General features: G+C 36.3%; 1 protein-coding gene across 1 annotated transcript; it reads left to right on the top strand.

Moving 5' to 3' along the window:
• Window positions 1-31,699: 31,699 nt before the first annotated feature.
• On the top strand, window positions 31,700-56,286 carry LOC149796541 (endoplasmic reticulum membrane protein complex subunit 7-like). Its single transcript, XM_089961245.1, has 4 exons — window positions 31,700-31,947; window positions 45,628-45,883; window positions 46,581-46,679; window positions 51,447-56,286. Exons 1-4 carry the CDS (start codon window positions 31,766-31,768, stop codon window positions 51,696-51,698), a joined length of 789 nt encoding a protein of 262 aa, XP_089817371.1. The 5' UTR covers window positions 31,700-31,765; the 3' UTR covers window positions 51,699-56,286.
• Window positions 56,287-72,089: the final 15,803 nt, after the last annotated feature.

Below are 72,089 nucleotides of genomic sequence, written 5' to 3'. Positions count from 1 at the left end.
CATGATGCCACGCTGAAATAGTCTCTGACAGATATCTGCGGCTTCATTTATAATTTCCGGAGAATTGTTTCCGGCACGTCTTCCTCCGATGAGAACTTCCAACCGTGATACATCATCGATGATATTATTAGGGCAGGCAATAAAACCGGATCCTAAACCCTCCCCTGTTGATGGTACAATTCTTGGGGATAAAATGTCTTGAGGCAAACTTTCAGAAGATGTTGTTAAGCTAATTATCGGCGACCTAGTTTGTTTGAATTTTTGGCCCCGCGGACTTCCTTCAGATGCAGCCTCGTATTCACTTAACGGAGTTAGGTCAGGATCTATTGCTCTTCGCCGTGAAGGATATTGTTGTCGTTCTGTGTGTTGCAACGGTGATTTTTCTTCTTGAGGTTGCGATGGTGGAATTTCAAGTTTACGTATAGCATCTACAAGTCTATCGTATTTTGTATCGTCCCTGCTGATTTGTTTTTTATTTTCACGTATACGATACGAATATTTGATAAAATTATCATCTGTCATAGAACCGTGTTCTGGGTTTAAAGACACATCTCTTCTAATCAATCCTAACAGTATTGTCTCAGGTAATTTCTCTTCTGGTACATTTTTAAGAAGTTCAATATAATCCGGCGTAAATCTTTTGGCGGGGTCAGTAATTCTCCCTGTTACTCGCTTACCAGCAGGTACTGACACAACAACTTCATCGGGTGGAGGCGGGGGTTTAAGTCCAGCTGAAATATCCTGTAAAATTTTCCTTTGCTCTATTAAAGCCTCTTTGGTAACAGCTGCGGATTTTTCAGTAGCTTTGGTCACGGGTTTAAATAATTCCTCCGTAGTCTCTGCAAAGCCTTCCCGTGCTTGCTGTCTTAGTTGTAATTTTTGTCTGACACTATCACGGACAGGAAGAAATTTCTGAATTGCTTCGAGACGTTCTCGAGCTAATCTAGTCGTATGTGCTTCTCCAATATTTGCCATTATTTATTTGTCAATGATTTAATTCCGCTAACATAAAAATGTTTTTCCTTGGAAACTCATTTCGTAGAGCAGCAGAGGGGGGGGGGGGCTGGACCGACCGACCGTGTCAATGATGACCCGCGGGGGAATAGTTTCAGATTTATTGAAGTAAACCAAGAACGTCAGCGCGCGGATGTTATTGCATTTCCCCGGTCGTCGAAGAGTCTCTCCGAGAGAAATTATTCGACGTTCAGGGATATTTTTTTTTTATTCTGTGGTCGTCATGGAAAGGTTTATCGTCGAAATAAGTAAACCGAAACTGTTTTTGTCTATTCAGTACTATTTTAGTTTCGGTCTGTTCACCCCCTCTGCTGCTAAAAGACTTTTAAAATGGTACTAACAGCTGCCTCGCTTGGCGTTCAGCATTAAGAGGTTAGTGTTAGGACTGGTCGGCCTGGTGTCAGGATAATGTGACTGGGTGGGACATCATGCTACATGTCTGCGGCATGATGCCCCAGTGCTAGACATCACTATAAACTGCCACATTGCAGACATCGTAGCGATATGACTGAAAAATTGTTAAAGCTACGTTAAAAATCAAAATCACATCACATCACAATAAAGCCGATGTGACTGATGAACATATTCCATCCTTGCATTGATCTTGTGAAAAGGACTGCCCTTCGGACATACTTCAAAGAAACCCTGTTCGACAGTGTGTGTGTGTGTGTGTGTGTGTGTGTGTAAGCTCCAGCAATTGATTGCCAAAATAAACGATGCCTATTTTGTTGTTACTTACGATGCCATGGACTTCAGGTTTAAGTCTTAATGCATGTAACACTGTTTGCTGAACAAAATATTTATTCAGAATTAGTTCTTTAGGGCCACATATACTGCATGGTATATTTTGTTTTATTCCTTTTAATTTAATTATGGTAATTAAACTTTACATATACGGTCGAGGAATGTCAGGTGTTAACTGGACGAGTTTCTTTGGCGGAAATGGAGATGCGATTTTTGTTTGCAGAGAAAATTTCACAGTGATCATTCATTTAAGCTAATTGGTGACAATTGTATTCTTTTTATTTTGTTATACTATAGTACTGTTGTAGTTGTTTAAAAACATCTGAAATTTACTTGAATAATGTTTAATTTTCACGTTCTATTTACTGAAGAAGAAAAAAAAAGAAAAAAAATGTTGTGTGATATTAATTATTTCGTCCAGTGCCGGATTTAGACGTGTGTGCGTGTGATTTGAATTTTTAACGTAGTTTTAACAATTTTTCAGTCATATCACTACGATGTCTGCAGTGTGGCAGCTTAGACTGTGGATTGCATACGTTATATCTATTTATAAACGGTTTGGGGTTGGTTTTTTCTTCTTCTGACAAATGAAAATTGACAGACATAATGTAATTATCGGGACTTCGCTGCGAAAAATTTAGAGATATTACGAGATCGAGATGTAGATCAGGAAATACCCCCAAAATCAGGAGGTTTTTCTCCCGGCTTGAGAGTTGACAGGTATGAACTGTCCGGGCTTGTGGAATTTCAGTCAGGGCTTGAGTTTATTTAAGTCACCTGCCCGGGGCCTGTGCCTAAAAAAATTCTTTTAACACTGACCAGTACAGTACATAAACTATTATATCAGACTGCAGATTCAAGTTTTGAATGTGCAACCCAAATGTGGTCTCCTTCCGTCTGCCTCGCTCGCCAATGTTTATGTTTGTATTCGAGGACTGGCTAGTATTGCGTCACGGTACCACGTGATCTGTCGTCTCATTAAAACTCGGAAAAACTCGGCAATTTACGGAATCGTGGTATCTTCCATGCAATAAAATCACTACCCGCTTACGATATTTATTTTATAAACATGTCAGTCGAATTAAAATCTGTAGAGAATTACATACGTAGAAGGAAAATTTTGATTTCTAGTCTCCTTTAAGCCATGCTCAGAAGTGAAGTATGAAGTGCAAGGGTAGGACCGTAATTTTTTAAAAATATTCTTGTTGCACTCACCAGACCGAGTCGGAATTTATTTCATCGTTCTTCACACGCATGCCATTCTCTATTTTGTAATGAACATCGATGGCAACGCTTTGATCGGCGTCGTGGGCGGAATAAATATTAGTCACACTTCTGCACCGGATACCGAGAGCTCGACAAACTGAAAATGGATCGTATCTTCATCAAAATAAACCCGTGCACTTTTTAAAAAATATATCATCAAGTCATCTGAACATCAACATAACTAAGCGTGAAGAATTTCGATTGGTTATATTTATTTATTATGCCGACACGATTGCAGAACCGATGGAAAATTGGGACTAATGGTCAGAAAGATAATGTTGTTTGTAGTCTTGATCTTGGTCTGACATCATTATCTTATTAAGTGATAGTCAAACTGAGAGGTAAAATGATTACCCCACCGTATGCATTAATGTGTACAGATTGCTGGTCTTTTGGGTTTGATGCATAAAACATTTAAACAACTTCGAAACTAATGACGTGGTTAGGTTTTTTAACTTCCGCGTTAATACATTATTGGCATGCGGTACTTCACATTCAGTATCCAAAACCAGAAAAATTCTGCACACATAATTTAATCTTCAAAATGGACGCCTACCTGTAAATTTTAACTTCGCAATCATTTTGTAATTATAAAGTACATGGATCTTCTAGTTGTAAACGAAAGTACTAGCTGTATTTTCACACAGTTATGCATCCTGGCACAGTTCGTTCAAACAACCATTAGAAAATTAGAAGTAGGTTACGTGCAGTTAGTATATGAATGCTCCATTTCCATAACATCAAAACAAGCCTGTTGTTGTAACGCCCGAAAACACCCAACACTGTCCATATTTCACGGGTTCTCCAGTCTGCTTGTATTTTCTCAATATCTTGGTGATTCCAGCCCATCTCGATGGACTCACTCCATCACTGTATGTAGATGCTATGTAGAAAGACTGTCAGTAGAAGGTAGGTTTATTAGTGATTTCTTTAATTGGTTGTATTTCTTGTGGGTTCTCTTTATAGAGTTTGCAAGAAGACTAATAATCCTCGACCACCCCCAGGCAGTTAATAGTAAGAGGCGTTGGTAGAGCGTTCGACTCCAGCCCAGGTCGGCTGCTTCATTGTGCCCTCGGGATAGGCAATTAGGTTCCCTGTCCTTTGCATCATATGGCCGATTTCAAGTGCCGTTAAAAATTAAAAATAAAAACGAAGAGAAATTGATAAGTCGAGAGGTTACATATCGGAGTCGCAAAAATAGACACAAACATACCATACTTGCCATAATGATGATGATGATGATAATAATAATAATAATAATAATAATAATAGTAATACTAATAATGAGAATAATAATAATAATAGTAACGACAACGACAAACACATCAAAGGTGAATATGACTACAATGACGATGTGATTATGATGATAATGGGATGATAATGAAAAATGTGATGATCTTGATGACGACTGTGACGTACTTATGATTAAAATGTTCATGATCATGAATGTTATGTAAATGAAGAAAAGCAATGATGCGAACTATGAAAATTGTATTGCTGCTAGCAATGATATTATTGACGAAATTTTATGACAAGCGACGGCGACTATGACGATGGCGACGATGATGAATTTGTTTTGCAGACGACACTGTGTACATGTCTACCGACAAGTTACTGGATGAATATATCCTGAACGACACAGGGGTACTATTCAGAGGAACATCCCACCAGATAGGATCCAGGTCATGGATTTACGGCCAGGTAATGCCAGTTTCATTTATATCACGTCTATTGTACAGTACTATTTAAAAACGTATATCGCAAGCCCAATCTCTCTCTCTCTCTCTCTCTCTCTCTCTCTCTCTCTCTCTCTCTCTCTCAAAAGATTACGATCTGGGCTACTCCTCTGCTTGATTAGATTGGATCAGCCATTATCCGCGAAATCTCATCCCTGAAAACTTTCCTCAGTAGATGCAACGACACGTCCAATATGTCATCTGAAATCTGTATAAGAAATGTTTCTTAAAAAACACGTTACAAACATAAAAAATTAAATGAAGTGTGTATCGATACGTTTAGTCATGAATTTTCAAAGCGATCCGAGCACATTTAGTGCAGTTACGTATATGATTTTTCCAACATGTACATCGTAGTGTCTGCTGAAATGTATATCTCAAGTGTCTTATAGTCTCCATTATTCATTCCTAATTCACGGTATGAAATCTATGAAATGATCAGAGTATGAAATCTATAAAATGATAATCGTATGAAATCTATAAAATGGATAGAGTATTAAATATATAAAATGATAAAAGTATGAAATATGTAAAATGATCAGAGTATGAAATCTATAAAATGGACAGAGTATTAAATATATAAAATGATAAGAGTATGAAATCTATAAAATGATAATAGTATGAAATCTATAAAATGATAAGAGTATGAAATCTATAAAATGATCAGAGTATGAAATCTATAAAATCATAAGAGTATGAAATCTATAAAATGGACAGAGTATTAAATATATAAAATGATAAGAATATGAAATCTATAAAATGATCAGAGTATGAAATCTATAAAATGATAAGAGTATGAAATCTATAAAATGTTCAGAGTATGAAATATATAAAATCATAAGAGTATGAAATCTATAAAATGGACAGAGTATTAAACATATAAAATGATAAGAGTATGAAATCTATAAAATGATAAGAGATGAAACATATAAAATGATTTATAAATGACCTAACAATCTACATGTTGAAAACAAGAGACTTGTGAGATTCTGATTCTGCTCAAATGGTACAAGTTTTCATTCTGACACAGACAACATATTTAAAATAGGTCAGAAAAGCATGAATACTAGCGACAGACGGACGAACCCAATGTCATTTGTTTTTATATCGTTGTCAAATCTATCCAAAGCATTTAATATTACAAAACTATTTCGCTTTAGAACCATTAATTTGGAAGAAAATGATACATTATATTAAAGATGGTTTCTAATAATGATAATAAAAATCACCGTACTCTATAATAGAGATTAACAGAAAGCACGAAAGTTGACTAATGAGAGACAAAGTAATATAAAATATATACATGTAGTTTAGAGGGGCATATGACTTTTTTGCTTGCGTAGGTGTCAGTTCTACAACTATACTTTCATGTATATATCTTGCATTTATAAAATCCATTGTGCATATCATTGCGTCAAATTCCAGGCGCCTATCAAGTGAGTTCTCGTGCACCTAAAGTTCCTTCTTTCCAGTCTGTTCCATCCCTTTTTTAAAATGATAGATATCCTGAAAAATTTACCGTTCCGTTGGCCTAGTGGTTTGAGCGTACGCCTTGGAGGCAGGAGATCGCGGGTTCGAACCCCGGCCAAGTCATATCAAAGACATAAAAATGGTACTAACAGCTGCCTTGCTAGGCTTTCAGCATTAAGAGGTTAGTGTTAGGACTGGAAGGTCTGGTGTCAGGACAATGTGACTGGGTGGCACACCATGCTACATGACAGCGGCATGATGCCCCAGTGCTAGACATTACTATAAACTGCCACACTGAAGACAATCGTAGCGATATGACTGAAATATTATTAAAGCTTCGTTAAAATAATAATAATAATAATAATAATAATAATAATAATAATACTGACTTTGTATAGCGCCTAATCTTTAGACGCTATAAGCGCTTTACAACATTGGACAACACATATAACATAAAAAACATATATAATGATATTATTACAGAAAATAAACACCATGACATTAGAAAACATAAAAACATGCTGTAAATATTTAAGGTAGGGAACATTATCAGATCTTTAAGTTTGTTCTTGCAGTCGAAATAAGTGAGTTTTAAGAGCACTCTTGAATGGGATTACTGTGTCTTCGTGTCTAAGTTCAGTGGGCAATTCATTCCACGTTGCTGGGCCCTGGTGTGCAAAAGAACGTGTCCATATGACTTCATTTTCATAGAGGGAATAATGAGTATACGATTGTCAGAAGAGGAGCGTACTTATCTTGCTGGTGTGTACACATGGGTGAGGTCAGATAGGTATGTTGGACTGGAGTCCGTCATTGAAAAGTAGCACAGAAAACAAATTTTGTGTTTGATTCTGAATCGAATGGATAGCCAGTGTTGGGGTACAGAGCAGCGGGGAGGTGTGCTCTGCTCGTTGTGCTCTAAGTATGATCCTAACAGCTGTGTTTTGAACGTTTTTAACTTTCTGAAGTAGATATTGAGATGAACCAGACAGAATTGAGTTACAATAATCCAGTCTTGAAAGTACTAATGAACACACAAGTGTTTTTAGTGGCATCAATTGAAAGATATTTGCGAATGGAGCTGATGCGTCTTACCTCAAGATATGCAGCCTTGCATACATTCATGACATGATGGTGCAACGTGAGAGTACTGTCCAGAGTGACACCTAGGTTTTGTACTGGCTGTGTGAATTTAATGTTGGTGTTACTGATATGTATTGTTTAAGGTAAAGGATGTGACTGAGAAAGTCTTTGTGTTGTGATCAAAATGGCCTCGGTTTTATCATCATTCATCTGTAGCGTGTTACGTCTCATCCATGAGTTCACATCAGAAATGCACCTCTCTAAACCTTGGATGGTAGCATCATTATCAGTTGGGTGGCTAGATTTGTATATTTGGATATCGTCAGCGTACAATTAGTGAGACACTGGATGATGATCTATGACACGTGAAAGCAGAAGCGTGTATAGAATGAAGAGAACAGGTCTAGTAACAGACCCCTGTGGAACACCACAACATATATTAACTGAGCTGGAGTGTATTCCATTTGCAGGTACAATTTGTGTCCTGTTGACCAAGTAGGAGTTGAACCACAGTAAGGCTGTATCATGAATGCCAAATACATGCTGGAGACGGTGAAGTAATATACCATGGTCTATTGTGTCAAATGCTGCAGACAGATCAAGGAGGGTGAGGACTGTTATCTTTCCACTATCCAAAGCAGAGAGAATGTCATTAACTACTTGTACAAGAGTAGTTTCAGTACTGTTGCAAGGGCAATGTACAGATTGTACATTGCTAAAAACACTGCTTGAATTCAGATGAGATACAAGTTGGGACAGAACAACCTTTTTTTATATGAATGGGAGATTAGACACTGGGCGGTAGTTATTTAAATCGTTATGGTCTAATGTTGGTTTCTTCAGCAGAGGCTTTACAATGGCGGTTTTGAAAAATGATGGCAATTCCCCGGATTAGAGAGGGGTATTAATAACATCAGTTAGTGAAGGCAATACTGGGTCTAAGCACTCAAGCAGCAGTGATGTTGGAATTGGATCAAGTTCACATGACTTCGGTGCACTCTTCATCACGATTGTACGTACTAAATTTATAGAAACAGGTTCAAATGCTGTTGATGGTTGCCGCTGAAATTCTGTATCCCAACTGCATGCTGACGACGAGTCAATTGAAATTGTGTTGTCAGGCTTATCTCTAATGGTTTGTACTTTGTCACGGAAGAAATTTGCAAACAGGTCGGGAAGGTCGACTAGAGCGAAGGCAGTTGGAAGTGGTGTACATTTGTTCCTTGACATTAGCTTGTTAGTAATCTCGAAGATCTCTTTTGCAGCTGGAACTTTCCATGATCTTAGTACTGTAGTGGGCTGATTTTGATGCATGGACTATGTCTGCGACGTTCTTCTTTGCGGCTTCATATATTTTCTTATGAATAGTGAGTCTGATGGAAAGCCAAAGCCTCTCAGCTTTACGGCGGTCTCTTTTAGCAGTGCGAAGCTGGTCCATAACATTGCTATACCATGGAGAACATGTTTGAATTGATACTCTGTACTTGGTGGCTGGGGCATGTTTGTTGAGCAATGAACCCAGGTAGTTATTGAGCTGTTCTGCTGTACGAGGTAGGCAATTTGTTAGGTTTGCTTGAATGTCATACATTAGTTTGGTTCTATTTATCATACGGATGTTTTTCTTAGTAGTAAATAAAGGTGGAGGGTTAGGGACTGATACGTCAGGATGGCATATAATGCAGAGGTAATCTGATGCAAGTTCGTGTGATACCAAGGAGGAATGTAGAATATTATCATCAGGTCTATGAAGAATCCAGTCTAAAATGTGACCATGTTTGTGGGTGGGTTGTTTAACTGACTGTTTGAGGTTGAAAATATTAATGGAATCTAGGAGTTTTGATGTGTTTGGGTTTCCGGGACAGTCAAAGTGAAAGTTGAAATCTCCAAGAATAATCAGGTTGCCACCTTTCGAATTTCCCTACACGAAGAGATTTGGAAACTGCTCCAAAAAGAGAGAATCAGTCAGCTTATTTTTTCTACTGGGACGAGGGCGATATAGACAGATAAAATGGACTGACCTTTCTTCCAGTGTAAGTGTGGTTTGGACTAGTTCAAACGATGTGTGGTAAAAATTGAAAGTTGTGGTGTGGTTAAGACGTTTGATCATGGAGTTCTTTGTGATGTCAACAATCCGCGAGGGTGGCGGGGGAACGACTTGATGGAGTAACCGGTGGGTGTTATATCCAACTCACACACACACACACACACACACCTTCAAAAATTGATTATTGTGTTCCGTGACGTTTTTCTCTAAGAGCTTTTATAAATCAATAGATGTAAAATATCTTACCTTTCATATTTGCTACATGTACTTCTACGTGTTGCCTAGCGTAATATGCCATTTCACCTAAAGTGATAAAACTTTTCATCTAGGCTTATTATCTTTTCACTGTGGTAGCTTTTGGTCGATATATCACAGTGGTCGATTTCATGAAAGATACCTATTTGATTGACTCAGAAGACATCGCAATATCAGTGCATTTGTTCTGTATCATTGTGATATCGGTTTCATGCCTCAGGTATTACCGATCCCCTACACATCTCTCTCTCTCTCTCTCTCTCTCTCTCTCTCTCTCTCTCTCACACACACACACACACACACACTCCCTTTTTTCTCAGGAGATATCGAGTCAGCCTACCAGGCGGGTACCAGAGAGGAGTATAACGCCTTAGCAGCTTAGTTAATGCGGCTTCCTATCAAACAATAGTTTTTTTATAGTCTTGTTGTTGTTGTGGCTTTAACGCCATCTTTCAACACAGGATAGGTAATACATGACGGCTAGTATAAATGGTGGAGGAAGAACCAGGAAAAAACCCGCTAAGAATTAACGACCCACGGGAAGATACTGGCAAGCTTTCTGACTTGCTTACATTGGCCCAGCCTGAGACTCGAACCCGCGCTGACAGAGGTGACAGATGGAAGTTATCGGTAAATGCTAGCAACGAAGATCAATGGGACACCCGGGGCCTCGGTTGGTCATTTTGTACATTCTTTCAAAGTCCACGAGATACAACAATTTAAAGACATCGCTAACAGCCGACTCTGTACTGACTATTCATGTACACTCTATAGATACTGTAACTCGGCTGGCTTGGTTTTGGTGTCTAAGGACATGCATAAAGGTTATATCGTGCTGAGATAATCAGAGTAAACTGCCGTGGAGGGACATGCCATAAACGAAAGTAGCCTGCACAGGCTGATCTATTAGTATGATGGAAATCACACCCTTCTAGTCGCAAAGCGCGCCCCTCCCTCCCTCCCCCCCCCCCCACACCCGGTGGAAGCTTGGGTAAAATTAATCGTCGCTGGCCAGACAAGGACATACATTTGCACCAAGAATTGAAGAGGATGATTATATCATCAGCATGCTCGTAAGTAAAGAGTTTGACGGTATCCTTTCCCTCTTTGTCTTTCCCCTTGCTGCTGATGGTCACTTTCAGTTCCCACTCTCCCACAATACAGTTTTCAGGGACATAAATATCAACAGAAAGGTCTTTGCCCTTTTGGAACAACAACGTAGCGCCCCATTCATTCGGCCCGAATTTGCTCTTGCCCGTCTCGTCTACCTGGATGACTGCTATTGTGTTTTTTGTTGACAGAGGAGATTGCCTTATAAAGAAAGGGATAAAACGTAAATGAATCAATTTTAACGCAATTGATAATGACATCCCCTCTCTCTCTCTCTCTCTCTCTCTCTCTCTCTCTCTCTCCGGATGTTCTTACCTATACTAAACGACAGTTTCAGTTCGTTTTTATCCTTTTCATAAGGTCTGTCAAAAGTAATTGTAATCGTAATTTTGAAGGTCTTACCCCTTCTGACGACCAGCTGAGGTTCTTGCTTTTGGCCCTCGTCGTTTTAATCCTTAGTACAACTGTATTTGTCTGTGTGGTGACGTTCGACATTTTACTTCACGCGCATGTCTACGGATTTCACGTGCACTTCTTTGGACAATTCCTCCTTAGGTGCTTCCGGCTCGGGTTCTGGTTCTGGTATAGGTTCTTCAAGTTCTGTGATTAATAAAATAATTATTAGCGCATTAGATAAATGATATATTTATTCATTTTCTGGTTGAGTCCAGAGAATACCTGGAAATGTCTGTTGCACCCAATGAAACTGATAGGGATTCTTCACGAAGAAATATCTTAAAGATTGTAATAAATATAATTTTTTGATACAGGCAGTTGTGTTTATTCTTTTCTACATGTATATTCATGGGACAATGATCACGAAATCGAGGGCTAGATATGAAACAACGATTTTTAGAATTAACAAACATTGTTTCTTATTAATTATTTATACAATGGATCATGTTTCATTCAAACTGTCTTCATTTCTAATATGCATGGAAAACCCGATATTTGGAATAAGGTGCTCAAAATGAATGAAAACAATTTTGGAGCAGATAAAGCTACCTATGTTTGTTCTCAAGTATAATATAACTCACATAGCATATGAAAGATAATAAATTCATATTACGACATTACGTAATATTTGAGGCAAAGTCCTGTTTCCAATGCGCAAATCAATCGGTTTACTCGGACCTTTTCCACAGTCGTGTGTAAATATCGTTCCTTGAATAATATCAGAACTACTTTCAAAACAGCTCTTAAAATTGAGAAGATAAGCAATGTATAGCTGATACTCCCTTTCGTTTTAGTTGTTATAAGAAATTAAATGTAAACATTGTATTTTCACGAGTGGCGAAGCCACGATTGACAATACAAAATGTTTCCACTCCATGAATGAAATATTTCCTTTTCTCTAATAAACCTATAAGATTTCTTTTTATAATACATTTGTTAAGGCAAATGCTTTCGATTTTGCATGGATTTGTTTCTACTGTGTGTGACAAAGAAAGTAGCGGCTGCATTACATCGATGCAAAAGCAAGTTCGAAAATTTGATAATAATTTTAGGGTAGTGACAGTTTATAAATTAAGATTGTATATTAAATGCGCTAATGTACTTGGTTACATTAATGATTGTTTGCATTAGAAAATGAAGAGATTTTTATTTTATTTTTCTTAAAGTATTTTCCTCTGCGGATCGATGATGGAAGTACTGTATAAATCTGACAGAACGGTCCAACATAATTCGGCTCGCAACATAATTAAACTACTGATTTTAATAATATGAAGTTTACTTGTAATGATTTTTTCCCATTTTGTCTGAATTTAAACGAGAATATTTGTGTTTAAAAGCTTGCATAATATTTATGTAACTGACGCTACACCCAAATTTTGAACGTCATTTAATTTTGTTTCCAATCGATGGTTGATTTCTCCATCGTTTTTAGACATTATTATGATTGTTACGACAGTTAAAATCGCTACTTAAACAATTTTATCGTGATACGTAACATGAAGCTTTTCTTCAAAATATTTGCCGTTTGGTCGCTGAGTGCAGCAGTCATACTATACTGCATGGGTAGCATATAATATCGAAAATCAACAGGTCTTGCAACTTCAGTCACTGACAATTTCCAGGATTAGTGTGGAAAACTATTTATAAAATAGTCAATACTTGAAGTCTACCTTTTGTTTTGGGGGTTCATTTTTAGGCATTCATGATGACGCCATCTCATTGATTACATAACAGCCTTGATACAGTTTAAATCTGTTCAAACTAAGAGAGAGAGAGAGAGAGAGAGAGAGACAGAGAGACAGAGAGACAGAAAGAGAGAGAGAGAGACAGAGACAGAGAGAGAGAGAGAGAGACAGAGAGAGACAGAGAGAGTGAAGGAAAAGAATAAAATATATGAGATATCACTACTACCAGCCATAAAATTGGTATCGCCACTGTGGCGATATAATTTTTCTCCCACGGATATATTTCAATATCTCATTACGAAGTATGTAATAAAATGATTTTCTTGAAACAAGTTCCTCCAAAATTAAAAAAGCAACTGAGTTTTATGATAATATTTTATCACTGAAGCTATAACAGCTATGTGAGTAAGTGCCGGCCACATCACTTCTGCAAATGAACGAATATCTGATATGACAAAGAAGAAGCCATTAAAACAATCATGGATTATATAGGTTTTATGAGTGTGAAGTTCTAAATTTAACATTTCTCTTTTGATGTAACCTAATGTCCTATTTTGTATGTTTATTAATTCAGATTTACATTTTTGTATTTACGTAGATTAGCCTATAATTGAAAGTTCTGAGACTTAGAAGTCAACAAACTGCATTGCTTGCAACAGACCTCCTTCTCTCTCTCTCTCTCTCTCTCTCTCTGATGTCACTTTTATTACGTTGTTTGTTTAATGGAACGCTTAAAATAAGATATATATGTCTATTTAGTGGTATTTTCGGTAACTAAATATTGTGGTTTTACATATCTAACTTACAGTTATATGTGATTTAAATACTTCAGTGGGAAATCATGGATAATTACATTATTATACAAGATAAGAGGCAGAAACGTGCAAGGAACAACACTGCATAGAAAGATATTAGAGTTTCACTTAGGTTACATAGGTTTAATAAAGATGATGTACAATAAAAGCACCTTGAAGTTATTTTTCCAAAAGCAATATATTTTTGGAAGCTGGGATGGTTGAGTGTAATTTGCAAATCTTTGTGTGTGGAAATTCAGCCCTTCCTGTACTGAGAAGCCGTTACACAGAAAACTGTAAGGAATCATGAGACGTGATTATTACATGATATGACCGTAAGATTTATGACGATAAAACGGCAAAGTATGAAATAACAAAATTGCTAGTGATATTCAGTTTAGAAAAGTCCATCAAGTGCTAGGAGAATTGGGGTTTGGTCTGTTTTTTTTTTTACTATGGATGTGTTGCGCTCCCTTGTTAATCTAAACTCTGCCCGTTTTGTTTATCTGAACAAACGCCTGGTGCAGGTACGGAGATGTTATTAAAACTATTCACATAAGTTTTGTACAATATGTAAGAGTGTATATGGATCACTTAGTGATAAAGTGATATGGAGTGAACGTGCAAAGTAACTGCCGTGTATCACATGTCATTGATATATACTAGTTTGACTTTTTCAGATGGAAAATAATAGGTACATTGTAAAAGATAATAAAATGTTGAAGCTTTTTAATGCAATAGATAAAATAATAATATGGCCTCTAACGCGAAACAATTATTATTCAAGTTTGGTTTGGATGTTTTTTGGATATGTCAAGATGTAAATAATGCGATTTTGTTCTTCGAAGAATATTCACAACGATTCAAGTATTGTAATAAGGAAGCATAGTGTACAAAAATTTAACGGAACGTACTAAATGTTGAAAACCATTTATTTATTGGTTTCACTTATTATTAAAAAGATATCGTACAAGTGTGACCTATTATGCATATTAGATATACCAAACACTCGTTGATCCGGACTTTTTATCCAAACTTTACTCGTGTATCTAGGGTATTTCAGATCAACAAGAATTTAGTCTCTGCTGTATAGTTTAAAGATATGAAGAATGGCCCTTAATTTTGTATATATGCACCTTTAACTTAACCACTTTGTTCCAGCGAGATAGTTTGCTTCGAGTGAGTTGCAATTTCATTTACAACTCCGATGTCAAATATCAACAAGTTTAAAATAGTGCGTCATGCAAAAATAAGGAATATGCATGCCACTATATATGTGTGTTTGTGTGTATGTATGCTATTTTTCTTAAATACTTTTTGAATTTATACCGTTTTAACTTCGCACTGCAACATTCATCTAGGTGCACATAAAACAATTCTAAGAGCATCACTGGGCAATTTATATAACAAATGTCGTCCTCGTGAGTTGTGGCATATAGTAATATGTATGAGCCACGATTAGTAATATGTATTTACATGGGGTTTGAAACAAATTTACACTGCTAATATTGATCTGATGATCTTTGATATAAACAAACATTACAGCTGATGTTATTGATTTCAGTACATAGTGCAAAGTACCAATATATATTCTGACCTTTCACCCGTCGGTTACAACTTATACCGTATCGGCGATTCGCAGTTCACTCTGGAAGCCCTCCGCAGCAACTAACTTAGATTTACTATGCCTTCTTCTTTTCGTTACTTAGTCGGGTCAGATAAAGGATGTTTACACTCTGTAGAAATATTTACTTTTATAACATCTATTAACACCTTGGTCGAGACATGTCGTGGCTTCCAAATAATAATTCAGCCAGGAAATTATATTGTTCAAGGTTAGTACGGCCCGATCATCTGCTATAGCTAACTTTATTCCATTATCGAAATGTATCATAGGGATGGTGCTCAGATGATCTATCTATCTATCTATCTATCTATCTATCTATCTATGTTTATTTGTGCTTCACCCTACATTTTATGCAAATGAGCAGTATATTTATCACTTATACGTGCCAGTATATCTTTATGCTTGCCATATTCAAGTATCATGCCTCCTACCTACGTCCAACCTGACCTACATTAACCGTTTATCTGATAAAAGTTGATCAGATCTAAGCTTTCCATTATTTAATGGTGTGTATTGTTTAAGAAAGCAATGTAAAGACGATGAAAATCGACAATGCAATTTTTAAGCATGTAGATAAATCCAAATCAGGTTCCATTAATATTATTATTGTCAATGGAGTAACGAGAACAGGTATACCGTTAGTACGTAGTATTTTTTTGTTGAATTGTAATAATATTGTGTTTATTTTCAAACTGATGGATAAATGTACACAAAAAACTATTTAGCTCAAATCAAAATACGTTACGCCACGTTTTATCAAAGGTTTTAATAAATGCAACATTTTATTGAACTTATTAACTGAGTCATCTTTCTTCTCAATATGCATCATTTCATTTTTTAAAATATTTTTTGTCGTAAACAAGGTATGACGTGGATGAGTTACGATCACAGCAGTTGTTAGAAACAAAATGCTATACAAAAAGATCTAACAAAATAAAACTTTGACGATTATGTCGACGTCATTGTAAGCTGGCATTTTGATTAGTTACATTAAACGAGAACGGAGGAAAATACATGGAACGTTGAGCCTCCGTTGTAAGTTGTACATTTTCTAACGGTTCATGTTTATTTTTAAACTATAGACAGCAGCTTCCTCACCTATTCGCATACCCCTCCCGAGAGTACATTTTATATCAGGGGTGCACAACATACAGCCCGTTGGTCGCATGCAGCACGCCAATATATTTTGTGTGGCCTGCGCCCCATGTCCTTATTTCACGCGTGTGTGTTTATGTTTTTATTATAAATACAAAAGTTTCTCAGTGCGACTAGTTTAGGACCAATGGAGGTCGATTCTGGCCAATATAAACCTTGGAAATGCGCATCCCTGGTTTATGCGATCCGGGTTTGGACCATGAAGATTCGGACACGCATTATCGTTTCTCTCTTCTGCTATAAGGGAATCCCTTGTTCATTGATTGTTGAGTGATACATAATAGCAGAAGCGTTAATTTATAATTGTCTAGGTTCTTTGAGAAGGGCCACTTTTGAATGTTAGAAGAACGAAATTATCAGATGATTCAATTAGCAATACCAGCTACGTTCGAATGTTCCATATATATATAGTCATTTTTCATTTCATTTGAGGGGCCCCGAGTGGTCGAGTGGTCTAAAAAGCTCACCGTTCCAGATCTCTGCAATCTCACCTCTGTCTGCGTGGTTCGAGCCTCAGGCTCTGCTAACGTGGGTACGTGAGAAAGCTTGCCAGTAGCTTCTCGCGGGTCAGTGGTTCTTCCCGGGAGTTTCTAGGATTCTTCCCCCACCAGTTATACTGGCCGCCATGTATAGCCTATCTTGTGCTGAAAAATGGCGTTAAACCCTAGAACAACAACAACAACAACATTTCATTTGTCCCGTAAACTGGCTGGTCGCAGGGACCCCACCGATGACTTTGCGACAATCTTCGCTTTGCTCTGTTCTCCACTGCGCTTTGCGACTTTGCAAAGTACTTGCCTGTCTGCTCTTTGTTGTTATCATCACATTACATCTTATGTCCGTCCCATTGTTTTCTTTCATTTCGCTGTACCCTGTAGGATTGTCTTTGACGGGCCAGATGAGCGTGAGATGTGACAATACCATCTTAGTCTGCGTTTCTTTACAAAGCAACGTTTCATATGGTCCACTTGCACATTGGATTCTAATTCGCGCCACCTCTTTAAAGACTTGGACTAAGTATGAGATTTTCAAGATACTTAGATAACATCTCATATCTAAAGCAACGATTTTTATTTCTAGTTATACTCTTAACATCCATGCATACATGAATATGGACATGATGATGAAGCGCATAGGATTGATTTTGGGCTCATGCGCAATGTTGCTGTCCTTCCAAATAGGCTTCAGCCTAAGCAATGCAGTTGTTGTCTGCGCAATCGTGGAAAGAAACTCGGGTCTTGAACCTTCATCAGCCCATTAACACATAAATACTTGAAGCTTGTTACTGTGCCCATCTTCTGCACGTTCGCTTTTATTTCCATTTTATATGTTGCTCGGGATGTTTGTCATTAGTATAGTATTTTCAACGCTGATCGCCCTCTCATACCTTAGTAATGCTTGGATGAGACGGTTCGCTAAGGTTAGCCATTCTTGTTCAACATCGATATCATCATCAGGTTGGTCCTTGTTCCGCCTCCAACACGGATACTACTCGCATGGTCTTCCATGTATCGGGCATGGTCCTTTCTAGGTAGATATTGAAAAAAATGAAAAAACGTTAAAGCTTAAGTATAATTATTTTTGTATGACCTCTTTGAATACTTTTCTTTTGGTACCATATCCAGCCACATTAACCTTACGAGTATAAAATATATTTAACACTAACAAGCAGTAAACTACTGAGTCATATCTATCACAACAGACGTACAATCAAACCTCTGATGTTTCACATATACTTTCCACACAAATATGATAAAACCAGCTTGAAACTTTTGGTACGGATGGTACACTATTCTGAATTTAAAATTAAGGCATCAAAATGTAAATGATCTTTCAACCGTGAAGTCAGTTTTGAGCAAACTGAAATCAGTCTTACAATCCTGCGTCACGCATTTCGGCATTAGAACTAAATCTCAGGTACTTGAACAATTCATTTAATGTTGGTAACAGTTGGAAACGCTCAGACAAAAAAAAAAAAAAAAAACAGCATAGATAAATAGCGGCTATATGCGTGTTCATGGTGCTGTACATCGTTTTCACATAAATGTGCCTTTCCCGCTTTCATCAATCAAATATATATCGAGTGGTTTATAATCTTATTAAGATTTACGAAAGATTAATATATTTTTAAATAAAACAGAACTCTTAGATTTTATGATCTCTTTGACTTTCACGCCAGGTCAGTATTTGACAAAATGCATAGTCTAATATGATTCCAGCATTTGGCAGACATTATTAAACTATGGTCACTGTATGAACAAGGCATCACTGAATTGAAAATGGCAAGTTAAGCGCTTCACTGACATAGTTTTCATGTGATGGTGCTATTTTTTGTCCAGATGTATCCAGTCGGTATGATTATATGTGAATCCAAGATATTAAAAGTGTAATGAAATACATAGATAAATATTTGAAAGTCTTTCCGTTATGAACTGGTAACAGTGACCTCATTTAGAATAGTTGAGTTACTTTTGTCTATGTGTATCTACATACCAAGTTTCATTAATGCACATGATACAGTGCCCATGGCATTGAGGGTTTAAGAAACAAGCAGATGAAAATACAAAAGACACTCAAGCATTATCATATTAGCAATGCTTTATGAATAAGTGAGATTGTATCCCAAAGAACACAGCGTTCCATTACTTGATTTATCTGACTAATTAAATAGATAATGAAGACATGGATGAATGATAATTACACAAACGGATAAATAAACAAGTGGAAAAATAATATAGCCATGACATCTTTGCTGGCTAGGAGAAAACGTCTGTTAATTATCTGCATTAAACAGGAGATGTTTTGTCTGTCGTAGTGTTATATGCAAACAGAAAGTAAATAAAACTAATATGATGCACAAGCTGTGGGTGGAAGAAATAATACCCAGCTATTCGGCTCTATTTTAATGATGTAAAGATCTATCTATCTGAACAAACGACAGATATAAATTGACGTCTGAAAATAAGACACAAGTGTATGTTTATGAAGTTTACAAATTCTGCAACAAAACAAGAGTCCCTCTATGGAATTGATGATTTATTGAGCAAAGAGAATTTTCAAAAATCAAAGATCAGACAATTTCTTCAGTACTGCTCAATATGGAAACGTTTTCTTTGCACGAGTTATACTGAGAGAAGGGCAGCTATCACGTGACATTGATAGATTACCAAGCTACAAGTGTTGGAAAATACTTTAACATAAACATTTAACCATAACATGCCCTTATCATGGCCTTGGGAACCATCCAAAAGTAGGAGTAGTATTCTGGGTAGAGTATGTATCTGGTGATATGTTTTAAATATGAAGTGAAACAGATAAGAAATACGTAGTTAACACATGCTGGAAAAATATACCAACACTATCTTCAGATACAAAACAATAATAAACCCCATCCCTCACACACACACACACGCACACGCACAAACACACACACACACTCAAACCTCCAGATGCTGAAGTCTCTGGTGCAATAACTTTCAATAACAGGATATGTACCATAGTGATGTCTCTATCAAAAATACAGGCCCGCAACCTCCCCTCCCCTTCAAAGTTTAATGGCCGGTCCACCCACCTAATGTTGCAATGCTTTTATGTGTTGTACCATGTTATCTATCTCCCCCTCTCTCTCTTTATATATATATTTGGATGGTCTAACAGTATGTATATATTACAAGTGACTAACATGGGAACTGTTCTATTTTAGTTGGATATTTTGTCAGTTATGTTGTTGTTTTTCAACTTATCACACGTAAAATGGCCTTTCTTATATTTAGCGCGAGTCACCTCCCCCCCCCCCCCACACACACACAACATGAATGACAGATATACCAAGTGTCTGACGGGGACCGTCGGGAAGCAGGCAGAAAAAAGTTTTGTTAAAAGTGGTCAACAGGAAGAAAATGTCGGATTGACAGATTTAAATATACCAGAATGTCTCCCACTTTGTTACATCTTATACGATTAAAGAATTTACCAAACAAATTTGTTTTGATCTGTATACCAACAAGAAAAATGACCCTCATCATTTTGCCAATGTAACTGTAATACCAATACGTTGTTCTGTCGAAATATCGATCTCTGATATTTTGTTTAGTATTTTCTTTCTCAATCGCATCAGTGGTTCATTGGGTATAGTTCGTTTTGAGCAGACAGTACATGGCTAAATTGGGGAGAATATACAGCTGATCGGGTATAAAAATAACTTATAACGGCTTAATTTCGCATTGTTTTTTTTTCATTTCTTATGGTTGTAATCAACTTTGTTTCTTCTAGTTGTACATTAGCGGTAATAGACAATCACGAATACCGATTTTCTATATATAACATTAAAGATCGCATCAATGCCCATTTATCAGTAAGTCAATAAATATTTAACAAAAAGATATTATCCTCTTTTATCTTTATGAGCGTCATCTAAATCTGATTAGGGGCCAAAATCGACCCTTTTCAAGCATTTTCCTTTGGGACCGGAAAGAGTTTTATCTAAAGAGGTAATGGAAAAAATCGAAAGGTGTCAGTCAATTTTGGTCAGTCCAGCACAGGAAAAGTCCAACGCATACTTCTCCCTCTTCTCCGGTTGTTTCTCAGCGGGCTTATCAGTTTCCAGTCAACTAATTTGCTGAAATCCTAGGAAACGTACACGACACTCGAGAATGGGACTCTCTCTGGGGCTGGTGCAAGCTATTGGTCTTTTATTCGCAGATTACGAACAATTCTTGTAAAAGCCAGCTGGTCTCCTCCTTTGGATAAACTGGATGGCTGCCTTTTCTTCGCAGAATGACTGTTTGTTCTAATAATATCTGGATGGTTTCAGTGTTGATCTTTTCCTCCCTAGTCAACAACACTCATAGACGGTCGCCAGCTGAGTAGGTATACTTCCCAATGGTAGTCGTCAAGTACGTACAACTCGTCTTCGGTGTAGGGGGTAGGTTGGCCGACAACTGTGTTCATGCTGCAATGTATATTCAGCTATGCCCTGACTTCCTTACAGCAAGTAGTAGGATGACCATTAACTGTACGTGGTAGCACGGGAACCTCAGAGGCGACCCGATCGCTCTTCCTACCACTGCAGGCGCTACGATGTTGATGTCTGGAGGACTGATGTCTGACTGGAAATATAAATGAATAAGAATGAATCAATCAATTGGTACAAGGCAGGAACGATACGAATTTTAATTCAGGTCGCTTTCGCTCCTGGGGCATATGCTATCAGTTTATTCCCACTGGGTGGGATTTTTAATTGGTCGAGTGAAGAGGAATAAGAACCACTTTCCACTCGCATTTATGTAAGCAGGACATATTACTTAATTACCATGTCTAACCGCGACAAGCGAGGGCGGCGTCAGTGGAACCACAGATCGCCACAGCAGATGCACACAACATCCAGGGTGTTTTTGATGGCCTAACAGTGTCGACTTTGCATGTTTTAGAATAAGAGTATGTGTTATTTGTTGCAAGACATGTTAACGCAGAGCTTTATGTAGTAGATGCACGACGTGATGGAACACCTACCTCCAATTTTGTACGCGAACGTGAAGGAAAACATTCGTTTTAGACCAAAGACCGATAGAGAGAATAGGAAAGTGCATGTTAAAGCATTTATTTGCAAAAACAATCATAACAAACAAACAGAAAAGCAGGGCAATAACTCTACGATGTGTTTCGACTCTAGATAAGTCAATGACGGCACTTAATGGTCTGTTACGAATCTATATCTTACAATATGTAACGGAAAGAAGGAGTGAAGCAAATAATATATGTAAAATCAACATGAAATGTATTTCCCTACAATACAAAGTGAACATGCAAAACTTACTTGCAATATTGTGAATTAAATTCCGATTAAGACAAAACTGCCTATCACAAGTCCCAAAACTATAGAACGTTCTGAATATATTCCTGTAGACCTGAATGTCCTGATATAAAACAATGATGAAATCCACTCGATCTTTGAATGAGTTCACAAGAATACAGCGTGTCTTATTTATTCCATAAGTCAATGAGCACTTTAGTAATTACAGTATATTTAAATAAATAATACTTTTCAAATTATATCTGATGTCATAAACAAAACTGCAAACTCTGACCGTTGGTTTCCACAGACCAATTTAGAAATGTAATACATTATTTATTTTATATAAAATCCCTACCAATATATATTTTTACTTGACCTGCGTTGTAAACTAATGTGACAACCTACTGTAATTGTAAACAAGACTGGTCTAGAACTAAGATGCCACGTAATTGGGTTTCACCTTACAATCATGAGCACAAATTATCTACGTAAACATTCCGTATACGACTTATAATAGGGAACAGAAGTTAAGCATACAGTATAAATTAAAAATGCATAACCTGACGCACACAGTTTTTATTCCACTTTTCACAATCTTCTCTTCTGGGATTAGTGACCATGCCTCTTTCAAATACTCCTTCAGTTTGTTTTCTGAACTCATCATCATACATTTTTGGTTTTGTTTCGTTTCTAACTAAGGCAATTGGTTTGAAGTCAATAGCAACGTTTCTTGGTTAGGCCTGGCTATATTGATGCAATTACTGTATTTTTGTCTTCTTCCTCACTCGCTGTTTGTGATTACTGTTGCTGTTCTGAATAAAAAAAACCCCTCCTCTCTAATCTAAAATCATTTTTCATAAACTGTTGATTTCTAGAGTTTTTGCAAATTCAGTGTGTTCGGCAAAGTTACAGACTGAAGTTCCACATGAAATTGGCCCAGTTGTATGCGGTGGAAATGTCTCGCGTCACTCTCTTGGTCAGTGAAACCAATTTCTCACAAAACATATCGTTCTGCATAATCGTCGTACTCAATTCCGTGACTGCTGTTGGTACCTAACTGTAAGATCTCAAATAAGTTTCCTTGGTAAAGATAGGGTTAAAAGATCTGGTACACAACGTTTGACCATAACGTTGCCTGACGGACACTTTGAGAACAGAATTGCGGACGATGTCAGTATTTACACGATTTGTTAGCTGTCCTTCGAAAGCATGACTTTTTACTAGGAGCAATCGTGAAATTTTCGATTCTCGTTGTAAATGATACAAGAATGTCGTTGATTTATATCGTTTTCAATGCATGCAAGAATTCCACACCGCGCACATAAAGTTTTCTTTCTTCGATGTATGTTTTCTAATCATTAGCATTTACAATAGAATGGAACACGGTATTTCTTCGATTCAGTCTCAGGCGCATATTCACCCATTTAACAAATATTTGCAATGCAAACTCATTTCCAAATGCAAACGATCAATTATTTTTTTATGAATCTTATTTGATATATTTTGGCGTTCATTAAATCCAACAATGCGATCCGCACCATCATTTATAATCAATGCTGTGGTCTGTTTAACCTGTCCAATGTGTCAGTTCTCCATAATATGGCAGCATCAGATGTCTGTTCTTGGCTTCTTTTCCGTACGTGAGGAGTTTTTCCAGGTAAACTCAGAAATGGTAATTATCCATGCAGCTCCTAACTTGTTTATTTTTCAAGCACAAAGCAAAAAGCAAGTTCGCTGAAGAAAAAATGCATGATATTGTTGTAGAGAGCCACTCTAGCAGTGGCGCCTGGATTGATGTTGAAAATATTGTCTTTCAGGTATAATTAACGGTTATTCAGATCGATGTAATCGTCAGTTCCTCTTTGAGTTCAAATCCGGAAGTGGCAAAGATGACACCGGATGAAATTCTTCAGACTAGGATTATTATTAATCATTGTTGGAGGTATGGTACACAGATCCATTATGACTTATAACATTCGTACGAATCTCGTTACATCAGTTTTCTATTTTCAGTTTTTATTCTGAATGTGTCTATGAGATCTGATGGGTTTTTGAAGTCTCTTCTGTGTTGTCTTTGCTATGGTGTACAGGAGAAAGTAATGCAATTGCGACAACGTGTTCCTCTTTCATCACAAGCAGTGATGGCAGATTTCACTTTGAATATAAGTACTCTAGGGAACTGAGTGGCTGTGTTTCCCCCCAAGTGTTTCCCACCAGGTTATACTCGATGACATCAGAATACCTAAACATTAAATTCAGTCCTTCATTCAGTTCAATAGGAAAACGAAAATACTTGTTGATTGTTGTGAATGTGTTTTGGTTCTTTTTTATAGGTATTTAATTACCTGGAACAAGTCGTCGAATACCTTCAGTGAACGGTCTTTGATTAAGCAGAAGGCCACGCATCCATTAACCAATCATGATTTACTCACGATAACCGGCATTTTGGTCTTGACCATGTGTGATTAATGTAACGTATCGTGAGAACCGACAGCGAATTTTACACAAATATAGTAACAACATTATTAGTCGCGGGGGTTAAATTCAGTTTCAAGCACACAACGTTTATCCAGAAGGGTACTTAACTGTTTTTGGTGTTTGTTTTCAAGATCAGATTTATCATTACAAATAAGTAATGGATTAAGGTTGTGGTAATGAGGTTGTAGAGCTTACCGACAAAGTAAACGATAGCATAACAAAGGATGCCAACATAGATAATGACTTCGTTCCACATGCTAACGAATATCTGCTTAAAAATGATGTTACCGGACCCTGGTATTCACTTAAATATAGTTCCTGTTTATGGTCATATAGAAAAAGACTGTTGGAACTACATGACAATTCGAGGCAAACTCGGAATAATCACATTTATAAGCGAAATGCCCAATCGTGGAATACACCAACAAATGCTAAATCACCAAGGGATTGTTTCAAGAACGAGTAGTGAAATTCACAGCTGTGTCCACCCAGGTCACCTTTTCCAACGAATATCTAAAGCCAAAATTAACTCGACTGAGACAAAAAAATGATCTCGACTGTTATTCAACAAAGATACATTTGTTCGGTTAACAATTATTGGGCGTAAACGAGAACAATCGTCTAATATAACAGGCACGGATACAAACATTGCATTTTAAAATGAACATAATTCTAAGTCCATAGAACACAGAACTGAGGAAAACGTAAATATTCTTTAGGGATAGATTTTTTATATGATTGTACGACAGTTGTGCCAGTAAATATGGTAATTTGTTAGAAGTGCGTGTGGCTAATCTATCTGGACACAATGAGTCCAGACAGGGTCTGTCCGTCGGGCAATTATACTGCGCGATTACATTACTAACAAAGAAAAAATAAAATGTATCCTCAATGTTATTGACGTGAAACAAAATTGAAATGGAAAAACAAATGCAAGGTGAAATCACGAAGAGAACCGCGTGATCTCGAAATACGAACATGCATGTTTCGCCGAAGACGCTATTTGTGGTCTAACTGCAGCAACGAGTGTTGGTCTTGGTATGACAGGAATCTTGGCTAAAATAACCATCACTGGTGTACCAATAGGAATTATTGTCGGTGCTTTATCGATAGTAACCAGTGTCTCTGGTAGTTCTAGAAACTTAATTTCGATAAGATTTCTTTCACAAATATGTATTTATTCAGAACTCTTTGCGGCAGCACAAATTAATAGCAATACTATTAGTAAACTATATTTGCTAGCTATTGAGGAGAAAATATAATTAGCATGGCCGAAATCACCAACAACTCTGAGTAAATATAAGGAATGTGTGGTGGTGAATTTATTGACAGTAAAAGTCGAGTAAAACAAATCTCTAATGATGTTTACAATAGCAGTATGGAAATGGCGACTTTGTTTATTACTGATATAGGTCGCTGTCTTGTATCATATTGGACACTTCCACTTTCATTGATTAATCTGAGGGTTGCGTATACACGCACAAAAATGGCTTAATTTTTACAGTCATTGGAGATTTTGAAAATTGAAAACTGAGTCTCCGTTTACTCATAAAATTATCATTACCAGCCTTGTCGCCTTCTCGTTCATATTGATGCTGAATTACTTTGTGAAGCTGGCATCAAAAAGATCTGAAACGACTCAGATCAGTTATAAAAATACATACAAATATAATTTATTAGTTTCATTTTATCACAGAGAAGAATTCCGATTATATGTTATGTTTATCAATGAATAGCCCACCGTTCATAACACATTTTCACCAAATTAGGAAGATCGGGAACATACGATAATTGATAAAGTCGATCTTAAGCCAATTGGAAAAAATCATTTTTGTAAAACTTTTAAATGGTACCGGCCAAGACTTAGACCATAAAACAGTTTTTGTAATTATATTAAGTTTTTCTCTATATTTATCATGCATGCATCAGTAAAAAATAATGTAAAAAATATACGATTCTTGCTGACTCGAATCTAATTTGTCGAAAACTTCTTATTTCCTGTTTTCTTTCTTTCTCTCTTTCTTTATTTACTTTGTTTCTTTTAATATTCTTTACATTTTCTCTTTTTTTCGGGGTTTCTTTTTTTCTAGCTGTCATTTTTTAAATTCATTTAAAGAAATCCAGAGATAATGGCACCAGTGTTTAAAATATTTGACCATAATTTAAATATTTGTTCTTCAGCATGTTAGTCGCGTTGACTCTATTAATAATTCTTAACACACTAATAATAGATCAGAGTTAATTTAATTTTGACATCACTGACATCAATAGACTTTCCTTTCTTCTTTCTATTCCTATCTTCCATAATAATAGGGCATTTGTGTCGCTTAATCGAAGTCTTGATTTTTTTCTTATCACAAAAGATAAATCTGGTTGACGTACACAAGACGAATCGCCTTGATTTATTATTCCGTTCTACTGAAGTAAGATAGCAAAACTTGTTGTTGTTGTAGAGTTTAACTCCATTTCTCAGCACAAGATAGGCTATACATGGCGGCCAGTATAACTGGTGGAGGAAGAACCCTGGAAAACCCAGGGAAGAACCACCGACCCACGAAAATCTACTGGCAGGCTTTCCCACGTATCCACGCTAGCCGAGCCTTGGACTTGAACCCACGCAGACAGAGGTGAGATGGCAGTGATCCGGAACGGTGAGCGCTTTAGACCACTCGGCCACTCGGGGCTCCCGATTGCAAAACTTAAATGATAATATACAGGCGATAAAAGAATACATACGTGAATAGCAGTTCAGTCGTATGAAATTCTCATTTCAGTAATTTGTTTGTATATTTGTGTGCATAAACAACTGTGTCAACTCAGCGAGGACATGCATAAGCCTTTAAATAGGTGACGAACATTTTTCTCAATAGATAATAATCAATCGTTTGTTCCGACCCCCAAGGCGACCGGGTTTTATTCAGAAATGAATTTGCTTGTGTTTGAAAGCAAATTCAAACTGATGCTGTAAGTCACCACACAGGATAGTTTGCAACATATGTGCAAACATCCATGTAAAAAGCATTGAAATACATGTTAACGTATTTTAAGTTGTGAACATAGAACGGTATAATAGATCAAGGCGATCCGTTTTGTCTTGTGTACGTCAATCTAACAAAAAAACGTCCTTTGATTAAGCAATACACAAAAAAATTATATTATATTGGATGATATGATACATTGTTTAAAGAAAGGAACGTTTATTGTTTCAGTGAAGTGAAAATTAACTTGGATCTATTATAGGTGTGTGAAGAATTACTAATAGATCAATAGTGACTAACAAATAGAAAACAAATATTTAAGTTGTATTCAAATATTTCAAAACCTGGTGCCGTTATCTCTGGATTTCTCTAAACGAATTGACAAAAGTAAAGTAGAAAAGGGGGAAAACCAACGAAAATTAGGAAACATGTAAAGAATATTAAACGAAACAGAGTAAAGAAAAGAAGAGAGAAAGAAAGAACGAAAACAGTAAAGAAAGGTGTATTCGAAAATGTAGCTCTGGCTCAGCAAGAATTATATATTTTTATAACTATTTTATGGTTTATGTCTCAGCCTGTGCCATGTAAAAGTTTTTCATACTAAACCTATGGACAATATTAATATTGGACTTTCAGCAGGCTTCTATAAACAGAGTTCGGGTTTTTCACTTTTTGAATTAGTATATGGAAGGACAATCAGGGGACCCATGGCTGTGTTAAAACAATTATGGACGGATGAGAAAGCATCGGAGTAAGTGCGAATAACATACCAATATGTTGTTGATCTCCGCAACAAGCTGGAAGAGGTTTCTAAATTGGCTCTGGAGAATCTCTGTGACGCAAGGGGGCGTCGAGCCAAATATTACAACAAAAGGACGAAGGTACGTCACTTCGAGGTGGGTGACAAGGTATTGTTGTTGCTACCGTTAGAGCACAACAAACTTCAAGTCTCATTGAGGGGACCATTCGTGGTAACGGAGAAAAAGGGTGGACAGAACTATCGTATCCGGGTAGGAGACAAGGAGAAGTTGTACCACGTAAATCTCCTGAAATGTTACCGCGAAAGAGAAACACCCACAGAGTTCGTGGTTGCTACGGTTGTAAGGGAAGAAGTCGACGACAACAGAGGAGAGGCGGAAATACTCCCTAGTTGTCCTTTGACGAGGGAAGAAACCTACGTCACGTTGTGCTTGACGTGACGTTAACGTCAGAGCAATGTAAGAAAGTGGAGTCGTTACTCCAAGATTATTCAAGCGTCTTGACAGAACGACCTGGCAAGACGGAGTTGGAGGAGTTCACCCTGAAATTACTGGATGAGAAACCAGTGAAGTTGAAACCATATTCGCTACCAAATGCAAAATTAGAAACTGTCCGAAATGAAATTCAGGCTATGATAGACCTTGGAGTTATAGAACCCACGGAGTCAGCATATATCTCTCCTGTTGTGTTGGTGCAAAAGAAAGACGGTACACACAAATTTTGCGTCGATTACAGGAAGTTGAACAGTATCACGGAATTCCAAGTGGAACTTTTGCCTGACCCTGAGTCCATATTTGCCGGGGCGACCAATGCGAAGTATTTTTCGAAAATCGATATGTCCAAGGTACACTGGCAAATACCAGTTCGAAGTGAAGACAGAGCAAAACTCGCCTTCGCAACTCCAGATGGGACCTACCAGTGGGTAATCATGCCATTCGGGGTCCAGAATGCGCCGAGTGTCTTCACAAGTATGATGCGAAAACTACTTGAACCATTAAGAGGGACTGGAGTTTCAAACTTCATGGACGATTCACTCTTAGCGACAGCTACTTGGGACGATCATATAATTCTGCTGAAAAATGTTTTAGAGCGACTTCGACAAACGGGACTGACCACACGACCATCTAAGTGCCATATAGGGTTTAGAAAACTAACCTACTTAGGTCATACCCTAAGCGAAGACGCGTTAACCCCAGATAGTTCAACGTTCGACCAACTTAGGGACGCAGTACGACCGACCACTAAGACGGAAGTTCGATCATTCTTGGGACTGGCAGGGTATTATCGTCGATATCTTGCTAACTTCAGCTCTATTGCAAGCCCTCTGACTGACTTAACTCGGAAAAAAGCTCCGACGAAAGTTATATGGACAGACGCATGTGAATGATCATTTCAGACGTTAAAGGACAGACTGACGTCAGACGCAGTAGTGAAATTTCCTGATGTGACACGAGATTTTGTCTTACGTACTGACGCTTGTGATATAGGTTTAGGGGCAGTGTTATTACAAGAGCATGACGGGATCTTATTCCCAGTTACTTACAGTAGCAGGAAATTGTCTACTGCAGAACGCAATTATTCGGTCTCTGAGAACGAATGTTTGGCAATTATCTTTGGGATATCTAAATTTCAACGTTACCTGTATGGACGAAAATTTATTTTGGAAACTGACCACCAACCACTCGCCTATTTAGCTCAAGCTAAGTTGACAAATGGACGACTAGTGAGATGGTCATTATTTCTACAGCAGTACCAAGTCCAGGTACGATATATTAAAGGCAGCGAGAATGTAGGAGCTGGCTGCTTAAGTAGACTAGGGACGTCTGAGGTGAAGGGTTCACCTGAGGTCGTGTAACTGAATATGATTAGATCTCCAAAAATTTGGAGAGCAAAATCCCTGATTTTACTCTTCAAGGAGGGGCCTATGTGAAGGGGCGAATTTCTGGCGATCTAACAAGAATACATTAGTTGAGACCAGAGAACCATTAATTAGATTTATTGAGACAGGCGCGAATCATATCGCCATACTACCGTGTATGGTATTGTCCTTTAGAGGGAGAATTTTATTCTTAATTAAGCATTTGTTTATACAGCAGCCAGACGGAATATTAGGGACACGGTAAACTTCATTTTTCATGGTAAAGTTGTCACAATGGAGAAATTGCAGAAACTCTGTTACTCAAACTACCAGGTCAAGCTCACCCCGACTTTGGCACCACTGAAAAAGGCGGCAGAGATATTTGATTCTGATTGGTTACGTTAAATAAGGGGCGTGTTTCCCACACAAAATTTTATAGGTTTTAAAATTGCCACATCAAAAATTTTAATCAGTCTAAGCTTTTCTACGAGAGAAACCGGAGTAGGCTCCGGGGAATTTGCAAGAAATTCCTCGTAAAAGAACTGTTGTCCAAAGGGGACTGTTGTCGAAAGAAACCGACGAAACAATTTGGCGATTAGAGGGAGGAACGTTGAAAGCAAAGGGAGAAATAGCTACTGTGACGTATGATGTGACGTTACCCTGAGATACATTCTGAGAAGTATAGAGAGAAGTGCAGTGGGACGTACAATCCTGTGACGCAATCCTGCGACGTATTAATTTCTGAAACGTATTCTGAGAGTATCCTGAGACGGATGGTGGAAAGTATCATCCTGAGATCCAAGGGTCTGAACAGCTACAGTGGAAGCAGAACAAACTGAGGACGAGCAAGTTATGCAATCGTACAAGACGTTGACTCCGATTGTTCACTCGATCCTATGATGAACTAAATTTATCAGTAAACAGATCGGCTGTTTTATTTAAATCTATTTGCTTTTTATTTGTAATTCGGTGAAAGTTTAAATTTCTAAAAGCAGAGTATTCATCCTGATGCAATGAATTTTCACAGTTGTTTTATGTAATTGATTAAATTGTTTGTTTACATGTACGTGGGCTCATGTTGGTTTGTTCAGTATATCTGCTCAAATCTCTATCTATTTCACCTATACGTTTCACCACTTATGTTTATATTTACTCGAACCGGGCAATAGCATCGAGGGCGGTCTACCACTATATAACGAAAAACCAAAATCAAGCGGGACACCCAGCAAAGGTCACCACCAGAGAAAAAACATCCCACCGCCCATTACAATGTCCGCATATATTACATTTCCAGGACAATTGATAATGTTCGCAGGAATCTTCTCTAAAAATAATGCTGATGTTACGTATATGAAAAGCAATTCTATTTTTAGATCGAGGGATCCCCGAAACAATAGTCAAAAAAGTGTGCTAGTTTTAGATCAGTTTTGTTGTATAACAGTATTCAAATACCACAGACATGTCACTATTATATACAGCTCTAATTATCATCATTTTTTCGCTTGTGGAAAATACAGACATGAAAGAAGAAAAAGAATTCACAATTGAGGGAAACGTGGAAATTAACGAAGACAGATACAACGGATGGACAAAAGAAACAAGAATTTTAATCAATGGCGGCGAATTTATTGGTCATCTGAGGTAAAAACAAATATATTGTATCTCTCGATTAATGTTGAAAAATGATTCACCATAAATCTAGGAAACAAATATTCTGATCCAGACACTTCTTAGATAGCATTACAAGACAAAAAATTCATACGTATATATATATATATATATATATATATATATATATATATATATATATATATATATATATATATATATATATTCTCTGTAATGTGTCTAACTGTATCTGACTTGTTCCTGCGAAATTAAATACACGCACAAGGGTTGCCTCAGAATATTGTTAAATCTTTACAACACAATGTTTTTCATATATATTATACATTATGTTTGCCGAAATGTTTAAGGTGATGTGTCCCGTTATCCCTCTCTACCCACTCCATTAAACATGATTAATTTTGACACAAATATTCAATTTATCTGAGGCTCAATCGTTTCCACTCATTAACGTCAGACATACTGAATGAATGGAGAACAAATTCGGTCCACAAATCAACCCAAATATTTGAAGCTCAAGTATCATTTTTAAATACGTCACAATCACATGCCGTAGTTATAAAGTTCGTTCGTACAGAAACCTTTAAATGTGGTTTCGAGGTCCATTGCATCTCCTATCTGCCCAATGTTTTGCCTATATTTTAAGTAGAAATTGTTAAACTTCCGTTGTTATCTCTATTTGTCGTGTATTACAAGAGCTAATAATGTGACCTATTCACCGTCCGTTTGATAGAACAAGTTTCTTATAACTACTTCTAATACCTACTTGTAGGACTGCAGTGGAACTTTACATACAAATTCACCCCAAATTCTAGTTTTTTGCTTAATGAAAATGGTACGATCGGAAATCTAAATGAGCCCGCCACAGCAGCCAGCTTGAAAATCTTGTGACTACTCCTTTTGAATGAATGTTTATATTAGCATGGGTTATTCACAGGAAGACTTCTTATCATGTCTAGTCTATCACAAATGAAAATGGTGTCAGTGTGACCTCCAATATATGCACTCACTGCGACTATTTTGATAATCTTATCTCAAGTCGTACGTGATGGTTAGCCAGTATGGCCACCATAACTGCGGTCTTGAATATTTTGTTATCCCTACTCATCCAAAAAGGAAAGTCATATCAATAATACTTCCTATGATATAAGATAGTCCTGAATATAAATGTGCCTATCGGAGTTTTAATATGGCTTCCATTGAAACTTCTATGGCGCTTGTACTTAAATATACCTTATGCTAAAAAATAGACCATAACATCATTGTGTCCGGCTGCCGCCATACTGTTTTCGGACAAAGCACCGAGAGACGCTTAGTAACAAGTAGTAAATCGCGACATATATGCAAAAATATTATTTTTTTTTTTTTTGCACTTCCTTCACTATGTAATGTTTTCATATATTCAACTATAATATGTGAGCGTGTACAGTAATAATTTTGTTCATTTTATTTCTTTGTCATCCGTTTGTATTGTTTTCCAATCTTCGTTTATAGTCTGATAATACAAACCCGTTTGTGTGTACCCGCATACCGATTTATATAATGGAAATCTTTAATTTGACAAAAAGTGCAAGGAACTTAGTCAATTCATTCATTTCAAACCTGACTCTGTGTAGAGTGTCCCTAACACCTCGTCTTTTGCGCGTTTCATGCTTAACGGAAGTTTTCAGTGTAATAGACGGACATGCTCAGATCCATTTCCAGTTCTGGACAAGTCCATTTTCAGCCAAGGGGTGTATCACGACTACATATTTACATACACAAGTTGTCTGCTTCCGATAATGTCTAATCAAGCAAAGGAAAATAATAACAACTACAAATTTGCTCTTTGTGTGGATTTAACGAGCGGTTTAATTTCGATGTTCATATATGCAGAGGGATATAATTTCATACTCTCAACGTTATGTAATTTACGCAATTATTCAGCAGTTGCCGAACAGGATGAACTACGTCATTATGTTGTCTGATGGAAATAAACTAGCCTAGAGTGTGCGCAGTATGGCGCCGTGTTAGTATGGAAAGTCCGTTAAGCATGAAATGGTGCAGGGGATGCTAGCATCAGTGCCATTCTGGTCACAGTCAGGTTAGAAATCATAAATCATTGATTCAATTGACTTAGTTCTTTTCACTTTTTATCACATTAAACGTTCTCGTTTTTGAAATCGGTTGGGGGGTACAAACAAACGGGGATGTAGAGTCAGACTTTAGTAAAACTCTCCTATGTGCATATTATGTATGTATGTATGTATGTATGCATGGATGGATGGGTGTGTGTGTGTATGTGTGTGTGTGTGTGTGTGATTTAGATTTTTTAACGTAGCTTTAAAAAAAATTCAGTCATATCGCTACGATGTCTGCAGTGAGGCAGTTTATAGTGATGCCTAGCACTGGGGCATCATGCCGCAGACATTTAGCATGATGTCCCACTCTGTCACATTATCCTGACACTGGGGCCAACCTGTCCTAACACTAACCTCTTAATGCTAAGCGCCTGTTAGTACCATTTGTATAAGTCTTTTGTATGACTCAGCCGGGGATCGAACCCACGACCTCCCGCATCCGAGCCGGACGCTCTAACCACTAGGCCACCTGAGAGGTATGTATGTATGTATGTATGTATGTATGTATGTATGTGTCCCAAATTAATGTGTTGAAACCAATAATATATATTTATATCTACTTTGTTTTCTTTTCAGTTAGTGTTTGTGTGTAAAATATGTATTATTTTAAGGTTGGCTGTTGACATTAGGGACAGAAGTTTTTGTGTTGTTGTTTCCATGATTACATGCAGAAAATTGTACCTCCCGACAAAATTTAATTGTATATATCTTTTAATTAAGGAAATGTATTACCCACATAGTATAAATATAATCAACCAGTCCTGCTCTTTTCTACACCTTAACTCTAATGAACATAATGCATTCTTATATGTTCTAAACTGTCATTCAAAATTACGATTTGTTTGTAAAACAGTTAACATAAATTTACTATCTTTTTTTCTTAACTTTGTTACAGATTAACACATCAGAATCAGAAAAGGTTAATAAAATCACTAACGCATAATACCACCAAAATAAACAAACAAACAAATAATACCCCAAAACACACATTGATGCATTGTTTTTCAATATATGGAATATCTATGCAACATAGATTATACAAGCATATCACATCAAATAAGCAGACTGTAATTTCATGCGCTAAACAAAATGCAAGAAATGGTCACTTACTATATATACCCCTCTTTATTTAAAACATAAATCACATATAAGAATACTTCATCGACATTATTTAATGGGGGGGGGGGAGGGCTGGCATTTCCCTTGGAAAATGTAATTGTATATAGCTTTTAATTAAGGAAATGTATTATTCACATATTATAAGTATAATCAACCAGTAATCTTCCCTTCAACAACATAACTCTAATGAACATAATGCATTCTTATATGTTCTAAACTATTATTCAAAGTTAAGATTTGTTTGTAAAACGGACATTGAAATAAACATATAAATTTTTTCTCCTCTTTTTTTAGCTTTGTTACCGATCAACACATCGGAATCAGAAAAGGTTAATAAAATTACTAATGCATAATACCCTCCCCCCCCCCCCCACAAAAAAAAAAAAGAAAACATCGATACATTGTTTTTATACTTATGGAATACATATTAAACATTTATAGATTCTACATGCATAATATAACATCAATTAAGCAGAGTGTAATTTTGTGCGCTAAACAAAATATAAGAAATAGTCACTTTCCTACATACATCCCTCTCAAAATATTCAGGGTATATCTATCGGTGATGAAATGCAAGCAATTTGTGTATTATAGTGTTCTAGAAAGATTCATCAACTTTGATTATATGATTTATACAGTCTGCAGGCTTAAGCACCACTGTAACAAAATATTGGAATGCACGTCTGTTTTCAGATGAACAAATTTAACGTCTGGTACATGGTTTTCAGTAAGAACAATAATACGAAAAATATTACGGAAAAGAACACTGAATGCCATTACACCGGTTCACCGCGTCCGAATGGCTATTTTTAGAAACTGATATCACTGCGTGTGACGTTTCACAGACTATTTTTTTAAACTGATATCACTGCCTGTGACGTTTCACAGAGGTACAAAGTACAAACGCCATTGCTGCACCTCCGTGATTGATTGTTATATCGACATCGGGTTTTCACCAAAACACTTTCGAAATCTCTAACTGGTTCCGTATTAAATCAATGTGGCGCAGATTTGACATCCAATATGACCGTCATGTAATTTTCTCCATAAGACCACAATGATAGATGAAATGTGATACGAGTTACTACAAGAGAAGAAAATAAGCCAATCGTATTAATGAAACCAATTAATAGAGGTAAATGTAGTCTTTCTACTTCATTTGCTTGTTTTTGCAATGTATTATATAATCTATACAAAGTAGTCCTTATACGAGTAGTTCTAATTTCAACAGTCCTATCGTAGTGCAGTCCTGGCAGTTTGTTTCATTTAAAGCCAATAAAAAGCAGTACACCCATTATACAATACTCGTAATCATAAGTTATTTGTTTATCAGAGGGCTGATACAAATTAGAAAACTCATATTTCCTATATTTTCTGTGTTTCTTTTCGAGATTATTAGAAGAATATAGACCAAACGGATTATCAAATCATTTAAAAACTATATAAGCCAATCTTGGTTCATTGATTTAATCAATTATATTTGTTCTGCGTTCATAACATTATTAATTTTTTGCAATTCATTAAATGTTAATCGTGTCTTTCTCTGTCTTTCTTCTATTAGATTCAAGAGGATCAAATAACTTAAGTCGGAAATTAATTCAACAACTGAGATATGTCACGAAAACGGTACAAAATCGAGAGTAGGTGCCATAAGCCTGTTAAATGATGGCGGCCATTTTGACATTTGTTTTAGTGATGGCAATCGCTCCCCAAATTATTATTGATGCTCCTGCCAATTACTAATAATAAATTTCTCTAGTGTTTTCATCGTCACAATTTTATGTCTGCATTCTTTTATTCTACTGCATTCCATATTTTATAAAACACTTTCATTATTAACGTTTGGCATATAAGAATTAAGTTTATTTTATAATTAATTGTGAAATATAATCATTTAATATCTAAATACATTTTTCGTTCCTATATTTTCACAAATGAAAAATATATTCATATATTTTCACATGTGAACAAATAAAATATCCCATCATGTCATGTGTTGCTTGATTGTGCAGGCCTACAGCAAAAAAATAAATAAATAAAACACGAACACTTTGTGAGCAAGAACAAATGAGTAGAAACTTTTGCATTTCCGACATGAAACTTATTTTTTAGCTGAAGAAATCTGACGCAACTTTTGTTCGCGTCTCTATGCAGTTGTTTTTCCATAATTTCTTGACAACAATGATAAACCCGCTGTGAGACATTGTTGAATCGGACTTGATGGTGGTTAGATATGATCAAATAGGTTGCCAAATGTGAAAAAAAGAAGCTAATTTACTGCTTCAGATTATGTCATCCCAATCTCACATCTCTCTGAAGACACTTATAATTTTATGATTAACCAATGAAAGTGACTTGTATTTACGAAACGGGGGTGTGGTGCTGTGCAAAGAGAGAATTTAGTCTTCTAAACTTACATTCTGCAGCAAGTGTGATATCTAATAAAATGAAACTGTCCTTGTCCTGAGGAAAGATCGGATATATTTCTTCTTGTGGTTCTAAGAATGATATATTTTAACACGTGGTTTCGTCCCTCGCTAAGATATCACAGATTTTATTTGCTCCGAACAATGATCTATGAGAGAGCCTATTAGGGAGACAAATAATGTAACCCATTGACTGGGATTTACTTGTCTCGATTCTCTTACTTTAATGGAAACAACTAAGAAAGAACCATCTGGTGTATAACGACAATCAAAAAGTAGTACGTTCCACTAATTCATCCTGAAATTTACCGGACTCTGTATTTAGCTCATTTAACCTTTTATTACAATTATTTTACTTGTAATTACAATTATATAACATTTTATTAAAATTCTTTAACCGGTAATTACAATTATTCAGTCATTTATTGATTCTTCAGTTGCAAGAGCTTTTGCTCCAATATATGGTTGTATTTTTGCTGAATGATTTTTCTAATTTTGTTTCTGCTGTGTCAAATATTTCACTTAGTACTAAAAATGTTCTAGCTCATTATTAATTTCTTTTTAAAGTTCAACTGTTTTATGTCTTGATTCCAATCTAACAGCTTTTTATGGTTTGACTCCACTCTAACAGGTATACACCAACTTGTATTAGTTTAACGCCGTATCCGGGTAGAATATTTTTGGGTCCTACTGTCTAGCTTTTAAGACCTATAAAATCAACCTCGAAAGTATTTATTTGTAAATGACCTTAAGTACAAAAGCAGATGAACATACAATTACTGAATGTTAACATAGTTTCATATACATAAACATTTAAGATTTAATACCAGACTTATGTAAACCAAAGAATCACGGGAGACAAAGGGGGGAAGGTGCAATGGAGCTTCAAATATAATTTCACCTTCTCCACCTCTCCTTGAGTGGATTTAAGAATATGTTTGCAATGATTTATATCACATAGAATTCACGTTATGGAAGTACAAGAAAGAGTTGCTTAAATCGGGGCGGTAAATAAGGCGAAGGTGAAGTATTTACCTTTAGGTGTTGAAAGTCGTGAATATCGTAAGGTGAATGTGCAACGTGAGTTCGCCTTCTAACGAAGGTGAAGAGTGACGGTTAATATACCTGTATATCAGTCCTGAGGGAACAATTTTTATGTGTGACAGGATTATATCTATCGTAATGATCTCTCGCCTTCACTTACATAGGTTAATTGCGGTGATAATTCACCGAAGTTGAAATCATGTCAACAAATACGGTAGCGAACGTCACCTAATGCATAATACATTATTTCTGGAATTCCCCGTAATGTGAAGCAAGCATATCAAATTTCATTAGAACTAACCATTGCAGCTTGACTGTGTTTATCTAACATAGCTTGAGACATTATGGAATGGATGAAATGGGTACAATGTCACCCGATGCTTTACTTCCGTCTGCTCCGAACGCTGGACAAGATAAAAGTGACGCTCTACATTACATGTACGTGGTGCTTTTTTTAGAAAAGGGTCATGTGACCAATAGCCAATCATATTCCATAGCGCTCGCTGACCAAAAGAATGCAAATCGCGAATTAGTACGTATTTTGGCAGCGCGTGCACAGCCAAAAAAAAAAAAAAGGAATTATGGAATATATTGACCCATGTTCTGGTGGAATCATACATGATACAATATAATTTCATTATTCGTGAGTCAGCGTGTTCCAATACACAATGCAGGTAACAAAATGCACTTGCTAAACGCTGAATGACGTAACCTAGATAAATATATTATACATATTACCATACATAAAGCACACCTCTCATCTAGGAAATGATGCATAAATTACATTGTAAATTCGTAACGGATGGAATATTCATTACATTAGATTGGTTGATGCAACAAAACCAATATCTCGAAAACAAATATTGTTTCCTGGGATTGTATACTTCACTTTTTTATTTTATACTGGTTTGGGTCAGCCGCTTTTGATTTTTGAATGCACTTATAAGAACAATAATGTAAGTTAATTTTACCAGGCTCCAGCGAAATCAATTTTCTATTATTTTTTGAAGACCTTGATTGTCAGTTTCCTGACAAAATAATAAATAATTTCATTCCCACAGACAAGGGGCCCCGAGTGGCCGAGTGATCTAAAGAGCTCTTCGTTACGGATCACTGCCATCTCACCTCTGTCTGCGGCGGTTCGAGTCTAAGATTCAGCCAATGTGGGTATGTGAGAAAGCTTGCCAGTAGCTTCTCGAGGGTCGGTGGTTCTTTCCGGGGTTTTCCCGAGTTCTTCCTCCACCATCAATACTGGCCGCCATGTATAGCCTATCGTGTGCTGAAAAATGGCGTTAAACCCCACATTAACAAGAACAACCCACAGACAACTAATTATAGATTATTCCAGCTCGCCCTTTCCTGCTCACACTACATTCTTTCCAGCTAGTCCTCGCCAACGGGCCCTCGTCAACTTGTCCACCCTAAGGTCTCTCCAGCTAGCTTTCTCCAGCTCACCCTACATTCTCTCCAGTTCACCCTACGATCTCTCCAGCTCAACCTAAGATTTCTCCAGCTCACTCGGCGATCTCTTCCGGTTACTCTACAATCTCTCCATTTCTCCTTACGATTTATCCAGTTAGCCTTATCGAGATCACTCAGGTATTTCTCGAGCTCATCCATTTTGAACAAATGTGCGTGCTGTAGCAACATGGTGATTGAACATACAAATCTTAACTAGCCATTCTTGAGTAGACAAAACGTACTCCTACTTCTGAACTGCCTAATGTCGATGATGATTTGGTAGAAATCACTAAGGGTGGTACGGCAGGCGTAGTCACAGGGTTGGGTTGTTTAGCTCGGGAAAGTCTTTTTCTCTTCGGTTGTAATAAAGAAGTCTGATACATTTGTTTCAGACTTCTTAACTCTGCTAAAATGTCTAAAAGTATCGTGACCGTTTGACTTTCACTACCTTGTTTCTTAGCTGCTTCTTATTCCTGTCGTTTTCTTCTTATTTCTTCTTCTTGCTGTTGTTGAAGAAGAACAGATTGTTCTCCTTCCTTTTGCTGCTGTATAAATTTCTCCAATTCTTCTTTCTGTCTCTGTTTAAAATTCTCCACGTGTGGTAAAGAAGGAGAAGGTGGCGAAGGTACTGGTTCCGGAACAAATTCTTGCGAAAGAAAATCGACAAAATCCCGATTAAAATTAACCTCTTCTGGAAGTAGGTCAGTGTTGACTTGTGTAGTCCAGTCTATTCCATCGCTTTTCGTCTCCATGGCCGGTGCACCCCAATTCATCGTCTTCTTAGTTTCCGTTATTGGTGTGGTCTGCCTCAGAATTACATCATTTGACGAACCCCTAGTTCCTAAAATTAAAGGATTTTATGGGGGTTTTTTTAATATTATTATTTAGTATGTTGCTTGTATATTTTTATTTTCAAATTTCATTTGGATAAATTTTGATAGTGTTTACACATTGCCTTACTCTAGTGTCTCAAAGCTCCATTGACCTGGCTGGATTTTGAAGTTATTTACATAAGTGATCCAGGCGAATAGATCGATATTGTCCGGTGTATGCTATATATGTATGGTGCTATATTGTTTGATTGCTTTTATTCTTGTGTTTGTGTTCGGACTGGCTTTACTGAATCGAATCTTTTCTAGTTGTTCTTATATTGTTTGTATAGTATAGAAGCATTTTAGTGTGAGTAGATAATTGGTCGTAGAATAGTTGTATTTTAGAAATATAGTGTGGATAGAAGCAGTAGTAATTGTGTTTATGTATGTGCTGTATGTGTAGCTGTTTGTTGTCAAGATAGCGCAGTCTTACAAGGACCTCTATTTTACAGAAAAAATTCTGTCTTATTATGGTAATATACAAAATAAAATAAGTAAATAGATTTTTTTTTAATAATTTTTTATGAACAATGTATTTATATCTTATTCATTTTGGATTATATTTTAGAAATTAGAATTAGGATTCAAAATCTTCCCTTCTTATTTTCATAATAGTGTTAATATACCCTATTAGGTCATTGTATATATTCTTTTCCTCAATATTATTTGTAAATAATAACTGCATAGCATTAAAAGTTCCATATTTACTTATAATTTTTTTTTTTATTTGTCTCTCTGTATTCTTCTTTGGGCATCTTAATATTAGATGCTCTTTTGAGTCAGTATGGTTATTACATAGCCTGCATCGTGGTATTATGTTAATTATATGTCTATTAAAAGCCGCCTCACCGGTCATCCAGCTTCCATGTAGATATAGAAATATTCTACCTTGTATAGCTGGTGATTTAATTTCCACGAAGGTTTTCCATAGTATTGGCCAGTTTAGATTCGGATGTTTGAGTTCTATTGGATGTTTATTGTTGTTGTTGTAGGGTTTAACGCCATTTTTCAGCACACGAAAGGCTATACATGGCGGCCAGTATTAATGGTGGAGGAAGAACCCGGGAAAACCCCAGAAAGAACCACCGACCCACGAGAAGCTACTGGCAAGCTTTCTCACATATCCACATTGGCCGAATCCAAGACTCGAACCCACGCAGACAGAGGTGAGATGGTAGTGATCCGTAACGGAGAGCGCTTTAGACCACTCGGCCACTCGGGGCCCCATTGGATGTTTATCTTGACTTGCTGTCTCATTTAATATATTATATATCTTCTTATTTTTGTCCCGTATATCTTTCTTATCTCTATATTTATATAATATTTCACTTATTCCTTTACACCTCCCAGGGTTTTTTAATAGCTTAGTTAGTATATTGTTTTGATATATTATGTTATTAAAACGGCATAGGTATCCATATATATAGATGTAAATAGCTTCCCATGGTAATTAGGGAAAGTTATTTAGATATTTAAATCTGTTCAAAATATTGAATTTTTGTATCCGACTCAGGTTAGGTAGGGCTAATCCTCCTTTGTCCTTAGGTCTGCATATATAGTGTTTCTTTAGATGGTGGATTTTGTTGTCCCAAATAAAGCTCAGCATTTTCCTTTCAATGTTATTAATCATTGCTTCTGTTAGCTGTATCGAACTCATTTTGTAGTTCAATTGGCTATACATGTAGATTTTAGCTACCTGTATGAGGTCAATGAGGTCTATTTTCGTATGCAGGCAAGTTTCTATGTGTGTTTCAATCTTGATTAATAACTCACTGTAGTTTTTGTGAGTAGAGTTGATTCCATATGTAATTTCTAGTGCTTTTACTTGTTTCTTAATCAGGTGGAGGGGGTCAAACCTGGGTAGTTGCCCCTCCAGTTGCCTATTAGTAAAATATCTGTCTTGTCGTGATTAATAGCTGAACCAGAGGCTTTCCCAAATTTTGTGAATTCGTGTTGTAAATGTTTGAAGGACGATACAGCTCTGGTGAAGTTAGTGCAGCCATCTGCATGTAATATAGCTCTGAAATCTCTGTTCATATATGGTTTTTTGTATTACCTGAATATTATTTTGGTTGATATTTATGTTCAGGGATTCTATAGCTATTACATATAGCAGCATAGATAGGGGACAGCCCTGTCTAACTGACCTTTGTATACTTATTTCTTTTGACAGGTCTCCATTTACTATTATTTTAGAACTTATATTATTGTGCATGGCTTTTACCCAGTTTATCATGTCAGATCCAAAGTCACACTTTTCTAATGTTTTAAAAATGAAGTCATGTTCTATTCGATCAAAAGCTTTTTCATGATCGAATAGATCCATGACTCCATTTTCTCGTTTGATGTTTAATAATTCAATTATAGCACTTATAGATAGAGCATTATTCATAATATTTTCCCCTTCCCCCCACAGCTTTGATTTATGTCAATAATTTTATTTATACAATTCTTTATTCTCTTAGTTTCCGTCATGTTTGAAAAACTGTCGCATGGATTGAATGCGCACAGACGCTAGCGCCTCATTATTCGGAAAATGATGTGACAGACTGCTGTCTCTGGTGACTGAAATTTGTAACGGGCGTTTGGATTGGTGAATGAACTCAATCCGTTTCGATCCTCCCTTCCCCTATAAATAACCACAGTTCGCTATATTCCTTCACCTGTTTTCGTCACAAAGATGTGGACCAACCTAGAATCCTCTACTCTCGTGTCTTCAATGCTCTTCCGTACGGACTTACCCATGTATGTCAGATCATCGTGGACCATTGTCAGAATGACGGATGCAAGCATTTAGAAAAGAAGAATGTATGTGGAGAGACAAGGCTGTTTGAAGAGGGTCATGATTTACGGACCAGAAGTCAGACAAAGTTTGAGGAAAAGAAGAAGACCTATACGATGTCCTCTATGTTAACGGAATAATGTCAACATAAACCCAAAAGGCCCTTTTCAGGGCCCCTCATTTGCCTCGAAAAGAAATGACTTTCCTGCCTCCCCCAAAGTTTGTTTAAACGTTGTATAAGTATTTGTTTCTTGTACGTGTTCTCTCTGTACACTCAGCTCTTTGCTCAGTACTGTGACGTCACCTTCCCTAGCTACTACATTGTTACCAATCTCCCCTACCGTGACGCCAGACACTATCTTTCCCTTGTCGCTATACAAACTCAATAGTCCCATGCTTCATTTCCCTTGTCGCTATAGTGGCCCATGGTGTATTTTAAAGTACTTGTCGCTAAACAGGCCCAAGGGGGTCTGGTAATGCTAATTCCCAACGTCGCTATAATGCTTGTCGCTAAACAGGCCGGGTGGGGGTGCGTAATGCTAATTCCCATTGTTGCTGAATCACCCCGCTTCACTACTAATAAATAATATAAAAAACTCGGTTTGAATAAGGAACAATTATTCAAATGTATGTGAAAATATTTGAATCAGGAATAAGGAATAAGTAATCAACTTGATTTCGCTCAAAACGTAGCAAGGACATTTTTTGCTGTGGTTGGTCGTTTTCAAATTCGCATGTGGCCAGTAGCTGATAGATTTATGTCTCCCGATTGGTTAGTCAGTAACGTCATTCGCACGGCAGTGACGACACTCCCATAAAATGGAGTTTGAAAACTGCACCCCAAAAGGGTTCACAGATGGTCGAGTGGACTAAGACGCTCGCATTTACAGATAACAGACATCTCACTTCTGTCTGCTTGGGTTCGAATCTCAGGATGAAAAATGAGTTAAGACAACTACAAGAAAAATTTCACCATAAACTGCAGAGGTGGTTTGATAGCTTCATATCAGCGCGGTACATCATGACAAAAACATACGGATATTCCACACTTTCACTAAAGATAAAGGGTGATGGTCATCTGTTATTTCACGAATACCGGAAGTGTATGAAGTCTCGGCGAAACCATCAAGTAGATTTAAAATTATTCTTTGGTTAGCCAGTTTGCATTTCAAACGAAAGTTTAGGTCAACGTCGTCGTGCAGGCGCATTTACTCAAATCAAACTAATTAGACTGTTGTTGTGTTAAAGTATAATATTAATATAGTTTATCAAAGTCAATTCAATTCTGATTGTTGAATGCTCTCACTGCAGTTATATTCAAATATAGTAAAAAATACCTCGAGATGAAAATAATTTCTCTCAACGGAAACTTACAACGATGGCCCGGAACAAAATTGAGTCAAGAAAAGAAGACTTGGGGTATTTCATAACAAATAACAGAGTAGTGCGAATTTATGTTATTAAATCACTGCGCGCGACATTCTATCCGCTTTGAATTGGATCACACAGTTAGGCTGACCTCTTTCATAAAAATCCATCTACTTTTTAACATTTTTTTTTGGCCGTAAGTATTTCTCAGGGCGTTTATATAATGACATCGCAAAGAAATTTGGATGTACATATATGAAGATCGTAATACCCATTTAATTAATGTGGAATTAAATTCGAAACAATTATACCCATTACTGAAATAGTCAGTACTGAACGCCTGCAGAACATGCATGACTTGTATTTTAGGATAGCTGTGGGTGAGGAGGCACGAGGCACTATTCCGAAGCTATCGGTGTTCTTTAAGTTTCTGCAGGCTATGACATGAATGAGATCTATCGTTTCTAGCCTTTAATGTCATTTTTATCTAACGTTACCGACAGAGAAAATGGTACCTTTGTGATCAACGGCCTTGAGACCGGAGTCTATGACGTCACAGCTGCTACGGACCAGTGGCATGACTTCTACTCCTACAAAGTCCAGATCAGTCCACATGGGAAGGTGTGTGCATGGAAGATCGTCAGCTTCACACAAGAGCGTAAACTAAGATGTGATCACTATCCATTCGTTATCAGAAGAAAACCCCGTCCAAGAGATGTGAAGAACAAATCATTTATCTTCGGTGCAGACAATGATATGGTATTTTTTCTGATCAATATCTTTCGAAGCATCAATGAAATATTACGAGATTTCCTTTTGCAAATTATAATAAATAACCGTTTAAAGTTGCACCAAATTGGTTTGTTAACGAAAAATCAGTTTTGTTTACGTCAGTTACGTCAGTGAAATTATTCACTCAGGGTATAATAGGATCAAGTTTGTGACAAAATGTAATTTGGGTAATGAAGAAATGGAATAAATGCAAATTTACTATTATCCTGTATTAAATCTGTTAAGGTGATCGAACGTGAAAAGATAACTCTGCTTAAATGTCTGGTAAATCGAGGTCATTGGGATAAAAGTCGTAAAATGTTATGTCGACATGTCATTTGGTATGATGTAAAGTTATTATATTTTAATATAATTCCAATTCACACCCAAGCTGGGCGAATGGCTGGCAACATGAGTCAGTATGGCGGCTGCTCCTGCATAGAACGGAACAGATGACAGTTTTTGCGGAGTTTTCATACCTCAAACATCGGTTAAATCATCATGAAAATTAAAATGAATAAATTACTGTAGATTCATGAGTACCGCTGAAAAACAAGATATTTAAATTTTAAAGAACTTGTTGTAAGCTCTCAACACTTCTCAATTTCAGGTTTTGCTGTTTAATATTATGATTAAGTGTGGCAAATGAGAAATGTCACAATCTTTATGTTCATAACTTATTCAGTTGTTGCAAGTCGGTGGCTTTCTGCTGTTAGTGATTCTGACGATGTTGTCAAACAGATTAATGCCGGTGGTGAATCCCATGGAATATCAGGAAGAAAGGGTAGGTCGACTTTTTATTCTTTCTGTCCGACTTGATCTCTAGACATATATCTTGCTTATTTCCACCGACAGATTTAATAAACATTGCAAGGTATAGTAGTAATACGTTGATAAACTCCACTCACTGTGCAAGGGCATATTCTATAAAATTCCCAAGCCGCTTGCACGAGACAAAAATTAAAGATTTTAAAGTTAGTTATGGTCTTTTAGGCTACTTTTCAATAAGCAACATGGGAATATCAGTATACTACGTAGATATATGTATTTATTATGCTGGATATCTGCTAATAAAAGTTTCATTTTTTATATTAATCCACAAAGTCCAAACACCCGATAAATGAAATATGAAAGATATCAAAAGACAACTCTCACTACATATATATAGACTCCCTACTCTCTGTTTATTAAATATATTGTAACGTGTTCACCCAAATTTAATTTTCAGCGCAAACGCACTTACATTTAGAGAGTTTACTTTCTTCTTTCTGGATTTTGGCAATACTAAGTTTGAAACCTTTAATTGGCTGCAATATAATATGGTATATAGAACATCGTCGGATAACAGATGAAGTCCCGGTAGAAATCACGACCATTACATCAGCTACTTATATGTAACGAAAATACACATCTATACAAGTATATAAATAACATAAACTCTGAAAGAGAAAAATAAAGGATCTATATAAGTCTTAAAATGTCAATACATAAATTAATATACCAGAATTTATATACAGTCTTATTATGTTGCCTGTAGTTCATGACATATCATAATAAACAGTCCTAACAACTCGTGGTAAATAATACAATTTACTAGTAAGATTTAACAATATTCGTAGAAGTAACATTAAGTTCCTAATAACAATCAAATTTAAACAAATACAATAATTATGTGAAATGGATGACTATTTCTGTTACATTAAAAATAGTCATACAAATGTACTTAAATATCATACGTTTTATATAGGCACAGTATCCCCTTTTTTATGCTACACTGTCTTTGGTTTTCATTTTCTTTAGTACCAAAATTCACTAAATGTTTATGTAGCAGAAATAAATATATATATTTCAAATATGATTACTTTAAGTTAATTTCTATGTAGAGAATGATAACAATCCCTTTCATTTTTGGAAGTCGATTTGCACAATAGGAGTACAGTATATATTGCAATTGCACGTCGAAGGAAATCTGACTGGTGTGCACGACACATCCTATTAATAACCTTCGGTTTCATTACAGCAAGTAATAATCAGCCAAACAGTGCATGATGCTAACAGGTATTCAAGTGACAATAAATATTAACTACCGTCAATATTTTGTGATTCAAGACAAATATTGAACGTTAATTATATTATTACACTATTAGTTATAAATATATGACCAAACTATAAAATCACCGTGTAAGAACATAAGAATCAACATTGGCCTCCTATTGAGGTTTGCTATGCGGAAATATTCGATTATGCACAACGCGAACGTGTCATGTTTGCAGGAGATGTTAAGTGCATTATTTTATTGCTAAGCAGAACTTTTCTGCGTAAAATCTCGATATATAAACTGTTTATTGATGTTCAAGTATGCATGCACATACCGCATTGCACAATATAAGTATTACTTCGGATTAGCACATAATAATAACCGTTTGTCACCATACAGAAAATTCCTTCGCAAAATATCGTACTGAATATAGTCTCACCCATCTGTTCATGGATTTGCTGAATAACAATAACATGTGTAATTTACCTCCTTTGAACAATGCAAACAAACGCCGTGAAACTAAATGCGTACCATGCGTTACATATATACATGGAATAATAGAATGGCCCATTTGAATAAATCCGAACAAATCTCGCCCAAAAAGCAAATAGTCTGAATTCCTGTCAAATTTTGAACAGTATATATAACCTAGTTATCTGCTGGTATCTCAAGACTATTTCTCCGCAATAAGACAAATATCTGGATGGGGGTGGGGGTGGTTAGCGAGAAAACACTTGCGACAGCTGGTAGCTACTACGGGGCGGTGTTCACTCTTAATGCAGTACTTAATGAAGTGGTGCAGACTTTACGTATGACCGATACGATACCCCATCTGACTCTACCCCCTGTCTGTCCACTGGCAACAAATGTCTTAAGGGCACATTGAACTAACCGTACCAACTTACTTGTATCACTACGTTTCAGGCATAGTGAGGCACTGATCGGATTTCTGTAACGCATATAGTCTGAATATACCTCCCCGTTTGTTTGATCCCCGCCCCCATCGATTGCAATAACGAAAACGTTTAATGTCATAAAAATTACACAGAACTAAGTCAATTGAATCATCATTGATTTATAATTTCTAATCTGACTGTGAGCAGAGTGGTACTAATGCTGGCATCCCCAGCACCTTTCATGCTTAACGAACTTTTCATACTAAAACGGTGTCATATTGCGTACACTATGGGCTAGTTTATTTCCCTCAGACAACATAATGACGTGGTTCATCATATTTGGTAACTGCCGGATAATTCCGTAAATTACTATAACGTTGAGAGTTTGGAGTTCTATCCCTTTGCACGCATGCACATAGAAATTAAACCGCTTGTTAAATCCACGTGAAAATCAAATTTGTTGTTGTCATTCTTTCCTTTGCTTGACTCGGAAGCAGACATGTGTATGTACATCTGTAGTCATCCACACACCCCTTTGCTGAAAATGGACTTGTCCCGGAAATGGAAATAGATCTTGAGCATGTCTGTCTATCATATTTAAAACTTCCGTTAAGCATGAAACGCGCAGACGAGTACCGTGTTAGGGCCACTCTACTCAAAGTCGGTTAGAAATTATAAATCAGTGAATGAACTGACTAAGTTCGTTGCACTTTTGATCACATTAAAGGTTTCCATTATTGAAATCGGTAGGGGTACAAACAAACGGGGAAGTATAGTCAGACTAGAGTATCTTATCAGGCCTTGGATGGCAATTAAAACTGGTTTAAACAATTATACATGCTCCATGGGCATATAAGTGGTAACATACTGATAGGCATCAACAACACCCACTTTTGTCCTTGACTTAAAAACGACGGTTTTCATAGTCTACCATTTGCATAGCCTCCTCGTGCCCATTTGGTGAGCTACTATGTCACATTGTCACGTACTGTACATTGTCGCTAACATTGAATGGGGGGGGGGGGGGTAATTGACGTTTACTAACACTTTAAATATTTATTTATACACATGAATAAATAGCGTGTCTTCTCCAGGACGATAATACCATTCTTCACTCCCCGATAAGTATTCATGAGTTATTGGAGTTGTCTTCCCAACTACACGATGCTATGTTGTGTGAATCACAGGACCCCAAACAACCCCAAGCCAACTATCCATTGATCGATACATTTTATTTCATTTTTGAAGAGCCACTTTAGTTTGAATTGCACCAGGTATTTGTTGATTCCGATGGAAACGAACACTAGGAACTGCAAACATTTTTGTGATCCTTGGAACCGGATATTCAATGCGAACATTTACTGAACACATGCAACAGCTGTGCTATATTTATGAAAATCTGTATCGATGCTATTCATAGAGATAAAACTTTGCGTGTATTCACTTTATATTAAATACTTTGGTCCTCCCTCACTCCACTATTATTTTAAAAGGTTTGCTTCTCTGTGCCAATATCTACTTATTTAGTGTTTCACGCGTGTCTGTGTATGGGCGTCTGTGTTCGTTTTTGTCAGACGAGGAACACCTTGCTTTAATTAAACTTTATTATGTTCCCCAAGCGGCTATTTTTAAATTGTGTATATATGCTCACCTACAGTTATCTTGGCTTTTAATACATGTCTTGTTGTATCCTAAACTGAAATTTCAGTATTAAAAAATTACGAAAATATATAACTATCGTTTAAGAATTAAGAACGGGCTGAAAGCAATTTTCTTTACATCCTGAAAGTTATTGCATTTTGCGTATAACACACACTTACACACACACACACACACACACACACACTGTTCACTTAAATCCTAATACAAACGGCTTGATGAATATTTTGGAAACATGTTGAAGGTGTACTCTTCTAATCCGACCTTATTTTATCAAAATCTAGCAAAGTAAAAGAAACTTACTACATCCTCCGTCTAAGTGCATTCAGGCTTAACAGTTAAACAAGAGAAATGAAAACATGCATATTCGTGAAATTATTATAATTTTAATTGTTATTGTTATTATTATTATTATTATTATTATTATTAAACATACGGAATAATATTACAATCAAGATTTATCCAGTTTTACACAGGAAATCCCAGTTCTCTCACATATGTAAGAGCACTTTACTCAGTAAACCAGTAGCTATGTTTACCTCTTTCTTCTTGTTGCTATTGTTATTGTCTTTTAATTATTTTGTTGTTCGTTGTTTTGTTTTGTTTGTTGTTTGTTTTACTTTTCCATATTTTTGTCACTTGTATGTCTTTGGTGAGTGCTTGTCGTTTAATAAAATGGCATTTCTCCATATACATTATCAGTAGCACACGTAATCTCTTGTATGCGTATAGGAAGATTATTTTATTTGCCACATTATGTGCAGTTGAATGGATTTAACGTTCAAGATGTGACTCAGACATGTTTAAAAATATTTCATAACAACCAGACTGGATTGATTGATTGATTGTTTGACTTCCTGTCTATTAGCTGAGACTTACACCATTCTAGAACACGATAACAAAACAAAGTCCCCTAATGATAAAAACATTAAGCATCGTTCCTATATCGTTATACCAGGCGGAAGGGGAAGCAGATGAGAGGAGGCAGAGGCGGGCTCCTATACTAAATGGACGAGAAATGTTTCGATTTGAAAACATTATGGAAAACGTGCCTGATATATCCATGTGGTTGACGAACTTTTTCAGTCGCTGGTTTCCACTTGATCCACCGAAGAATCAAATCCAGAGCCAAAACAACAGCAGAGAAGCGATACCAACTTATCCGCTAGGACGTAAACATAAGAGACAGCGAAAGAGACGGAAGACTTAAATTGCATGAGGACACATGGAGATGTCAGATTTTGTATAGGAAGTTTATCCTTATTGACAATATATCAACTTACGTTATATATGCTGTATTTTACGCTTATTGGCATCTCCGATTGCAAAGAAAGGATATCAAAACAAGATACATTTTCCAAATTATTTCAATTTGTGAATTAGGTGTTTAAGAGCTTGTGTTGTTCTTGAAACTGATGTGAAGCATATGCACATTCTGTAGTTACTTTGCAATATGGTAGACAGTGAAACATCAATAGCCTGAGCTAGTGACCCATATCAGTTGAATTTTGGATTTTAGGCAACTAGAATATCTCAGAAACGGTCTGTATGGTATCTATTTAGAATTGTACCAAGCTCTTTAGCACACAGTATATTTCAAAATTATCAGCTTGGAAAAGGGCTTGCGTTTTCCACCGTGAGCATCAAATTTGCATCAGAAATGAATTTTGTACGTCAAAAAATTCATGCATAAATTTGGGGATGAGATTTACAAGCTTCGTCTGCTGTGAATTTCGACTGATTGTCAGCTCAAGTGAATGATGATCTTGTGTTTCTTTTATTATAAATAAAATTTGGACCGTTTTCACTTCACATGTACAGGTTTGTGCAAGATTACCATTTTTAAATGTCAAAATGTGACAGGGTTAAGATGGAAAGTTATGCATAGTTGCCATATAGTCACTGTATTCTTTTTCATACCTTTTGTTAAAATATAACAAATCTTTTTTCAAATTAATTTTATGTAGCAATAAAGATATACATCATAAAACATTTACAATTATACTTGAAGATCATGTGTAGCTGTTAGCATCTTAATTTCAAATTTCAAACTGTCCATAAATTAACTTGGCATGTCCATCAATTTCAGATTCATTTCAAATGTAGCACAAACACTATAGATACGATAACACTTATTCATTTATGTCATTCTGAATATGAAATTTGAACAGGTTTTATGTAAATATGCAATATTAAGCAATTAAATCAACAGGTGAATCAACCCATTCAGAAACAAATAAAATTGATTAAAATAATAAACCAAACTGCTTAATTTACAACAACATATTAGATTAACTTGACAATAAGGGTTTTTAAAAGCCTATGCTACAGTGAACAAATCATGACTTAGTATGGGTTTAAAAATTGATAACATAAAATATCAACAAACATTAACCCTTAACAATGAAAGTTGAGACTAGAAAAAAAAAAACTTAATAAAGGCAAAGACAAAGTCCTCATTCACCCGCGGCATTACCTATCTACTACAAAGACAAATGACATACACAACCTCTACAATGATGCCCTTTCAAAAGATTTCTCATTGGGTTAAATACAATGGGGATATACATGTCTTTGGCACTACAATGGTTATTAGTGACGTATTTTAGCCCGGTTTATGGACTGAATAATACAATACCTCCCTGCATCACATGTCAATTTTAGGAACCAGTAGCCATACGCAAATAATTTTTAAAAACAAATAGCACAAACACTCTCATAAACAGTCAGAGCTTCCAAGGATTATATAAAGGCCAGTAGTATTCATCTGTTTGGCGATGCAGTCCTAATCGGTCATGGGAGACAGTAGATAATGGCTACAATGGATTAAATAAACGTTAGCAGAGGTCATTTGTTTTTGTGAAATGGTCATTCAGAGTAGTTTTGAAATGCAATTTTTAGTGTTTTCCCTTCATAAATTGTTTGTGTCAAGTGTACACTGGAATTCCATCTTCAATATTCAAAATGCAACCATATTGTCAAACAGTATTTTCCTTGCAGGACGTGCATAGGCTCAAACCTCTAAGCTGATTTCAGAATACATAATTATTTCAGTAATTTGCCTTTAATATTGTCTTCAGTTTTATTCACAAGTCCCCCTCCCCCATGTTCTACAATGCCAAGTGAGTCATTGTGAATACCATTTTAAGTATTTGGTATGATTCGGCCAGGGATAGAACCCCACAGCCTCCCGCATCTGAGGCGGATGCTCTAACCACTCGCTTAAAAAAATGTGCCTTATGCATACCTTGCAGTGATTTTGTGAGAGTGACTAGCAGGTATTGTCAAGTTATAAAAGGTCTTTCACCTTTTTGTAAAAATGTATAAAAAGCATTTCTAAGAAAGTATCATTTTCATGTCTTTAAAAGCTTTAATCAACAGTGGTCTGAAGATAAATTGTTACTTGGAAGTCAGATAGATGCTGGAGTTTGGCTCATGGTAGTCACTTAAAGAAATACTTAATCTAAGTCTGTATATGGGTCCAAGGTAGGTATCATTTGTTACTTTACAATCACTAGAATAGTCTCAACATAACAATTTGATATCAACAGGTGGTACCTGACTGAAACTTAAAACAAGTTTTCTGCTTTGTAACAATCTATTCTGGAGGCGATGGCGGTATTGGAGCGAGTACAGCAGATATTCTTCTAGGATCATTCATGTCCAACACAAATGTCTGGTTCATGCCAACTCCATCATCTAACCTCGTTTTCAATATTTTTGTAATTATTTCCGGAATATGCAGGTACTGTTTATCAGCTGTCTTTGGGTTTGCAGACCATCTCCCACTTTTTATGTTGAACGACCTTTGGTATCTGACAAGACAATGTCATTTCACGGACAATGTCATTTCATATTTTGTAAATTCTAGAAAGTCCAAACATAAACAGCATAAAATTACATGTAACAAATCATTTTGCTACAGATGAAAATGTTACTATAGCAAACCTGTATCTTGCCAAGATATCATAAAAATGTTCAGATTATTTACAGAATTTTCTAATTTTATTAGACTAATTCTAATCAAAATTGGTTTATGAAATTAAGTTGTAAAAATGTTCTTCTTTATTATGTTAGATTAAATTGTACCACACAGAGATGGTTTATCAACGTTAAGGTAAAGCATTAATATTTTAACAAAAATGAATATTTACATTAAAAAACAAGAATCAAGTTTCTTGCCTTATTGTTCCATCTCTGTTAACAATCACATCTCTGTCAATATGACTGATATGATCAGGAGATGCCAACAAATTAAAAAACGCTGAAAGCTGGTGGCTTTTATGAATGTCTTTTGGAGGCATAAAATAAAATAAAATTCTGGAAATTCTCCAGTTTTGCTGTACTTCTGAAAAATTAAAGTAAAATGACTTAATGAATAAATTGATTCAGATGCAGAAAACTATTTTAAATTTATAAGTCCCCATTAAATAATCTGTTTTGATGAAAATACAAATGTTGTACAGTAGCATTATTAATACAGTGCAGAGAATAATCAACTCATTCAGCCTCAAAAATTACTTTTCCTTTTCACCTGAAATGGGGGTAGGGAACGCATTTTGGGGGTCAATTCTGAATACATCCATATACATCTGCTCCCAATACCTTTTTGCTTAGATTGATGCCTATGTGTGCTAGAACATCGTTTGGCATGTACAGGAGGGTAACAGTTGGAGTTAATTTTTCTTTTCTGTGCTTCCTGACCCATCAGTTTCCTTTCCTGGCCACTTTTTACTCCCAATCCCCACCTTATCCTACTTTTGCAAAGGTTCACCTGTCTGTGTTTAGTTCAGACTGGTCTGAATTAGATTGCAGGCAAAAAAGTATAAAATCCGGACACAAAATCTGATTCCAACAAAGGGAGACTATTTGGTGTAAACAAATTGCATCTCAAAAAATACGTTTTTCCCATCTGCATTTTTCAGTGCAAGTAGAAAGTCCAGATTATTGGGTATCATTGTAGAGCAACATCTGTCGGCTATTTGGCAATAGCGGCCACTTTTGGAAGTAGGATACAGCCTCATCATGCCTACAGACAGGATTGGGGCTGAACGAGTTAAGATAACAAATATGCAGTACATAAGTTTAGAAACTAATCATTTTTAGTAATGATTGGTGCAGCTAAAAGAACAGCAGTAAAACACCAAAACATTTTTTCACACTTACCTAAAGTTAAGGTAGTATGGAATCCGGTTCAAGAGCCTTTTATCCAGAACAATTCTGCGCAGTGCAACCTGAAGTGGACTGTCCTTTTTGAGCCATTCTTTACTTCTTTCACTGGGAAGAGGTCTATGACTACATGCATTTATTCCACTTTGACCATGTGGTAATAACCATTCATGTTCATTTGCAACATTGTTCAAAATACCACTCCATACACCCTATATATATATGAGACAATATTCACAATGTATTTTAAACTTTAAGTGTTGTAAACAAAAAAAGGAATGGAAAGATTTTACTGCCAAAAAAAATCATCCTTACGTCATTATAAAGCAACAAGAGTGTTGTATATGTACTTACAGTAAAATCCTCCCTGTTGTCTGAAATGTGTGCATAGTGCTAGAAATGATTAACAACATCTTTAGTCCACTCCAACAGATGTCAGTTTTATTGCTCCTGACCAACCTACAAGCCAAAGCACTAATTATTAGTTCTCATTCAAACATTTGATCTTTTATACATAGGAAACTTGTCTTTTATGTTAAATATTAGATTATTGTTTTGCAAGTTCTATATCTACTGGTAATTACTTCAATTCATATTTCATATTAAAAGTTTCTTGTGACTTACTTGAATTAGTTTTTTGCCTAAATTCTTTGCTCCATGCCATACATCATGTGAATGCTTGATTTCTGGAAAATCTTTCTCTGAGGATTAAAAGAAAGGCATCGGTGGCATACACTTGTATGTAACGAAATATTTCACTATAAACCGTTGAATTTAAATACGCGTATCATTAGAAATAGTTTCTGATTTTACCTTAAATGCTTCAGATATAATATACTGAAGACCTAACATCTTAATTATTACATATCACGTATGCTGGGCACAATTCGTTGTCTAATTAAGCAAATTGTCACAGGGACATACCTATGCACAACAAATTTACTATAATGGTCAAAAAATTGTGTAAGTCATTATACCATATTTACCAAATATATAAACCGTTGATATATATTTCTAACCAGCATTCAGTACATGTTTATATCACATTTTTATATTAATAAAATTATCATAATTAATATTTGCTGTTTATTAATAAAATAAACATGCACATACGTTTAGGTCATTTCATTTTATCAGAGTAATTAAGCAAAAGCCAACATACTGATCAGAGCAATAATCTGTAAATGTGAATCCCCGACGACTTCTACAATTTCTTTTTTCTTTTCCTTTAATAAATTCGGCCCGTTTACAAAGCACGCCTTTTCTATATTTGTGCTTTTCCTGTATGTCATTCTTTTGTCCATTGTTATGATGCACAATATTTTTGTTGCTAGAATTTTCCATGAATGTGTATGTGCAATGCTGGGCTGAATGTCCAGGGCTGTTCATTCTACCATCCCCTATAAAGCAGGATGCAGTTCATATTCATATAAGCATTTTTAATAAATAATAATAATAATTTTTTTATTATCTTATAATAACAACAGCCACATTGTTTTTGAGTAACCTATAACATGATCACAACTGGGAGTTAGCATGAAATTAATGACTAAATGATGAAATTCACCTTTTCCCACCTAAAATTTATTTTCCCACCGAAATTTCAAAATATGTTTACAAGCTGAATGATCAAATTTCAAGTCAACATGTTAAGATGAGATAAGATACAAAATATTTTGTATAATGTTTAGAGATCCTGAGTGACCAGGTAAGCACATCGATCACCTGGATTTGTCTTCGTTCATCTTTCGACAATAATACAGGTTACAATTTATATCAAAACCAAGCGGTGAGCATGACGACAAAAACAACAGCAATCGCTATGTTTTCTTTACTTGGGTTGGAGGTGTTTTCATGATATTTGGAATTTGAAAGGAGATTTTTATCTTGGATATACTTTTAGGTTCCAGATAACTTTGAAGTTTATCTATATTAACTGAAATCTGACGTACCAACAGTTACAACTTCATTTTCTTGTAATGACTGTAATATGTGTTCCTGATGGTCAATCCAATATTGGTCAATGGATGGAATTAAATATGTCCTTTGAATTTTATGAAATGTCGAAGAACTTAAAATAGGTAGCTTCAGAATTTTTGAAAACATGCCCATCTTCTGAAAAGTACTGCCAGTCAATAATACGGCAAATGCCAAAAGTATATCACCACAATGTAGTTGCAGATTCAGCAGAGGCTGTGACCACCATTTCTAGGCACAATGTCCATTTTCACAAACCTTTAGATAAATATAAAATCTGATTTATTTTACATACCATAAAGAATTCTTTTTATATTTAGTGTCACAGTTTTGTGTAATAAATAGGGACTTCTACATATATTTTTATGTTCATTCTGCCATTTACTAAATGTGAACCCAGTGACATTAACAGCTAACATATATGTATGACCACCAGTATAGTATGCATAAACAAGTCTAACAATTCAGAAACATCAGTTTGTTCTTATGTGATAACAACATGTATAGTAATATAATGTGAATAGCATCCTCCAGTTTGCAAAACTCTGATACCTTTCAGAACACATCTAACAGTTTTGCTGGTAATAGAGTAAATGTATCTTTGTAAAAGTAAAATAAATATTGATAAATTTCATGAAAATAGCAATATAAATAATGCTTAAGAATGCACATTACACTGGAATGTAACTTAGCTGCAATCTTATCCATTTTAAATATAATGTTGATCCAACAACTTGTCTGCATAGTGATATTTCTGTCCCACATCTGCAAGTAAGCGGCACATTTTTCCTTGCAAGACTTAGAAATGCACTGTAATAAACTAAAAGAAAAAAGAAATCTCACCAACAAAGTTAAAGGTATCTTCAACAGTATAGATACGCCAAATATCAGGTCCTTCTTCTATTTCTGGTTGATCACTACCATCATCCTCATCTTATAAAGTTTTAGTATACAAATATAATAGTTGTTGGCTTTCACATACATATTCAGAGATTCTGATGAAAAACATTTCCAATGACATTAACAGGCAATATGATAGTAGCTTCATTATCTTTTCACTATCTATTACACAGTTACATACATGATAACATTTTAATCACATACAAATTCTTTATTGAAAATATACTAAAATGTTCAGTACCTGAATGAAAGATTTAAACTTGGCTCATTATCTTCGTCTGACATATGGTCATCAGCTTCAAAGTTGCTCTCAGACACTTCCATTATAAAAATACAAAAATACAATATTGTCAGGTCATGCGAAAAATATTCATACCACCCCTCTCATGCCAAGCATCCAAATTTTGGTAGGTTAGTAGGACATTTTTATAAAAAAAACAATTGTGAGAAAGCGCATCAGATATGGGAAAGTCCAGTTGTTACTTTTTTTAAAAATGTATGATTTTAAAAAAATCTGAAAAATATAATTCTGAGTCAGTGTCTTTTTAGCTCAGTTGGACAGGTAAGTGAAATCAGAAAATTCTTAATGTGCCATCCATTTAATAGTGCGCAAAAAGCTGGCAAAGTTTGACCCCACTCCCTGTACACATGCATACTTTCTTACACGCACACACCTTCCCCCGAATTCTATAGAACAGCCTATATTTAATCTACGCAGAAACGATCAAGGATTAATAATATTAACGTGTTTAACAAAACAGACAATCCAACAATGTTGAATGTCTGGTTGCATCAAAGAAATAAGATGCATAACTTTACAAAGTTTGTCTCGTATCCGCTAAAATTCAAACAACGACTGAACCTAGTCAAACAGGTTACGTATTAGACAAATTATTATCGAGGTTTCACACACACACACACACACACACACACACACACACTCACCCGTTTCCTATGTGTACATACATGATCAGTAGACCCCCCCCCATACGCAAGCGTATGCATTTGGGTTACCCTAATAGACGGCCCCTAACTATGCCCTTAGTGTGGTTTGTATTTATAATACAGTGTATTCATTTCCTTTCTATGATAGCCAGTATATCTTCATGATTTGAATTATGCATCTATACTATATTTAAGATATATTGTAATTACATATGTGTAACTTGTTCGTATAGAGAAAAGAAAGCTTTGAATGAGCAACTTTCTCATTCATACACAAATACCATCCACTGATATATATATATATATATATATATATATATATATATATATATATATATATATATATATATATATATATATCATTGCTTTTAGTTTAGTTACATATAGCATGCACGTATCACATTAGTTACACATTACTTACACAAATGCTATCCTTTAATGTATTTATCACAACTATTGTTGTTAGTATACTTGCTCAAATGGGTTGATAAAACTTTTAGACTCTTCCATCATAACACTTTCCTTTTCCTGAAATTCTTCAACTCCAGACAAGGCTGAATCCCTAAAAATAAAATTTTGAAATTTGTAAATACTAATGTTAAACTTGGAAACCTTTATATTTTGTTATCATTCGACACGAACAAAGCATTATCATTTATCATGGTTAATATGATGGGAATGAGAAATAATGCTTCAACAAATAATAATAATAATAATAATAATAATAATAATAATAATAATCATGTTTATTTACAGAGGGTGACTCATTTAATCAAGGGCTATTCTACCTTGAGGCAATATAATTAAAATACCCACTGCATGACGGGGAACGTTTAGTTATAAAGAAAAATCATTTGCAAAAATGACGCAATGAACTTTTCTATCTTCTGCTTTAGTTACATATGCACTCTTTTTTCTCCAAATGATTCATGCTCTTTGTTTATGTTTACAAATGCCAGCAAATAATTTACAACAAAAATATTATTCTAATTCATAGTCTAAATATATGTTAGGCACATGAAAATAAAATAACATACCATAGTTGTTTCAAAATGTACAATCTTTACCAACTGCAAATTATTTCACTAATATAGAATGATAAATTTCCATGTAATAAATAAATTCATTAGATATGCATCTACCAAAACATTTTAAGTAAGTAAATACACATATAATTTTAATAAAATGTAGTAATACTTAAACAGCTGCCATGTCTGATTCTGATGTGGTTATATCAGACACAGCAGGAATCGGTATCAGATGAACTGCTGGCCCAGGTGTAGAAGTTGTGGCCATGTAGTCTGTGGCATTCCTCTCTGTTTCCGATGTGTCTCTTACCGTTTTCCTAGGGGGCCCCGAGTGGCCGAGTGGTCTAAAGCGCTCTCCGTTACGGATCACTGCCATCCCAACTCTGTCTGCGTAGGTTCGTGTCTCGGATTCGGCCAATGTGGGTATGTGAGAAAGCTTGCCAGTAGCTTCTCGAGGGTCGGTGGTTCTTTCCGGGGATTTCCCGGTTTCTTCCTGCACCATTAATACTGGCCGTCATGTATAGCCTATCGTGTGCTGAAAAATGGCGTTAAACCCAACAACAACAACAACAACAACAACCGTTTTCCTTGGACTGCCATTCATTTCATAACGAATATACCCAGGAAAAATAAATGTTTCATTAGACACAATAATTCTCTATACTTTACATATAATTTTATGCATAAAATGTTCACAACTGTATTGCATTACTTTCCTTTACAATCATCACCATTAACATCATTAAAAATCGCAGTAGTGACTGCTTGCCTCTAAATAAATTTTTATGGTTGCTGCGAAAATGAAGATAATCCTTAATTCCCCTTTGGTAGCCTCAAAAACAGCAGCAGTACATGTTATGGTTTACACGCGTGTCCAGCGATATTGATACAGAGCAGTAACATTGTATTACAGGATAAATGGAATAATGTCAGTTTATATAAAATATGTTAATTTAAAAGATCTGATAAAGAATTAACTATACAGAAATAAATGGCGCTATCAAAAACTGGTTGTTCATTGCAAAATGGAGACTCACCTATCCAGCAAGAATTTGGCGACCTCTGGATTAGTTTTCAGGCTCAACGTGGACTTCAGTTCATTCCATTGTTCATGCTGGTCACAATACATATGTTACGAGCGAAATGTATTGTATATTTTGTGCTGACAGTTATGTGTGTGTTGTCATAATTTGCACAGAGAGCTTTTTTGTTCTTTTTCCTTTTCAGAATCTGTAGGTTTTCGCTTTCTACCAACTTTCTATCTAGTTGCTTCGGCCATTATTTTTGTAAGCACGTATTTGCGCAAGGCTAAAATTATTAATCTTCCGAGAGGTCAACTAAGAGGTTACATGAATATAGGCGTGGCAAGCAGCGAGTTTCTGTCTGCCAGACAATAACGACGAATCGCGTTTTTTCCCCACAGAAGTTCCGATACTAGCCTGATTTCGGTTTCATTAAGAGCACGCGTCATAATTATTCGTCTAAATAAGTAATTATGAACTGAAAAAAAAGAAATATATATAATTTCATTCGTTTTAACTTAGGTTGTATGTCTTTAAAAAACGTATAGTTCAAGTGTTTCCAAAAGGGTGTCTCCCTGTTTTGGTCTTAGGATATATCAGTCATTGTAGTGACTTCTTTATGTGCATAAAATATGCATGTTTTCTTCAGTTAATATGGGTATATTTATTATCTTTGTTGTTTGTTCTTTTTCTTCTTCTTCCCATTATGAATTTGTTCTAATTACCATTCCAGCATGCGACTATATACTTCATTCAAGAATTGCTTTGACCGTTGTGTCGCTTGTATCTTACATTACCGATTGCATTCCATAAATATGGACAAAAGGGATGGAATCTCGAGGTTATAAGACTTACTATTACAAGAGAATTCCCTTTCTACCATGGACATTAATGAGATTTTGTACAATCGATAAATATTCACACATTATCATAGATAGAGATGGTGTTTCAATTCACTGTATGAACAAGGCATTAATGAATTTAAAATGGCAAGTTAAGCGCTTCACTGACATAGTTTTCATGCGATGGAGTTATTTTTTATCCAGATGTATCCAGTCGGTATGATTATATGTGAATCCAAGATATTAAGAGTGTAATGAATACATATATGAAAATTTGAAAGTCTTTCCGTTATGAACTGGTAACAGTGACCTCATTTAGAATGGCTGAGTTACTTTTGTCTATGTGTATCTACATACCAAGTTTCATTAATGCTCATGATACAGTGCCCATGGCATTGAGGACGTAAGAAACAAGCAGGTGAAAATACCAAAGACACTCAAGCATTATCATATTAGCAATGCTTTATGAATAAGTGAGATTGTATCCCAAAGAACACAGCGTTCCATTACTTGATTTGGGGGCTGATTTATCTTACTAATTAAAGAGGTAATAAAGACATGGATGAATGAAGAATACACAAACGGACAAACGGACAAGTGGAAAAATAATATAGCCATGACATCTTTGCTGGAAAGTATAAAATAACGTCTATTTATTATCTGCAATAAACAGGAGATGTTTTACAGTATTATATGCAAACAGAAAGTAAATCAGACTAATATGATGCACAAGCTGCGGGTGGAACAAATAATACCCAGGACTCTGGCCTTAAGGTTACAGCTCTATTTTAATCATGTAAAAACCCATCCATCTGAACAAACGACGGCTATAAGTCTACGTCTGAAAATAAAGCACAAGTATATGTTTATGAAATTTACAAATTCTGCAGCAAAACAAGAGTACCTAGAAGGAATTGATGATTTATTGGACAAACAGAATCTTCAAAAATCAAAGATAAGACCATTTCTTCAGTACTGCTTAATATGGAATCGTTTTCTTTGCACGAGTTATACTGACAGAAGGGCAGCTATCACGTGACATTGATAGATTACCAAGCTACAAGTTTTGGAAAATAATTTAACATAAATATTTAACCATAATATGTCCTTAGTATAATTCTTGACCTCATGGCATTGGGGAGCATCCAAAAGTAGGAGTAGTATTCTGGGTAGAGTATGTATCTGGTGATATGTTTTAAATACGAAGTGAAACAGATAAGAGATAAGTAGTTTACACATGCTGGAACAAATTATACCAACACTATCTTCAGATACAAGACAATACTAAACCCCCTCCCTCCTCATCACACACACACACACACACACACACACACACACACACACACAATCAAAACTCCAGATGTTGAAGTCGCTGGTGCGTATAAATAAAAGTTTAAATAAACGCCAAGCGATAAAACGATTTTACATATGGTCGTTGTGGTGACCATATTGGAAGTCAGATTGCCATTTTGACCAAGTTGACAAAATAAGAAGCTTTTCAACGAAAACCCGATACACTGACCATAATTTAAGGTGAGCAGTGATGAACAGATCTACACAACATGGATACCAATGAGATCATTGTTTGAAATTCCACAAAGTTTCTATTTAAATACATCGAAAGCAATATGGCTGCTGAAGTGACTGGCCAACAGTAAAAAGGTAATATAGTGCAAGACTACAGGTTATGCTACGGATGCCAGAATAACAAATTAAATATTTTGAAAAACAATAAAAGGTTATCCAAATTAATTATATACTCTGGCAATTGTGAGTTGGTTTTATATGGCTTTAAAAAGAATTAAGTTGAGTTTTGCCGGGTTTCAGACTAATACTGCATTTAACAATATATGTGGAGCTGTTTATCAACATTTGTATGGTCCTTATGCAAACTACAGTTTATCACTATGGACCATTAGTGCACGTTTCCTGCTGCTCTTGAGAGGCGGAAAGAATTCCCTGCACCGATAAGCGGGAAAAAATGCATAAGGACCTAGCCATGTAAAAGTTCTGTTACCACACTAAGACATACAGCGCCATGACGTACCCATTATCCTCTCTACAACTTTTAATTTCCTCAGTATGCTACTTGATATGAGTAAATTTGGCATGATGGATCAGGTATGCTGCATCATCCGTGGCTGACCGGAGGGAGTTTGGATTCAGTGCAACTCCCTTTTCATTTTTCAATTAGTACACTTCTTAGTGAAATACAGAAAGTTAACCCTTTAAAGCAAAACAAATCACCCTTTATTTAAACTGAACCCTTACTGCCAAAAATCCCTGAATCTTTGCTTAATTATGAAACTTCATAGATATGTACAACTTATGAGTCCCTGGAACGGACTAATACTCCGTAGGTCTGAAAAGAAATTCTTGGAAATGAAGATACCTTTTCTTCCTTTTAACTACTGAGTGTTGAAGCCATCTATGATATTCATCAGCGATCACAAGATTTTCAAATTTGCTGTGGTGGATCTACTTGATTTCAGATTGGCACCATTTTTATGTAAGACCAATAAGACATCATAAATAAGTATTCTGGTGAAACTGTCATGTTGATATGACTTCTTGTTTGAAGGATTAACAATCAGAAGAGTGTCATGATTGCTGCCATAGTCGTCATTGTGGCTATCAAATTGGCATTATTTCCGTTCAAGACCAAGTAGACATCATACATATCTTTTGGTGAAAAGTAAAAAATGCATGTCATTATAAACAGTCATGAGGGTGGGGTAGGACTAGTGACAGCAAAATGTTCAAGACAACTCTATTAGCAGCCATATTGGATGTATGAATCGCACATGTTGATTTAGGGCCCATTAATACCTTACGAAATTTGGTGAAAACTTGGTGCTGCAACACCATACAATTGGGATCTGTAGAGACAGCACTACTTTCAAGAAGGCTAAAATGGTGGCAATATTGAGGGATAGTTTGAATCAGTTTCAGTAAGGAGCAGCTAGGTATACTCTTCATTCAGGAGGAGTAGCAATAGCAAGACTCTGCACATTACAACCATATTGGCCATATTGAATGCCCACTTAAAACAATTTTAATTTTGGACTAACAGTACATTTTGCAAAGTCTGCTGGTGAAAACACTATGTTGGTAAGATGGTCCGTTATGGAGGAATAACAATAAGACGATTTTTAACGTAGCTGTCATATTATATATCAGAGGTCCAGTTTTTCCTTGTTGACCCAACTAGACATGATAAAGACTCTGATGTCGAAAGCACCATGTCCATATGACCAACCATCTAGAAGAGGTAGTGATAAAAACGAGTTTACATCTGGCCATTGTGTTGGTCATATTAGAGTTCAGTTTGGCACCAATTCATCTTGACCAGGTAGACAACATAAAATATCTTTCAACCCGATACTGATACGAATATTCAATCAAGGGAAGTATTGATAAAATGATGTTCAAGATCGCCACTGTAGCAGCAAAATTGGATGTCTGAGGGGCGCAGTTTCATTTAGGACCGACAAGACATCATATGTCTTTTAGTACAAAATCCATCCTGATATGACCATCCATTCAGGAAGATTAAGAACATGAGTCTCACGAAGACAGCTGACAGCCATACTGGATATGTGAGTGACACTATATCATTTGGGGCTAACTAGAAATCATACAAAGACTACTGGTTGAGACGAACAGATCATGTTTGTCATACCGCTCCATAAGCTATTCTGATCTATGAACAGAAGAGCTAAAAACCTCAACACCGACCTTAATTAAGGGTGGGTAAGGATGGTCAGATTGACACTACAGAAATGTCAAAATGATCACTACGGTTACTTCCGTGAAGTTTCTATTTTGAAAGACCCCATATTTAGAAAGACACTCCTTCCTTTCGAACCAAGAGTTAGATTTGTAATAAAATTCGGTTATTAAATAAGTTAACCAGAGAATTTCTATATTAGGTGACATAAAAGGGATGAGCAACAATTCTGAATGAGTGGTAACTTGAGTAGTTTAAATTATTAATAACGTGTAACTGATTAGTGCCATAATTTCCTGGAGTGTTTCAGGTTCAGAATATTGTCTACGTTTTTAATTTTCTGGTGTGATTAAACGTTATAAGTTTAAACATAAAGTTAGTACAGTCAGTTAAACCATTTAACGCATTAGTTGAAGAATATAGGTCAAGAAAATTATCAAAATTATTCAAATACTGACTAAGCAAACCTTTGACTTTTCTTGATGCAATAAAGTGGATCTGTTCTGCGTCCATTAGGTCATTATTTTCTCTGCAATTCCTCAATTGTTGTTCCATTCAGCAGGATCAAATATCTTAAATAGAACATTCGCCTTGGTCATACAATACATCAAGTCTCTATTTCAGCCGTCTTGAATATGCCTTGACACTGGACAAAGTGGGGCCTGGAAGAGAGAGTGAGGCTGACGCAGCGCAACTCTTCCTCACTTTAATCCAGCTCACACGAATGTCATTCATGTCATCACCTGTGCCCAAGTCATGCGGCAATGGGCAAGCTGAGACGCGGCAAGTATGGATGCACTGGCAGCCATAGCGGTGGACTTGCACGCAGGCGGCTCAGGCCATTGGTTGGTCTTCCACTGACCTGAAGTAGAAATGGATGTCGGCATCCGTCTGAGCGACTAAGCATACCTCTTCAGGACAGCTCTGTTTACCTCAGTATCCTGAGGAAGGGGATAGAAAAGTTACCTGTTTCAACTACCGCAACCAGCTTACTTCGGCTGTAGGGAAACCCATTCATGCGGTCGAAACACAAAGAAAACCCGAAAGATTCCACTCACTCTTTGTGCGTGGAACATGCGCACACTATTGGATCGTACAGAGGCTGACAGACCGGATTGCAGGATATAGAGACAGCAGCTCTGATTGAAACTCTCTTGACCGACGAGGGCCAGATGAACTTCGAGCTGGCTACACCTTCTTCTGGAGTGGACGTGACACCGATGAACTTTGTAAGTCTGGAGATGCTTTCGCTGTCATGTCGAGTTTGGTGAATAAGCTCTCCATCCTACCAAGGGAATTAATGACCGGCTAATAATGTGGAAGCTACCCTTACATAGAGAAAAGCAAGCCACACTCATTAGTGCTTATGTACCAACCATGAACAATTCGGCGGAAGCCAAAGACGGGTTCTACCAGGATCTAGAAGTTCTGATTGCTTCAGTAGAAAAGTCGGATAAGCTGCTCATTCTTGGTGATTTTAATGCAAAAGTTGACGCGGACCTCGTGGGAGGGAGTTATTGGTAGACATGGCATTGGCAACTGCAACTGCAACAGCAATAGACATTTGCTCCGGAGGATGTATGCAACATATGATCTCTGATCACAAACACCGTATACCGTCTGCCTAACCGTAATTAAACAATTTGGATAACTCCCACGGTCTAAACATTCGCATTTGATCGACTACATATTGGTTCGTAGAAATGAGAGGTAGTATGTCCGTGTGACCAAAGCCAAGTGGAAACGTTGTTGATCTGATACTAACATGGCAGAAAATGTACCAACATTTGAAAATCTTAAAATTGTCATTAATGTTAAAAAAAATAGTCAATATTACGTCATAGGCATGTGATCATGACGTCACATTTGGCTATAAAATAATTATTTTTTGCTACAATTGAAGCTATTTTTAACAAATTAAGGCGATCCACATGCGGCAATCAAACTCATATCTTTACACAATGTAGAATCATGCGTGAATAATCTTTTACAAGAATATCGTTTTGGCTCCTGCATGTGGACCATGTGAAAAAGGATAAATATTAAGTGCGTCATGTATACATTGCATTTCTACAGCAATCAAAATTTAACTACATTTAAACTAACCTTTCTGCTACAAGGAACGCATACAATAATTTTGACATATACCACAATATATCTAATGTAAAATATAAACGCATAGTATAGTACAATACTGAAATAAATATTCAATTTTGTTCGTACGTTCGTCAAAACCTCATAATTTTAGCCATATTTTCGCATTTTCAAAAGACCTCAAAAACCGCCAGCGCAATCGAGACACGTTTTATGCATGCCTGTCACGGAATTGCATAAATTATTTTATTTGTTAAATACATGTACTCGGATTTCGTTTTTGTGTACAACGATAACCGTGGGTAATGTATGTATATTGTACAAAGATTTCGAAATAGTGAGTTCAGTTAATCCTATGCCGCACGTGCGAAGTGCTTTCTATTGTAAGAACCGAATACTTCCAACGCACAGACATGTATTGCGGCATCGTCTGTGTATAAATGCTTCACCGTAAGACAAAATCTTTACACTACGAAACGTCTTGTCAGTGAGCGGTCTACTTTAATGACTTGTACGTCTTCAGCTGTAGACGTATGTGAGTTATTTATTAATTTCTTGTATATAAGTTATAACTATTGTACTACCACGTTTTTGTGTATATTTTGTATGTAGCTTCGGCTTACGTAGTATCATGCAAATATTTTCTATTCTTGTTTGTGACTTAGCAAGAGATTTATATTAGCAATATAAAGTTGCAATTTTAAGAAACGTTTAGTACCGCAGGATTCTTATCGGGCACGGTTAGGTTCACTTCTGAACTTATATATTGTTTTGTAATTATTGTGCCGATGATGCAATCTGTATAGCTTACCGTATATAACGTCATTACGTTTTATCGTATATACCCGTGTCATGCATAGTACACGGTATTAGATGTATTTTCAGCTGACCGGAGTGGTCGGACTGACCAGACTGACCAGAATGGTCGGAATGGTCGGAGTGGTCGGACTGATCAGAGTGACCAGAGTTATCGGAATCGTCGTGCTACAAGATGTAGAGCTAACCATAGGAATTGACCGTGCAGCTGTGAAGCTGAACCATATCATCCGTAGAGCTGAGTAGTGTTGCTGGTTGATTAGCAGGTGATCAGGCATTGTTGACCGAGATTGGCGGGCGCTGATTGCTTGATTGACTATCCTGGAATACTGACTGCTTGATTGACCAGTGTGACTGGTAGCCAAGTGTGCTGGTGACGGACTGTGTAACTCCATACATGTAATCTTTTAGCCGTGGGCTAATCATTGAGGTTTGTAATACCGAGTGAGCAGCAGGGAAGTTCTACAGACCAGACGGTTCCAGCAAAATAAACCTTCCTACGAGAACTTTCTCCGTAGAAGCCTCAGATTGCAAAAATAAAGCCTTCTACGAAAAACAATTTGCGTAAATTCGACACAGAGTGCAATTTTTGTGTGCAAATTATATCATTCTGGACAAGGAAAAAATACAACTTTTCGGGGGGGGGGGTAGGAAAATAATTCTCGTCGATGAAGTTTGCAAGGAAAAGAGCTGCAGATGTTAATTTTATCTTACAATAAAACAATATAGTTGAAAATAAGATGAGTCCGAAAGTTAGTACAGTTGGAGAACCTCATTCTGCTAGATTAGCGCGAGAGCAATTAGCGGCATTAAAGAAGCTCATTCCGACAAAACGATTATTTAAGAGAAATGTTCGTGGTTACGAAGATGTACAACATGGAATTTCCGAAACTTCGGCAAAATGGTTGAAGCCAGTGACCGGAACAATTGAACAAGTTGTATATGGTGACGAAAAGGATCCAGATACCAGGAAAAGTGGAATTTTTCGCGCGTTGAAAAGTATTGAGGATCAATCACGAACATTACCCGAGCGATTAGCAATAGCAGCAGCAGCACAACAACTTGCAATTGCTGCTGGAGGAAAACCTGGAACGGGAAAACCTGTAGTAGGAAAACCTATGATGATAAAAGGAAAATATAATATTGATAATTTAAGAGAAAATTTCACTGATGAGGGATGGGCAATAATATCACAGCCACTTCATGAAATGTATCCTAATGTAGATCATTTTGCTCGACTTGCGGAAAATATGTTTGAAGATCGAAGGGAATTTTTGACTGAAATAGGAAAAAAAAGATATGGAACTCGTGAAGTTTGGTATGATTTATTATACAAAATTTACGCAGAAACAACAATAATAAAAAAGATAGAAGATAGATATTACGTAAGATATATAGCTGCAGCAAGAGAAACACAAAAATATAATAAAGAGCAGAAGGAAGAAAGAAAACAACAGGAAATTGAAAGAAAACAACAGGAGAAGAAAGAAAAAACTAAAACACGAGGGAGAAAAGTAATACCACAGGAAGATATTCAACCGCAGGAACCAATAATTCAACCAGAGAAATTAGGAGCTAGATCAAAAGAGAGAAAACCAAAAAAGAAAAAAGATCAGAGTGATAAATCCAAATTAGCAACGTATGGTTTGTACGAATTCGATCCTAATATACCCGCTGATAACTATTTGAAGGGTGAAATTTTTCATTTAATCAGTAACTATGATTCAACAGTTGGAATGGCTGCGGATGATTCTGTGGAAAATAAAAGATTTTTTTTGAGGAAAGAATTTTTTTATAAAATCAAGGAAGATGCTGAATGGCTGGCGGTAATGTATTTTGGTAGTTTGGGAAAACCAGTAGATTATGGAGATAAAAATTTTACGAAATTTATAAATGATGTTGGTAGCGAAAGAGCAAAAAGAATAGATGAGAAGTATAAAATTCGTCGATCATCTACATTGACGAGTGATATATTAATCCCCCAGTTTCCCGCTCCTTTCTTCCATCTCCCTTCAGAACAACCACCTGGGGGTTCGCCATCCAAATATGATAGTTCTGAAATATCCCCCTTTGATCTTCGCCATACCCCTCAATTTCCTAAATTACGTGAAAGGGTGTATCCTTCTACAGAGCGCCCCTCCTGGCGACTCGCACCTCCAGAACCAACATCGTCAAACTGGAAACCAAAAACACCTTCCCCCCCAGAAAAATGGAATGTTCCGAGAGATGAGGCCTTGCCATTTGGTAGATCCCGCTCACCTCCAGTATTACAATATTCACCAGGGTCGTCTTCAGGGACATCACCAGGGTCAGCAGAGGAGGAGAAGAAATCTTCAACGCCGTCAGATGAAGTATTCTATGTAACGCCATTACAAACTCCAGAAACAAAAAAAACAGGACACGGATATTCAGTTTGCCCTGACAGTGTTGTCAACGACGTGTCTCGCCTCGAAGTATTAATCGGAGGAAAGCGAGCCGGAAATAACTCCCGTGAAGTAGTCAACGAAGCCTCGGATATTTGTCAGCGATTATTTCGCGGCGGTATCATCGATTCTCACATTTACAAGGAGTTTGTTGATGAACTCATCGATTAAATCAATACAATTGAAATAACATGATTGTTCACAAACATCAACGCAGACCTAATCAGGTCCGCATAGTAAACTCTCGATTGCCAGTGTACAAATATATTCACGGTAATGGATTCGGTGATATCATTGGAAGTCTTGTCACGCGAGTAATACCTAAAATTGGACCCGTGATTAAGCAATTTGGGTTGAAAGCAATAGGAAAGATCGGCGAGACTGCCATTTCTGGTATTGGTAATTTGGCCAGTAAGGGATTCAACGCTGTCAAAAATAAAATATTAAATTTAGTACGTAAAAAGCAACCCGTCAAATTACCTAGCACCAGAGAAATGCCACCCGAAGTCAGTAAAGCCATAAATGACGCAGCAAATAAAAAAATAAATGATCTAGCACAAGAAGTTGCTAAGACAAATCTAGCGCACGAAGTTGCTAAAACAAATCTAGCGCAGGATGTTGCTAAGACAAATCTAGTAAATACAAGTTTCATTTC

This window comes from Sinohyriopsis cumingii, chromosome 6 (assembly GCF_028554795.1).
Source record: "Sinohyriopsis cumingii isolate HCF-2022 chromosome 6, ASM2855479v2, whole genome shotgun sequence".
NCBI lineage: Eukaryota > Metazoa > Mollusca > Bivalvia > Unionida > Unionidae > Sinohyriopsis > Sinohyriopsis cumingii.
The sequence above is the reverse complement of the archived record's forward strand: the minus strand, read 5'-3'. Positions and strand labels throughout refer to the sequence as shown.

Coding starts and splice junctions, on each gene's coding strand:
- LOC149796541 (XM_089961245.1), top strand. CDS start 31,766: ATGTCACTATTATATACAGCTCTAATTATCATCATTTTTTCGCTTGTG. Junction 31,948..45,627: donor GAATTTATTGGTCATCTGAG/GTAAAAACAAAT, acceptor CGTTACCGACAG/AGAAAATGGTACCTTTGTGA. Junction 45,884..46,580: donor TCGGTGCAGACAATGATATG/GTATTTTTTCTG, acceptor TAACTTATTCAG/TTGTTGCAAGTCGGTGGCTT.